A 62841-nucleotide genomic window follows, 5' to 3' on the forward strand; every position below is an offset into this window, starting at 1 on the left:
CATCGCGAACAAAATAATATGATCCTGAAAAAAACCAAAACCAAAAAACTAGAGCGGAAAGTACAACAAAATAAATGAAAAAAACCATCAAAAAATTAAATAAAATTCAATAAAAGAACAGAGATTAAAAGAACTAAAACAAATACCGAACAAACGTTAAAGTGACTTATTCACCAATATCTGCGATTTGCACAAAATTCAAGCAAATTTGAACTGCAAACGACGGATACTAATATAGCTGTTCGTTAGTATCCGTCGTTGGCAGTTAAAATTTGTTTGGATTTTGTGCAAAACGCGAATATTGGCGAACACCTCACTTTATTGTTTGTTAGGTATTTGATCTTATTCTTTTACTTTTTGGTTTTTTATTGAATTACTTAATTTTTTGGTGGTTTTTTTCATTGGTTTTGTTGTATTTTCCGCGCTTGTTTTTTGGTTTTTGCTAAGTTCCGCCTAACAAAACATGGTGAAATGCCAAATGACAGCCAAAAAATGCACATTGGGTGCCATTTCTGAAGCGGAAATGCTGGTAAAAATGGAAAGGGTACAACCTTAATCTGCATAGTTAAAAATCCTAAAGCTGAGGTTTACACACACACGTACACACACACCCCCCATGTATATTCCACTTCCCAGCCCCATTAATATTTTTGATCAATCGTCTACTTACCAACAGAACTAAGAGGCTACTGCAACATCATAATGCACAGTTCAAGGTATCATTTATAAGACAGTTTTTATCTTTACGCGTTTTTTTTATAAATATATCTTGATATTGCCATCAAAAGCGCCGTATGGCACAGAAAATGATGCTTTTTGGTACCTTATCTGGAATAGAAGGGCTGATGGCATGGAAAGGGTACCGTCATAATCTTACTTTTAATTATTTATTTTTTTGGATTTGTTTGGTTATCCCTCCTGCATATCATGCTGTGGCATTTGGAGGAAATGTTTTTATTTCAAGTTTTTTGTCAATAATTGATATTAAATAAATAAAAGAAATCTCCACGGTCGAAAACCTTTAACCTGAGTTTTAAAGTCCTGCCTCTTGTATACTCACCTTTCCACCCCCAAGTAACTTTCATAAATCGTGGATTGACTAGTAGAAGTAGCAGGCAATAGCAAAATCGTAAAGAGACATTTACAGGCTTGTTTTTAAGCTCCAGATTATATCTGTATTCTCTTTATTGATCCGACTTGATAATACCATCATAAAGTGCCAACGGTACTAGAAATGGCACTTTTTTGGTGCAATTTCTGGAGTAGAAATGCTGGGAAGCATGAAAAGTGCACTATTAAGTTAATGCACTATAAACCTGAGATTTACAATTCCTCCGTTTTAGTGCAGTCCATAGTAATCGAAAGTTTAAAAATGCCTTTTGAAAAGAAAAACTGTTTAGTGAGAAAAATTGCCACCTGAAGCTGATTCAGAAATGACATTATTTCAATTATTCTTCATAGTAACAGTTTACTACGAAAAAAATGGAGTTTCAAAAAAGAGTCTGAAGCCCCTCGAACAGCTTTTACCTTGGGGCTCACAATCTTCCCTTTCTTTTTATCTCTGGTTGAACGAAACCACAGACTCGTTTAGGGTAAAAATTTGCATAGAATTGATAGCGCAAAAGATTAGAAAGCTTTATATATTCTTTGGACTTCACTTTCCAGTTCTTAAATAAAGGCCTTAAATTGTAGCTCGTAATTTCTAAATCTTGACTTTTTTGCTCATTTCTGTTTTTCTTTCTTTTCACTTTTGTTGTTAAATTTTGCTAAGTTCCAGAAAAAAAAAATAACGAAAGTATACTTTCTTGTGAGAAGCTCCAATTTTTTTTGCAACAATTGCAGCAGAACAAACATCAATTGCAGCAGAACAATTGTTGCAGCAATGCAGCAGAACAACAACACAAATTTTTTAAATTATATTAACTAAACATCTAAAAAAAATTTAATGTCCTTCAGTTTTCTAAAATCTTTATGCATTTTATATAGGAGAGCGCTTCATAAACAAGGGAATTTTTATCTTTAAAACTTTTAACTTAAAACGAACAGAAATTACTTCGTATATGAAAGGGGCTGCTTCCTCATCAACGCCCCGCTCTTTACGCTAAAGTTTTTTACTGTTAAAGTAGAGTTGAGAGAAAGAGTCAAACTTTAGCGTAAAGAGCGGGGCCTTGATGAGGAAGCAGTCCCTTTCATATACGAAGCAATTTCTGTTCGTTTTAAGTTTTAATATCGCTCCTTACTTTCAGTTAAAAAAATTTTTTTATTTAATCAACAAACTTGAATCTATACCTATAGAAAAGTTGGCAGTGTGGTATTGCTAGGAGTTGGTCTTGTAATCATACAGATTTACAAAACTTGCGTGCAGACATGTACCCAGGAATTTTTTATCGGGAGGGGAGCAATAATGACATAAAATTCGATGGGGGGGCCAATAACATTTTTTTTTATAATTTGCAATAAGAATTATCCAGAAATTTGACAAAATTTAGGATTCGGGAAGGCGGGCTTAAGAACTGAGCCCTACGTACGTCCCTGGTTGCATGACTCCGTTTCAAAACAAGTGCAACATGCCCGTCTTTGTGCTATAATTTGGCTGTGGGAGAGACTTGGGGCTGTTGGAGGGCTATGTGCTCACATTATTTCTCAAATAATATAGATTAAAAATTCCCACGTGAAAGTGGTTCGAATGACGTGCAACATACCTATCGTTCTACTAAAAATTTGCCAAGAGGAGTTAAAGGGGCCACATTTTCACTTTGACCTTTCAATAATACACAATCAAAATACTTGCATGATCTTCAAGCGAGGTGTAACATAACTAGATCACCTTTGCACCAGGAAGCTGGGATTGGGAGGGACAGGGCTCTGTTTTGGAGTCTACAATCATATAGAATCGTAATTGAAAATCAAATGCAAAAAATCTACATGATGCTACATTCGTGTTATAAGTTTATGGTTTTGCAAGTGAAAACAAAGGTGAAACAAAGGTTCAAAGTTCAAAATGAAAACAAAGGTAAAAAATAAAAATTAAAGAAAAAGAATAACTTAAAAACTGAGTCTTTGCTCCTAGAATGTGTCTCAACTAACCTGTGTAGAGTAGAAATCTAGAAAGCTTCAGACACAAAAATATAAAAATTATATTTATTTTTGAAAATGGCAGCATAAAGGCACTGGGATAATAAAAGTATATAAAGTTTAGGAAGCACGAACCATAAAAAGATTACATTACCACTTTCTAGCATAAAAAAAAAAACAACAAAAAACAAACATCAATACAAACTTATCTGGGAATACTTTCATATGTAATCTTCCGTGCAGAAAGATCATGTCATATAAACCCAAGGAGAGTTACAGGGCTATGTCACAGCCTGGATCATTCAATTTCTAGTTATAAAGTCTTTTTTCCAGTGATCCAGCCCCTTTTCAAGCGAAAAGAGGGGCCCTGTTCACTTTATCCATCCTCAAATGACATTCCAGTCGCCCAGTTGATTCTCACTGATTTCAGAAATTAAAAAGCCCATTTAAAATAAATAGAAAAAAAGCCTTGGAAAATCGCTTTTTGTGAAAATATGTTGTATTTTTCTCGTGGGAAAATGTGATTTTTTTTTCTTTTTGCCGATTTAGTTTTTGAATAAACGAACAAATGCTTGAATTATTTATCGTAATTCTATTAATCCTCAGGGAAAACTCATTTCGAATACAACAGATTAGGCTATCTTCAGACAGGCAGATTTTAGCTCATTAACTTCAGAGATTGCGTATCTCCATTTAGTATAAAAAGGTACAATATCACAGTTCCAATTGTTCTTCAATTTTGGTTAAACCAGCCACAAACTTTCTCACCTTGTCTCCGTACGGACAATAAAAAATTGCTTTAATGGAAACACTCAGTACAAACTACATAAGTGGCATACACAATTGTATATGACATCCAAATAAACGAGTTCTTTCCAAGGTTGTCAAAACTTTTGGGTACTGGATTATCAAAATGAATATGCGCATACTAATCCCTTACTATTAACAAATTTTATTGTGGTTGCAGTGGCATCTGCCAAGAAGGGACTGGGCTAAAAATTAAATTACAGAGAAATAAAGAGTCTACTTGTAAAAAGTCTTGTAGCTTTTCGCTCTTTTCACTATAACTTCATCAAAATAACAAATCAGGTTTTTTTCTGTCTATTGGCTAAAAATAAAGTCAGTCATAGCCATCAAGATATTTGGTTCTCTATATAAAAAAAAAATGTACATATTTGTATCTTCAAGCTTATTTGCCAGGCTATATAATTACTCTGGCCAAAAATATTAGCATTCCACAAGAGGATCAAGTGATCCTGTTTGCCACTACGTAAATGGCAAAAAAAATTGCATCTGACATCTAAAGAAATGAGTTCTTTCCAAGGTTGTCAAAACTTTTGGGTACTGGATTATCAAAATGAACACAAAAATATTTTTTAGTGTCCCCCCCCCCAGATAACTAGCGGGTTGAAGCTGCTTTCAAACAATCTGCATTCATTTTTGTTATCTTATTATTATTATTATTAAGCGGTTCCATTCATTGTGTATCTTCAAGTTTAAGTCTTTGGATGGGGCGAAGCCGAACTGAACTAATTTGAACTAATTTCAATTAAGTAAGATTAAGAGGGATATTTTTTACCATAACTCTGGAACTTTTTTCTTTATGTTGAACCTTTTCTCTTTTCTTCACAGAACTCAAAAACGAATGTTCCAGAACGTTTCCGGAACGTTCCGGAAAGTAGAAAAGGAGTAAATCAGCAAGGCGTACTAACCAGAAAAGCGTAAGCACGTTTTTTGCAAAATAAAAAAAAAAACATATGATTTGAATGAAAAAGCAAAAAATGTACCCTTTTTTTCAAAAAAAATGCCTTTTCAGACAATAAAGTTTCTTGGCGTCACCCAAAGTAAGAGCGTGTTAAAAAGATGCTAAGAATCCCCCGTTTTTGTCGACTGCAAAATTCTCCAGAAAATATACTATATCTATTTTTTTTACACCCGACTGAGAGTGAGAATTTAGTGGGTCAAATTGCAGAAGCTGCATAAGTCAACGTTGATCTGTTTGTTGTTTAGGAAAGAATTGTAAAAAATAAGATATTTTGCGTATTTTGGATGAAAAATGGTAGTAAAAACGGTAAAAAACGGTAACGGAAAAATGGTAAAAAAACGGTAGTAAAACTATGAGTTAACGGTAATCTCAAGCTAGAAATTCTATTTGTATGAAAAGGAGTCAAATATAATTAGCACTTATCATACAACATAGTTAAAAATGGTAGGCCTTTAGAAATAAAAATGACAAAAATCACTTATATCCAAGATGTGTAAAATTTAAAATGAGAGACTACTGAAAGAGAAATACTTATAGAAACAAAAAAAAAATGTAATTTTTTTATATGTAGAAACCACTGATTATACCCAAGTCATTTAGATTACTAGTATCTTATAATCTAAATTCTAAAAGAAGAACTTCATCTAAGTAAGCTTTTAGTCGATTCCCAAGTTGCTGATTCCCAAAAGACGAAACTCCGAAATTCTGAAGACTTTTTCATTTTCATTTCATTTTTCATTTTTTCACTTTTCCTTTTCCTTTCTTCACATTTTCTTTTTCTTTCTTTTTCACATTTCACTTTTTCCTTTTTCATTTTCACAGAAGTCTTGACGTTTTTTTTATGCAGTGATTCATTTACGAGTTATTTATATTGACGCCATCAGGAAATTGCCAAGGGCAATATTCTCAATCCTAAAAAAGGAAGACAAAAAAAAATTCCATCGAGACCTACCCCCTGTGCATTTGCCCAATTTGTCCACACATCTATTTAATAATAGGTCCAATTCAATGAAGATGTTACTTCTTAACAACGTATTTAAATACTTTGATTTGTTATCGTCAGACCTCTTCATTAAAATACCCCTCCCCCCAAAACAAAATCCTGGTGGCTTCCTTAGCTACTTCAGTATTATTTAGGAGAAACCTGAAGGGAATAAAGGAAGTCCAATCATTTGATCTTATTCCTCAACAAACCACAATACGTTTCTTTTAAAGAATTCATACCTAATATTTTTATTGCTAACTAAAGGGGGCTAAAACCGACCTTAGAGGCTAGTAATACCCAGTTCCGAGGCCTAATATTTAAATAAGCAAACTAGTCTAAATGCACTCTGAGTTTCAATAACTATTTTAGTAAAAAGTTACAAGTTTCCGTTGAATTTAGAAAAAGAAACTAAGTTGAAAATTTTTTAAGTCTCCGTCATCTTGTTCACGGGCACTGGAGGTTTGACAGGTTCTAGAAAATATTTCACTTGCAATGGAGTTTTGATAATTTTTATAGGCTTGGGTTTATCATAGCAATGCTCAGTTTCAAAGCCTAATATTTAAATAAGCAAACTAGTCTTCATGCACTCTGAGTTTCAACAGCTATTTTACTAAAAAGTTGAATTTAAAAAGAAACTAAGTTGACAATTTTCTATGTCTTCGTCATCTTGTTCACGTGCACTGGAGGTTTGACAGGTCTTAGAAAATCTTTCACTTGCAATGGAGTTTTGATAATTTTTCTAGGCTTGGGTTTATCATAGCAATACTCAGTTTCAAAGCCTAATATTTAAATAAGCAAATTAGTCTTCATGCACTCTGAGTTTCAACAGCTATTTTACTATAAAGTTGAATTTAAAAAGAAACTAAGTTGACAATTTTCTATGTCTTCGTCATCTTGTTCACGTGCACTAAAGGTTTGACAGGTCTTAGAAAATCTTTCACTTGCACTGGAGTTTTGACAATTTTTCTAGGCTTGGGTTTATCACAATCCTCAAGACCATCAGAAACTCTCTTCCAGAGATCATACATTTCATAAGTCTTCACCATATGAATACTAATTGCTTTTTTCACTTTACACGTTTCTAACGCAACTCTACGATTGATAAACTGATCAAAATGCATGTGATCAATTCTTAATTTTTTAGCTATTATTCCTGTTATATACACATCTTCTAATTTATAAAAAGTATTATTGAGTGATTCTCTATACAATTCCTTGACAATATCACCGGTTAAAACGTAAGCCGGACCTGTATTAAAATCAGGGTAGTAGGCGTCAGGGTATAGTCTCGGTGGTATATAGTATTTCGACGACATATTCCGTATGGGTTTCCATTTTTGTGCCAATTTCCCAAAAATTAACCGCGGTCTTTTAACAGCAGACACTAGTTTCAACAGTGGTGGAAAATTGATGTACATATCATCATCAGTCTTAAGCAAAAATTTTGTACGAGAGCAATGTTCTGAAGCCCATTCTAGCATAGACATTGTTTTCAGTGTCAAATTATTATAAGTATCCATGAAGTTTCCTTGTATTATATCATCGTAGATTCTGGATTCTTCTTTAAGTAATACATTTTCTGTGTAATTTCTTGACTGACCGACAAAAAAGGCTAATGCCACATCCTTGCGGAGGGCAATATGGCCCCAGGTGCCTCTCACAGCAGAGCGTTCTAAGCGATGGCCTGGCGCTGATGTTACCAGTACTAAGAGTCTTAAGTCACTGCCTTTGTTTTCGCTACATATTTCAGAACTTATGGTATGACCTTTTACGTAGAGAGTTGAAGTAAGAACCGGAGGGTTTTCGAATTCACTTGATACAACAGGCGTCACACTTTTCTTATCAACAGATTTTGTCACAATTACTTTACTCACAGCAGCCGCTCCGTACGTCACTTTGATCTTTTCCGTTGCGATTTTCTTTGTTGGGTCAACACTCATCTTTTTAGCTTCTTCTTTTAAATCTGGAATTTTAGCGAGTATTTCATCCGTGCCTCCTTGAGCAATTGGGGGCACTTCAACAACTTTCACTGATTCATCACCTTTGGAATTCAAATCAAGGTCAGAGGGAGGGATTCCTGGGTCGATAGAAGCGGCTTCTTGGAGTGCTCTAGATGCAACGTGATCCACATTTTGTGAAGCTGAAAAGGAGAAAATCAAGATTTTTTAACATACACAAAAAAGCGAAAAACAAGTCGGCACCAGCCAAAACAGACCTGTGTACTTACCTTGAGATACATCCTCATTTGGGGTCTAAACAACCTACATAATGCTTCTAATACTACTACTAACAACTCAATTAGGCACCTAGCCGCTTGGACCAACACAGCTACGCGCGCTCCTCCTCCATCCCAATCTATTCAAAGCCTACCACTTTACACCCTATCAAGTCCCTATTTTCCCTTAAATCTTTCCTCATGACATCCTCCCACCCCCAGATGTTTGGCAAAAGGAATGATATTTGACAATCTGTCACCCTTCAACCCCAGGACGTTTCCTAGCCATTTCAACCTTTTTCTCAATATAGCCCTAGAAAGCGGGATCGAATCATATTTTCCAAACATCTTATTGTTTGAGATATGGTCAGTCAGACCTCTTAATAACTCCGCCTTTTCGCACCCGCGCAATGACAGCTTCTATTTGCTTTAGGACAGTGTTTCCACTTCTACCGATTTATCGGTAGATCTACCGATTTTCGGACCTTTCTACCGAATAAATTTCAAGCCTACCGAAATACCGATTTTCTACCGACTTTTGGTGATTTTTTGCAGATTTTTTTTCTTTTTAATTGAAAATAATAGGTGCGACTGCAAACAGCGCCATTTAGCGAAATCCTCGCCAAACCATTCACAGCCACTTCAGTCATAGTGCAAAACGAGTGAATTCATTGAAAGCTTACCAAGACTTCTTAGAAATTGACAATCCCAAGATATTGTCCCCTAGACAAACTAGATGGTTATCTGTACATAGCTGCGTCCAAAGGATTCTTGAGCAATGGGATGCTCTCACAGTATATTTTACTGAGGCTCTGTTTGATGATCCTACCCATGAAAATGATTTAGCTCTTTGTTGCTTGAAAAACCCCTTTATGAGAATAATGAGGATGCCCATGGACTATATTTTGGGCATGTTGGCTGACTTCAATGCTCTTTTCCAATCACAGTCCCACCTTTTCAATACATTTAAATTAAAAAATAAAGACTTGTTGCAACTCTCTCCAAGAACTTTCTTGAGGTAGAATATGTAAATGGTTTGAAGAATCCACCAGGTGTTGATGTAAATGATGACAATTATTATGTAGATATCCAAAATATTTATCTTGGACTGAATACCCAGCTCGCTATTTCAGAGCTTGTAGAGCGCGACCCTAAGCTGGGCCATAATAAAGAGATGAAGGTTTACCTCACAGCAAGAGAATTTTACAACGAAGCAGTTGCACAGATCAAAACCGGGTTCGTATTTGATGATGATTTGTATGAGACGTCCTGTCTTGTAGAGCCTTCGAACGCTGCTAAGCTCAATCTTTCTAGTCTTGCACCACTTCCAGTTAAGTATTTCCCTCCTACATGTATTAGAGCTGCCATTGACTCGGAATGGCGTGAACAAAGCTCTGTTGATGTTCCGAAGGTAGAATATTCTAGAATATTACAGATTCGTTTTTTTCCATTGTTACCCCCAGTGGTCGACCAAGGTTTGTAAATCTAAGGCAGGTTATTTACTTTTTCTTTTTACTGCCTTTCTCGAATGTTGTTGCAGAACGTCTTTTCAGCACTTTAAAAGAGGTGAAGACTGATAAACAAAATAAATTGTCGACACTGACCTTATCTGCCATCACCCGTACTAAATGCGGGACGAAGAGGATGAATATGCATTCTTCATCGCTGATAGTTGATCATGAACTAGAGAAATGGCTAAAGGAAGTAAGAGCATCTCCGACAGTTGAAGAGTGTATATGAGTGATCAAAGTTAGTCTATAGTAGCAAAAGCTTTCTGTTTTGTGTTGCATTAGATATTTGAAACAACCACTGTTCCAAAGTGTGCTTTATTGATTTATTATGATGAAAAGTACCTAATTGAGTAGATTAGAATTCAATCAACGTATGTATTGATACGATTCTAGGCTAAGGCCTCAGAATGTTAGTGATGTACGTCTAAGGTGGAAGAGCAAAAGTTTCTGTTTTGAGTTGCATTAGATGTTTGAAACTGCCGCTCTTCCTGAATTGTTGTTTGTAGACCAAAGTGTGCTTTATTGATTTATTGTGATGAGAAGTACCTAATTGAGTAGATTAGAATTCAATCAACGTATGTATTGATACGATTCTAGGCTAAGGCCTCAGAATGTTAGTGATGTACGTCTAAGGTGGAAGAGCAAAAGTTTCTGTTTTGAGTTGCATTAGATGTTTGAAACTTCCGCTCTTCCTGAATTGTTGTTTGTAGACCAAAGTGTGCTTTATTGATTTATTGTGATCAGAAGTACCTAATTAAGTAGATTAAAATTCAATCAACGTATGTATTGATACGATTCTAGGCTAAGGCCTCAGAATGTTAGTGATGTACGTCTAAGGTGGAAGAGCAAAAGTTTCTGTTTTGAGTTGCATTAGATGTTTGAAACTGCCGCTCTTCCTGAATTGTTGTTTGTAGACCAAAGTGTGCTTTATTGATTTATTGTGATGAGAAGTACCTAATTAAGTAGATTAAAATTCAATCAACGTATTCTACCGATACCATCGTAGGCTTGATTCCTTCGTTTGCAGTTGCTTTAATCATTTGAATCCAGTATCTCATTTGTTGTTTGAAGTCCAATTTTAAATGCTGTACTATGATGAACAGTACCTGATTCAGTAGAACAGGATTCCATTAATAATAACTAAGGATATGGAAAGTGCATTTTTTAAGCCTTGTTCTCATGCGTGTCTAGCTAGCATCTGTGTTTACACGCGTGCCAGGCAATATATTCGTGTCTAAACATATCTTGTTCCCATGTAGACATAAACACCAAATGCCAATTTAATTAACACATGAAAATCGTTCTTTCCTAATGTGAGAATTCGGATTCACAGGCGCTGCAGATTTGCAGCGTCTACTGCAAATGCCACGTTTGCAACATTTTAGAATCGCCGCTAGCTCAAGAGTATACCATATTAATATACTAGCGATTTACAAGAACCACTGCAAACGCTGCATTTGCAACGACTGCAACATTTCGTAACCGTCGTTATTACAACGAGATCAAACAACGCCCCATTACTCTTTTGCAGATTTAAAGAAAACATTGCTTTAAATCGTATGATCAATCGTAAGTCGATAGACCGTTGTAGAGTGGTCTAATTCTAAATTGATCTAAGACTTCAGCAGAAAATTGAGCATTTTTACGAACTTAACATGCACTTAGAGGGTTTGGGCATGTCTAGAGATTCCCTACCGATAGCGTGACGCCATCTACCGATTTTCTACCGAATTTTAGGCAAGCCATACCGATTTTCGAAGCATGCGAAGTGGAAACATTGCTTTAGGAGTTATTTATTCATTCACAGTATTTGTTACTTCCGAGTTGGGCTTGTTTCATAATTTTATTATGTTGGTTTTAAGTTTAAATGTTGCTCTTTGCTTTTCTCTGAAAAAGATTTTTCTAAATCGTTTACTTAAATTAAGTTCTTTAAAACTGAGAGAGGGCTATTTAGGGAACTTGAATTGGGGAGGGTAGATATGTATCTCTAGAATGAATTTTCACGAATTGCTGGTCCTTTACCAAAAAAATACATTAGAGAAGCTCCTTTGACCAAGTCTCGGGACCCCTCTCCCATTTCGTTTCTGTGAACAGACATAAAAAAAAATGCCAGTAAGGGTGGATTAAAATTAATTAGACAGTTTCAATCAATTGTCGGACATCAAGCTAACTCAACATAAATCTGATAAGAAAATAGACAGAAATTGATCCGCAAAATTGTTACACTTTACCCCTATATCTCTACAGTGCGGTACCTCAGGAGGGACATTTAAATAGGGATACAAATGATAAACAAAACAATGGGTCAATTTCAGGTCAAAATACCCAAGGACTAGCCCCTGCGTATGTTCCTACGTTAGATGGAACTATACTTTCATGAGTAAACAAATCGAAATGAGAAAGAAAAAGGCCTAAAATCCCTCAGAGTCTATTTTGGCGTTTTCATTGTATTAACATAGAACAGATCAAATTTCAACAGGTGCGTTCACTCACTTTTCATATAAAATACGCCTCTTAAATAGAACTTTACGCAGATCAGATAAGAGACTTAAAGTATTTAGGTGGATTTGCCCCAAAATTTCCTTGAAATCCTTATGTAAACACCGAATGATAAATGATATCATAGATGTGTGCCTTCACCCAAATGTGCCTATTTAAAAACTGCATAGATTCTTTCCAAGTTGGTTCTATTATGTTGACACACATACAGCAATCAGATTGAATTTTAGCTTAGGGACAAGGGACAAATTAAATAATAAATAATGAAGTAAAACTAAGGAGTTACTATAAATAATGAACTAGAACACAAGATTTGTCGGAAAATAATAGGATTTAGAATCCTCCTTAAGGCTGACGAACCAATAATGATAAAAGGCTGTTTGTAATCTCACTTTCTAGGAAAATTATGAGAAAAAGAATGAGATGGATAGTACATGTTCGCTGGATGAAGGAGGAAAGATTGCCAAAGATTGTTCTTTTTGGCCAACAATATAGGGCCAAAGAAAAAACAGGTCATCTCCGAATGGTTTGAGAAGAGGTCGCAAGAAAAAATTCAAAGAAAAATTGGACTTCTCAAGAGGGTGTAAAGAGGAAGGCTTTGAATAGATTAAAATGAAGGAGGAGCATGAGCAGCTGTGTTGGCCTCGGGTGCTTCGTGCTGCAGAAGTAGTTAGCAGTAGTGGTAGTAATAGCTGTTGCAATCGAAGCGGTAGTTTCCGAATATTGCAGAATATTTAAAACTAGCTGCGGAGCCTTTCGATCGGCATGCATAGAAAGAAGAAAATTGTAGCGGGTATTACTTTTCGGGGATCGGGGAATAACTGCTTTACTCTCCTCGACGTCACTATGCTCCCACACCCACCCGACAAAGTGCCACTGAAAGCTGAACCCTTAGGATAAAATAGGGCAGATGTTACTTTTTATCTACGAAACAAAGCTTAAAGTCGGGCTTGGGCCCATGACCCCAATATTTGGAGTTTGTTCTGGAATTTCATTTTATACTTATCACCTCATCATTTAGGGTTGAAAGAACTTCGACCTCAAATTCAAGCGGCCAGAACTTCTTAAGAGGCCCAAAATTCAGCAAGATGCCAGGACAGAGGGGACTCGAGGCCAATCTATCAAGACTGATTTCTAAGGGTTTGCGATGTTTCCAGTTTCAATCAGATATAGCAAGAAGGAATCGAGAAAAACTGTTTGATCATTGATTGAATTTTTTTGAGCTTTAAATACTTCTTATCCCAATTAAGTGGCCCTTGCGTTTCAGCAGTGGCAACTTTCGCAAACCCTGAACAGGTCTTTATTGACTCCATCAAAGACGAAAGGATATACAATTACAGCCCCGAAGTGTGGTAAAGTATTAACTGCATGTCAATCCTATAAAGTACTTCCCGCCGTGTATCAGGATAAAAACAAAGAAAAAAAGGGATGGTTGTCAATGGAGTGATAGTAACGGTAGTCGCAATAGTCAGGGCAGAAGCAGTAGCTGTGGCTAAAGTACATCCATGACTAGGACTAGTCATGGTAGGAGTAATTGTCGTCAAGCCAATAGTGTAGTACCAGTAGCAGTAGTATGAAGCTTAACGCTTTCTACTAAAGATTTATTCCTGTTCTTTGAATGCTTGATGCAAAGCTACTATATTATTACTATGCTATACTATACTGTATTATATTATTATATATTATATTAATTATTATATAATACATACATATCATATAATAATTATTATATAATAATATATTATATTATTATATTATTTATACTATAGGCCCTACTATATTATTAGTGCCATTTACTTACTTATGCAATTGATTCTGTATTGATTAAGACTCGGTCATTTAGAACTATTCGCGAATTGACTCATGAATGAAGACGACCCAAAAGGGGTTTAACATATCTATATGTTCGATTTTGAAGAGAGTCCCAGACCCCGAGACCGTGCTTTAAGCTCATACATTCATCATATGAAAGTCCCTAGCATGATTCCAAGTCCAAAAAATCTTTTTTTAAAACATTAAAACTTGAATCGAACAAAAATTATTACGCATATGAGGGGTTTACCTCCACGTAATACCTCACTCTTTACGCTAAAGAAATTTTAGTAATTTCAACTATTTATTCTAAGGCCTTTGTGATTCGAGGGTCGTTCTTAAAGAATTGGGACAAAATTAAAGCTTTAATGTAAAAAGCGAGTTACTAACGAGGGGAAAACCCCCCTCATAAACATAATAAAAACATACGAATATAGAAGTTTCTTATGTAAGTTAATTCGTAAGTTACGTATATTTTTTTACAAATGAAAACGTTCGTAAAAAATTTGAAGTTCTAGCTGCCTTTTCAAGGAATCGAAAAATTGTAGGACAACTAGGCCTCCTCCCTCGCTCCTTTTTTCTCAAAATCTTCCGATTAAAACTATGAGAAAGCCATTTAGCAAAAAAAAAAAAATATGCAAATTTGTTTTAATTATTTATGTGCGGAGGAGAGCCAAGATCAGAACATGCATTAATTCTAAAATGTCCAAAAATTCAATAAAAAAAACAAGTTTTTTTTAAATGAAAGTAAGGAGAACGTTAAAACTAAAAAAGAACAGAAATTACTCCTTAAATGAAAGTGGCTTTTCCTCCTCAACGCCCCGCTCTTTACGCTAAAGTTTTTTACTGTTACGTTCTCTGATACGCTGAATCTGGTGGTGTGATTTTCGTTAAGACTCCGTGACTTTTAGGGGGTGTTTCCCCCTATTTTCTAAAATATGGCAAATTTTCTCAAGCTCGTAATTTTTACGAAATACTACTTAGATACTACTTCTTATTTTAAACTGGAAAAACTTTTTCATGTTTATTTTTTCATTTTTTTATAGTGATGCTAGAAAACTCTGCGCCCTTTTCGTTAAATTTCTCTTCCCCCATGACATATTCCTCAAAGGAAAGATCCTCCCACATAGCCCCCTCCCCTCAACCCCACCCCCCAAACCAAAAAAATCACCCTGAAAACATATGTACACTTCCCAATAACCATTACTGTATGTAAACACTGGTCAAAGTTTGTAACTTGCAGCCCCTCCCCCAGGGAGTGTGGGGGAATAAGTCATCCCTAAAGACATAGTTATTATATTTTTCGACTATGCGGAACAAAATGGCTATCTCAAAATTTTTATCCGTTGACTTTGGGAAAAAATGAGCGTGGGAGGGGGCCTAGGTGCCCTTAAATTTTTTGGTCACTCATTCATTTCCGTTAAAATGAGGGCTCTTGCGACACTCTAGGACCACTTGGTCGATACGATGACCCCTGGGGAAAAGAAGAAAAAAAAAATAAATAAACACGCACCCGTGATCTGTCTTCTGGCAAAAAAAATACGATATTCCACATTTTTGTAGATAGGAGCTTGAAATTTTTGCTACAAGGTTCTCTGATACGCTGAATGCGATGGTATGATTTGGTATGATGCTATGACTTTTAGGGGGTGTTTCCCCCTATTTTCCAAAATAAGGTAAATTTTCTCAGGCTCGTAACTTTTGATGACAAAGACTAAATTTGATGAAACTTATATATTTAAAATCAGCATGAAAACCCAATTCTTTTGATGTATCTTTTAGCATCAAAATTCCGATTTTTAGAGTTTCGTTTACTATTAAGCCGGGTCGCTCCTTACTACAGTTCGTTACCACGAACTGTTTGATACGAACTTTCTTGTGTACTAATAACTGTACTAATTACCAATAAACAAATACATATTTAGGATCACCATAAAAAGCTAATTCTTTGATTGAATGTTTTCAATAGCTAGGCTCTTATACTTTTGTTATTGACAAGGATCGTTATATACTTACCATTCATTACTATGAAGAATTTGTATTTTGTGGTTGTTCCAACCAAATCACATAGAAAAATGTTTGTGGAAAAATGTTTGTGGACTTTTAGGGGGTGTTTCCCCCTATTTTCCAAGATAAGGCAAATTTTCTCAGGCTCGTAACTTTTTATAAGTAAGACTAAATTTTATGAAACTTATATATTTAAAATCAGCATAAAAATTCAATTCTTTTGATGTATCTATTAGCATCAAAATTACATTTTTAGAGTTTCGTTTTTGAAAGAATTAACAAACTGAATGAGAAGAAACTGGCCCACATTCCTTCAGCTTATATTTTGGCATATTTAACATATTGATAGATAACCGATCGAATTCCTACAGGTGCGTTGGCTCACATTGTACATAAAATACACCTCGGACAAACAGCTTCACGCAGATTAGATAAGTCGCTCGCACTGGCTGATGGACTTAGCAAGAAACTTTCCCTGAAATCATTAAGTAAAGACATAACGAAAAAAAGATCGCGTAGCCTACAAATGTGTGCAAAAAAGGATATGTGCTTATTTAAAAACAGGTGCAAATTATTTTACAGCATCTTTTAATATGCTTGATATATTAATAGTAAACATGTTCAATGTCAACATTTGCTCCTTTGAATAAAGAATAAGGAAGCATACTTATGAATAAGAAAATATTGAATATTGAAAAATGAATAACTGAAAACGAACAGGATATTTTTAACACTGATTTGACTTGGGCTACTATCCCTCCAAAACCCCCTGAAGGCTTGCGTAACAATAAAAGTTATACAAGCGTGTTTGATGTTGGATGTTTTATTTCTTATTTATCGTTTGTTTTATTTTTTTTAGTTGAATTAAATAAAATCTTAACTGTTTGTTTGTACTCGTATTCAAAGTAGTATCATCCAAACCAGGTCCATATTCCGGATTTTTGTTGGGGGGGGGGGCGGAGGTTACAAAAAAACAAAAAAAGCATCATAAGCTTGTTTATATGATTTTTTGTTACGTTTTCATGAGTCGTAAACATTTAGGGGTTCAGCCCCTGACCCCCTGGATACGGCCTTATTCCAAACATTACTGAATTCGGCAGTACCGAATGTTCTAAACATGTAAAAACACTATCCCCGCTTAACCGGTTTATTGCGGAGCTAGCACAAGCTCCATGTTCAATATCATATCTGTGAGTTTTATCGACCACGTCAAAGTCATTCCCACTTTTCCATTCACTAATTTCATCTCGATATATCTTCACGATCACCTTTCAAGTGACTTTCAAATTCTGTATAAACTCCTTTCAAAATGCGACCGCGCTTTATCATCACAGGCACACCACCATTTCTATGCTTCTCTTGGGTCTCAAATTCATACCATTCAGTGTAAGTAATATTTGATAAATTTCTAATGTTTGATGAGGGGAATCTCTGATCTTACGTTCGATTTCTACACCGGACAAAAATCTTTGATGACGGATTATAAAAATCTCTTGAATCAAAATACATCTTTCGTAGTGTTTGGGAATGCCTTGATAAAACAACTCGAGGGAAAAATACCTTAAAGAAAGAAATATCTCGAAGCAAAAAAAATTGAAGAAAAAGAAATCTCGAAGAAAATAAAACGCCTTGAAAAAAAAAAACAATCTTGAAGAAAAAGAAATCCCAAAGAAAAAAACGCGTTGAAGAAAAAAGCATCTTCTAAAGTATTACGTAACATCCCACGTGAACACATTACGTCATCCTCAGTTATAGCCGGGGGTTCCCCACTTAAGTGGACCGTAAGATCAATCTCTGGGTTATTTGCGCAATCTAGTAATCCGCCCCTAGGAATTTCACCACAAAAGGATTTTATTTTGGACCATTTTGATTAAAATAGCTGTCATTAAATCTGATCTGATATCGCTTGGAGTCAAGAGAGTTGCCGAAGGCATTAAGGGCAAAATTCGACAGTTCTTTTTGCAACTCGAAAAGAGTACCAAACCTCAAAATATGTAAGTAGATGAGCACTCTCCCCAATTTTAATTATTATTATCAATTCCACATAATGAGGCCGAGGGAAAAAACATGGGAGTCGCCAGTCTTTAGATGATAACGCTTCTGAATAGAGTTGCATCAGGATTAAGTTATTTACAGAGATAAACGAATTTGAAAGGAAAATGAAACCGTCTTTCAGTGCGAAACTTTCTTGAGATTGTAGGTTTTGGATTAAAATTGATAAGTTACACAACTTGAATAAATTTCTAGTAAAATTTTACTGAAATTCCCAAGTAAATGAAGATGCACGAAGAAGGAGATGGGTGATACGATTTTTAGGCATGAATGAAACATTCTTAACGAACAGTTCGTGGTAACAAACTGTAATTAAGGAGCAACGTGGCTCAATAGTAACCGAAATTCTCAAAAACTGAATATCAACAGATATATCAAAATAATCGCCTTATTATGCAGATTCCAAATGTATAATATTCATTAAGTTTAATGTTGCCCATAACAGGCTATGAGCTTGAGAAAAGTTGCCAGATTTTCAAAAAAGGGGGATAACATTCCCTAAAAACAATGACCCTTGAATAAAATCACACCATCAGGTTCAGCGCATAATCGATCCCAATTATAGAGGTTCGAAGCTCCTAAATACAAAAATCTGGAATTTTGTATTTTTCGCCAGAAGAAAGACCACTGATGCGTATTTATTTGTTGTTGTTTTTGTGTTTGTTTTTTTTTCCAGGGCGATCGTATCAAATAAATGGACCTAAAAATCACAAGAGGGCTCATTCAAACAGAAATTAGAAGTTCTAGTGCCCTTTTTAAGTACTCAAAAATATTAACCTCAAATAGCCCCCCCCCTCCCCCCTGTAACGCCCCTTTTTTCAAAACAGTCCGATCAAAATGTTGAGAAATGCATTTGTTCAGCATAGTTGAAAAGTCCAATAGTTACGTCTTTGGAGATAATATGATCCCCCCTCACAGCCCCTGGGGAAAGGTCGTTAATATATAAGATTCGCCCATTGTCTACGTATAGTATTTGTTATTGAGAAGTATGCATACATTTTGGGGTGGAAGGGGGGTAATTTCCTGCTGGGAGTATTTTCCGCGAGGTTATTTTCCATGAGAAAGGAAGTTTCCGGGGGGAGAGCTGAGCTTTTTAGGGAAAGTTTTACCCTGGGGGAGTTTGCCAGAATTAGTTAACAAAATTGTTTTTACTTGTCTTACTTTCTATTTGTCGACTCAATTTTACGTGTGGAGATGTTAAGGGTAATTGTCCGGGGTAAATTTTCACCAGATTGGATTGACTAAAAGATCTTTTCATGGGGGGGGGGGATTTTTCCGTGGATGTGGAGCCAGATTTCCTGTAATTCATATGAAAAACCGTCAGAAATTAAATTTAGAAACAAGTTTTTTTTTACTGAACATAAGAAGCAACATTATAAATCAAAACGAAAAGAAATTATTACATATATGAGAGGGGTCACCCCACCTCAATACCTCGCCTATTTACGCTAAAGTTTGAATTTTGTTCCAATTCTTTAAGAACGATTCTTGAAACACAAGGCTCGTTTAATTAGAACAAGCAGCTTTTTTTGAAAAGTGCAAAAAACTTTAGCGTGAAAAGCAAGATATAGAGGAGGGGGCAACCCACCCATTATATGTAATAATTTCTGTTCGTTTGAAGTTTAAATTTTGCTCCTTACTTTCAGTTGAACAAAACTTGTTTTTTCTTATTTAATAGCAAAAGAACAGATAAGTTCTTTCAAAGAAAGTTTTACATGTTTCGTATCAAACAGTTCGTGGTAATTAACTGCAAGTAAGGAGCGACCCGTGTCAATAGTAACCGAAACTCTAAAAAAAAACAATAGGTATATCAAAAGAATCGAATTTCTATGCTGATTTCAAATATAAATATTTCATAAACTTTAGTCTTACCCATGGAAGGTTACGAACCTGGGAAAATTTGCCTGGTTTTAGAAAAAAGGGGGAAACACTCCCTAAAACTCAAGGGATTTCAATGAAAACCACAGTATCAGATTCAGGGAGAAAACCCCCCACAAAACTCATCAGACATTAATGAAAATTACATCATCAGATTCACCGTATCAGAAAACCATAGGCCTACTATATAGGTTTCAAGCTTCTATCAGCAAAAATGAGGAATTTTGTATTTTTTGCCAGAAAAAAAGATCAAGGATGCGTGTTTATTTGTTTGTTTTTTCCCAGGGATGATCGTATCAACCAATTGGTCGTAGAATATCGTGAGAGAACTCATTCGAACGAAATTTAATGTTCTAGTGCCCTTTTTAAGTGACCCAAAATTGCAGGGCAACTAGGCCACTTCCCTAGTCACCTTTTTCCCAAAATCGTCCGATCGAAATTTTAAGATAGCCATTTTGTTCGTCAAAGTTGAAAGGCCTAATTACTGTGCCCTTGGGTATAACATGATCCCCCAACCGCCCCAGGGGAAAGGTCTTCAAGTTATAAAGTTTGCCCATTCTTTACGCATAGTATTTGTTATTGCAATATATGCATACATTTTCGGGTGGGAAGGAGGGACAAATTTTCTGCTGGGGGTTTTTCCCTGGGGGAATTTTCCGGGGGTAGTTTCAAGGGGGGTGAACTTGTCAGGGGAAATTATACACTGCGGGAATTTGCCTGAATTCTTATAATTTTTTTGTACTTCTTGCTTTCTCTTGTCAGTCTCAATTTTACACGCGGAGTTGTTAAGAGTAATTGTCCGGGGTAAATTTTCATCAGGATTGAATTTTCTAGAGGATGATCCGATGGGGAGGGCATTTCTCTGTGAAGGTCGATCATTTAAAAAATGATCGGAAAATAATTTTGAAAAAGCAAGTTTTTTCAATTGAAAGTAAGAAGCAACATTAAAACTTAAAACGAAAAAAAATTATTACGTATGTGAAAGGTGTTGCCCCCTCTTATTTTACTTAGTTTAGGGGGACCCAGACGACCCATTCAGTCTTTAGATAGTCCTTATCCCAACGACGGTTGTGTCGTCGAAAGCCATCCCAAGGATCCAGGTCATTCTTGAATGTCTGCCAGAGATTTTTCCTTTGCCCAACTGGTCTCCTTTTCCAAGTTGGAAGGGGATCGCAGGTGAGAACATCGCGGGATATCCCAGCTGGCCGTGGTAGTGTGTGTCCCAGGAATTTCAGTCCTCGTTTTTTATGATTACATATGAGGCCATCGGCTGACCCGTAGGATGTGCCTCACGCAGCGATGGTCAAATAATTCTAGTGAACGTGTTTTTTCGGCTATTGAAAGGCCAAGTTTCACAGGTGTACAACAGGATCGATCGAAAAGTTGCCTTGTAGACGTTTATCTTCGTTTTGATTTTAATCTCATGTCTATTCCAAAGCGACTTCTTCAAGCTTGTGAAGACACCCCATCCCTTTCGAGCTCTAACGTCAGCTTCTGCACCTCCGTTCGGTGTTAGGATAGAACCAAGGTAGTGAAACTCTTCAACAGTCTCAATGGTTCCGCCCTCTAGTTGGATATCTAGGAGGTTCGGGGCGTTTGCTTTCATGACTTGTTACTCATGAGACCCACATCGTCTGTGAAGTCAAGGTCCGTCAGGGCGATCGGGTTGTCTTTTCTCTGATCAACGAAAAATCGTTCGTGGGTGCGAAGCGAATTCGCCATTATCCAGTTTAATATGTAATTAAGCAGAGCTTGCGAAAGGGGGCACCCCTGTTTGACCCCTGACTCAACGTCAAATTCCGTTGTTTCGCTGTCGGCAGTTCGGACTCTCGTATTTGTATCTGTAAAATCTTTTAAAAGAGGGGCAACCTCCGTATGTGGCTTCCCTTGGCCATAATCTTCACAGAAAAAGAACTGGGATTAGCCCCCTCTCTATCATGACATGTACTTTTCAGAGCGTCACTTGTTCCACCAAGCGTAGCACACTTACGCACCAAGCCTGGCACGGACCACCTGTCTATTCGAATTTTGAAAGTGGGTGATCCCGAGCCAGAATAGCCATTTGTAAGTATGTATCTCTTGAGCATTTATATCAAGATCCATTCTTTAGCTTGGCTCAGTCATATACACGCAAACTTATAGACAAAGATCCATTCTTTAGCTAGGCTCCGTCATATACACGCAAACTTATTCGGGGGAGGGGGTTGCAAATATTCAAAAAAGATTGAAAATTACACAAACTGTATATAAAAATAGTATAAGTCTCGAAATTACAAGGGAATAGGGAAACAAACCGAAGATGCCCCCCCCCCCTATATGTGAGTCTTGCTGGATCTTTCCACAACCGAACTAAAATCCTCGCTATACTTCTGCACGCAAGGAGAGTAGCCGCCATCTATGAGTAACAAAAAAGCTAAAAAAAAAAAACAATATAATGTATGATTACCTATTTACTCCTAATTCAAAAAAAACAATTTCCATGGAGAGAATAACGAATCATGCCGGGTTGATAGATCAACCCAAACTTTGTTTTCTTGAACTCCCTAAACATTAATCTGGCTTCAAGTGGAACTTAGGAGGAGCTCCTTGGTAACGGATAGCTCTAAAGTTGGAGCTTTTTCGACGCAAAATTGAGTAAAGCTTAGAATCGATGAATATTTTCGAGTCTAATTTCAAGCTGGACCGAAGAACTAAGCCTTCGATTCGAGGTTGCAGTAAGAGCCTCAAATCTGTCTAATATCAAATTGGTGACACACCTACTGAGAAATGATTTAGCTTAGAAAACTATTCATTTAAATTAGCCCCATAATAACAGAGGAATTTAAGATTTGCGGCTTTAAAAGGTCTAACTAGTAACTAGTTAGTAACTAGTAACTAGTTGCTCTACAACTGGAAGTTAAATAGCCTTAAACAACTGTTTTGCTTGTCAATGGTAAAAGTTTAAGTGACGCCCCTACTTGTACCAAGCAAATAGTTACATTTGTTGCTAATAATCAGTTTTAGCAGAGTCACGGCTAAAATTAATCATTAAAGTATTTGCAAATATATTCTGAAAAACTGACGTTGAAATACCCTACGAATATTTTACGAGAAAACTAAAAAAAAAAATGGGTTACATAGAATATGAAAATATTAATTCTTAATTGAATAAAGTGTTTCAATAACTGAGGCACGTTTTGGGATATCTAGTTGTGACAATTTTGGCCAAAGACAAAGGTAGAGACAACAGGACCTTTACTAATTTGTGTTGGAGATTTCTCATATACAAAATCTACTTGGCTGTAAATACTTTTATAATAATTATTGTACTTGCCTATTACACCGACCCCGGTCATGTTCTTGATCTGAGTAAAGCCGGTTTCTCTCTCTGAATTCAGAGATAATTAGCTTAGTCTAAATATATTTAGATTAGGTATTTAGTATAATGCGTTCTGGGCGGCCTGCTTTCCATAATTCTCTATTGTGGTTTCCATAATTTTGTTAATATGATATTAAATTTTCATCATGTTTAGGTATATTTCATTAAGATTAACCTAACTTAACTTCTTCAGTGTGGTCGGTATAACAGACAAGTACCTTAATTATTAACTCTGCAAACAATCATATAACGTTATACAACAGGTACCTGAAGCCTGGAGCCAATCGTGTATTTCTCAACTGTCATTATGTTTTATTAAATTGGTGACGAATTTTATACGTAGTTTTGATAAGTTTACACTATTTTGTCTAACGGCTGAGAGATCGAACTGGGACTTTCAGGAACCATTTTTCTAAGGGGAGGGGTAAAGATCCTTCGATATAAGGCTAGAATAGGGGGCTGTGGAGAAGGAAACATGTTGAAATAGCAATTCTTACTTCATTATATGTTTCCTTCCAAACAACCCCATTCTAGGACCTTCAAGCTTTGTTTCGAGAGAAGGGGGGACAAATTGTTCTCTAGTCCTCTCAGAAGAATATACGCTATTTTTTGTTTGATTTATAATTCATTTATTTATAATATGACCTCATAATACATATTAAATTTAATTACATTTTACTTGGTTGGCCTATATTATATAAACATAATAATTGTATTTTATATATAATCTGTAATTAAATTTTATATCGTTTATTTTTTTTTTGTATGCCTTTCGTCTAAATGGCTCTGCTGTTATTTTCATATTTTTTTCTACTTTATAATAAAAATTACTAAATTCTTTTAGCGTTGGCTTTTAAAATCATTTTATTGATTTGCTCTATTACTGTTAGCCGTATCCTGTTTTATAGCTACAGATAAGCATTTATTTGTTTTTACACCACACTCTGACGTTTATAAGCTGGAATTTAATTCAATATTTTATATCGTTTATTTTTTTGTTTTTGCCTGTCGTCTAAATGGCTGTGCTGTTATTTTCATTTTTTTCTACTTTTTATTTCTTGTACATTTTATTTATTTTTTATTTTTTTATTTTATTTTTTTTATACTTTCCAATTTATCAAAAATTACCAAATTATTATAGCGTTGGCTTTTCAAATCATTTTATTTATTTGCTCTATTACTGTTAGCCGTATCCTGTTTTATAACTACAGATAAGCATTTATTTGTTTTTACACCACACGCTGACGTTTATAAGCTGGAATTAATTCAATATTTTATATTGTTTATTTTGTTTTTGTTTTTGCCGATAGTCTAAATGGCTCTGCTGTTATTTTCATTTTTCTTTCTACTTTTTATTTCTTGTTTCTTTCATTTATGTTATTTTTTTTATACTTTCCAATTTATCAAAAATTACCAAATTATTATAGCGTTGGCTTTACAAATCATTTTATTGATTTGCTCTATTACTGTTAGCCGTATCCTGTTTTATAACTACAGATAAGCATTTATTTGTTTTTAAACCACACGCTGACGTTTATAAGCTGGAATTAATTCAATATTTTATATTGTTTATTTTGTTTTTGTTTTTGCCGATCGTCTAAATGGCTCTGCTGTTATTTTCATTTTTCTTTCTACTTTTTATTTCTTGTTTCTTTCATTTATGTTATTTTTTTTATACTTTCCAATTTATCAAAAATTACCAAATTATTATAGCGTTGGCTTTACAAATCATTTTATTGATTTGCTCTATTACTGTTAGCCGTATCCTGTTTTATAACTACAGATAAGCATTTATTTGTTTTTACACCACACGCTGACGTTTATAAGCTGGAATTTAATTCAATATTTTATATTGTCTATTTTTTGTTTTGTTTTTGCCTGTCGTCTAAATGCCTCTGCTGTTATTTTCATTTTTTTCTACTTTTTATTTCTTGTTTATTTAATATTTTTATTTTTTATTATTATTTTTTTTATTATTATTTTTTTTTTCTTTTTTTTTTTTCTTCTTTTTTTCTATTTTCCAATTTATCAAAAATTACCAAATTATTATAGCGTTGGCTTTTAAAATCATTTTATTGATTTGCTCTATTACTGTTAGCCGTATCCTGTTTTATAGCTACAGATAAGCATCTATTTGTTTTTACACCACACTCTGACGCTTATAAGCTGGAATTTAATTCAATATTTTATATCGTTTATTTTTTCTGTTTTTGCCTGTCGTCTAAATTGCTCTGCTGATATTTTCATTTTTTTTTCTACTTTTTATTTCTTGTACATTTTATTTTTTTTATCTTTTTTTTATACTTTCCAATTTATCAAAAATTACCGAATTATTATAGCGTTGGCTTTTCAAATCAATTTATTTATTTGCTCTATTACTGTTAGCCGTATCCGTTTTATAGCTACAGATAAGCCTTTATTTGTTTCTACACCACACGATGACGTTTAAAAGCTGGAACTTAATTCAACAAAGATGCGAACAACCTTGCTACACTACTTTCACAATGAATTTAAATTTTCTATAGCGCGAAAAAAAGAACGAAAATTAGGGTTCAAGAACTTTCTTTACACTTACAGACTCCAGGGCTTCCAGCTGGCTAAACAAATATAAAGTAGTTAAGAAAATAATAAAAAAACGCAAAAAACGCGAGTTGTTGACAAGATAAGAAAAAAACATTACAAATGAAAGTTAACTTATTAAGTTCGGTTGAACTATTTTAAGCTAACAAAAATTCTTTTGTGGAAAACCTCGCTAAGCAGCTTTCAAAATGCCGAAAAAAAAAAAAAAAGCTGGGGTTCATCCATCTTCTTTGAAACAGCTTTACTGACTCCGGGGCTTTCTGCTAACTAGACAAAAACTTAAAACAGTTAGCTGAAGGATAAAACATCAATAAATAACAAGTTATTTTTAAGCTAAGAAAAAAACTTGGGTTAAATACTTAAGTTAACTAATAAAGCTAAGTTAAATTAATTTGAGTTTCAAAAAGGCTGTTTTTATCATAGCAGCCAAACTTTAGAACATAATACCATAGCCGACATGTCCACAGTTTCATTCCTTAAAGCAGTTGTTCTTAGTCTTTTTTGTACTCTACCCCAGCCCCTAGGGTGAAATTTTGCCCGCGAGTATCCCACGCGCATCAGTTCCAGCATGAAAATACTTAATGTACCGTCCCCCCCATTTTTCCAGGTTTCGTAGAATTCGGAGGACAGTCAAGGTCAGGGCATGCATGCGCATCCCTAGCTGTCATAAATCGTGTTTACTTCTGTAACAGCGTATGACCCAAAAATTTATTATTTGAACCTTAATTATTAACGATGGTCATAAGCAAAGATAGGAAGATTTGGGGAAAAGCTTGTGCTAAACTATATCTCATGTCATAATTCTTCAAAGGCAGGGTCGGAGCCCATCCTCAAATGGTATTGCTGTAAATTATATCTCTTAATTGCGTCTCCAACACCCGAAATCAAAAAGGGGTATATACTTATACATACTTATAGTGTACCTACATACCTACATACTTATATAGTGTACCTACATACCTACACACTTAGTGTACTTACATACCTACATACTCATAGAGTACACGTAAACCTTTACAGATGAAGCCGTGGTGTAGCAAATGAAAGATATGTCTGTGGCTAAATCCCCTCCCCAAGGGCGTATATTTTTAAATTACGTTTTATTAATATTAATTTATTAAAGCATATTTTACTTCTCCTAAAATAAATTTTATTTCCTACGAAAACGAAATCCTGCCAGCAGTCTTTAGTTAATGTAAAGCTAACTTTTGTAGTTCAGGCTCTTTGAAGACAAAGATAAGGCTAATTTAATTGGTAATAAGTAGAAGGACTTACCTCTAGGAGTAATACTGGGTGTTTTAATATTTATGGTCACGACAAGAAGAAGTAGAGTAAAAGCAACTCCAGCAGCAAGACCTGTCTGTAGTACCTTACCAACTCCTGTCTTCCATCTGACCGCCATCTACAAAAGAAAAAAACAAGTTTAATGACCTTCTTGAAGTTATGGCTAGCCTCTGCGCAGGACTAAGAAGCGGACAACAGCAATTAGATTTACAGTTACCATCACAGTAGAGGAAATATACAGTAGCGAAATGTTTCTCCAAAAATAACACACATTTCATAGCACGTCATTCGGAAAGTTTCCGGAGTCACAACAATAGATTTAGTCACTAAGTGCTAGAATTAGTCAGTAAATATAATATAAATTAGCAATCAACAAAGCACCGAGACACAAATGACGACCGGGACACAGGGAGTATAAATGACGACCAGGACATAAGTAAAAAAAAAAAACTAAAAAAACTAAAAAAATGGTAAAAACTACAAAAAAACTAAAAACTAATAAAAAAACTAAAAAATCTAAAAATCTAAATAAACTAAAAAAGAAAAAAAGGAAAAAAATAAAGGAGAAAAACAAAACTAAAAAACGAATGTATATACAGACCGGGACACCGGGATACAAATGACGACCGGGACACAGGGAATATAAATGACGACCGGGACACAGGGACATAACTACAAAGGGGACGCCGGGGTGCACAGGGGGATATATAAATGACGATGGCGACTCAGGGAATGGTCGATTAGCAATCACCATCAACAAAGCTCAAGGGCAATCATTAGAATCATGAGGTATAGATCTGAATACGGATTGTTTTCCCATGGACCATTATATGTTGCATGTTCAAGAGTCGGTAAACCTGAAAATCTATTTATATGCACAGACAATGGGACAGCAAAGAATGTTGCATATTCGCAAGTTTTACGTAGTTAAAAACATATATATATATATATATATATATATATATATATATATATATATATATATATATATATATATATATATATATATATATATATATATATATATATATATATATATATATTATATATATATATATATATATATATATATATATATATATATATATATCTATCTATCTATATTCACAGGTGGGACATAGGGACACAACTACAATGGCGCGTAACTAATATGGCGCGTAACTAATATGGCGCGTAACGACTTACGCGCGCGGGGGGGCTTGGGGGGGGGGGCGCGAAGCGCCCCCACCAACTAGGTGTTGGGGTGGCGCGAAGCGCCACCCCAACAGCTAGTATATATATATATATATATATATATATATTCTTATTTCCTTTAACAGAGTTCAAAAGCCCTAAAAAATCATTCGCTAGGTCATAAGAAATAGGTTCTAAGACATAATACAAATACATTCTAAGACCACAATGGCTATACATGACATATGAAAGCAAGAAAGGAAAGGATATAATAAATGAAAAATAAAATCAAATAGGTGAAAAAACGAAGATTTTGCCAGCCACTAGCAAAATACGAAGACAAAGATCAAGCAAATATTTCTACAAGGACATCCGCCAAGTCGTCCTCAGTGCTCAAAAAAAAGAAAAAGAAAAAAGAAAGCAAACAAAAACAAAACATAACCTTTCGAAGTGAATTGGACAAGAGGAGAAAAGATACTAAAGAATAAAAGAATGTCCAATTCACTTCGAAAGGTTAGATTTTGTTGTTGTTTTTGCTTTCTTTTTTCTTTTTTTTTGAGCACCGAGGACGACTTGGCGGAGGTCTTTGTCGAAATATTTGCTTGATTTTCGTCTTTATATTTTTCTACTGGCTGATAAAATCCTCGTTTCCTTAACTAGTTGATTTTACTTTTCATTTATTATATTCTTTCCTTTCTTGGTTTCATACGACAAAAATATAAAAATAATTAAGATGGGTGGTTTTCAACCAGTTAAAAATACGAAGAGAGTAGATAAAACAACTATTTTGACAAGGACTGCCTTGGAACTCAAACATATAAAGAAAAACAAGTAACCTTTTGAAGTGAAATCTAACAAAACAGAAGACAAACTGAAACAGACAAAAAAAAGTTAGAACAAATGAAAGACAATCAGAACAACTGTCTTTCAACTTCTTACGACGAATCGAAGGGATCAAGTAGTACTACTTCGTCTCAAACAGCCGACTGCTGACACTAACGGATCAGACCCCTAGCTGTCGCCAGTTCAAGGTAAGAGCCTTACGGAGGTTCGGCCGCTAAATTCGCATGCCAGCTGAAGCACCCGCAAGCACACTTTTCGATTTTGATCCCCCTGAACGTGGCTGGAAAAGCTCCCGTGGAAGACCCCGGTTAAGATGGAGGGACAGTCTTATCCAATACCTCTCCATGATCGGTACTATCTCTGAGAGGCAGTCACGCTTGCGCAGGACCGTTCGGAATGGAGGCGAAGAGTCCCATCTCTCTTTACAATGGACCACCAGCATGAGCTTTAAGTCAAGTAAGTCAGGTAAATCTTTCAATTCCTCTAGCTAAGTTTTTGTTGTTGTTTTGTTTTAAATTTTTGAGCGTTGAAGACGGCTTGGCGGAGGTCCTTGTCAAAATATTAGTTTTGTTTTTTCGCTTCGTTTCGGCTTTTTTCAACTGGTTGAAAATCACACCGGTTCTCCTGGTTTTCTCAATTGTTATTATATTTTTCCAGGTACTTACGTGTTAACCCGACCACACTCAAGAAGCCTATTTGAAACCGGTTTTTCTGAGTGCACTCTCGGTAACCAGCTTCGCCTGAGTAAGATAAATTACTATGCAGGTATATTTTAATGAAATACTTAATATATAAGGTTTGTTAGGCTAGTTTAGGTGTTTAATATAATGCGTTCTGGGCGGCCTGCCTTTTACAATTCTCTGTTGTAGTTTCCATAATTTTGTTTCTAAAGTATCGTATTTTTACCATGTTTTGGCATATATCATTGTGGTAAACCTAACTTCATTTCTTGAGTGTGGTCGGGATAACACGTAAGGACCTTTTTTCGTTTTTCATCAAACGTCTATATCATAATGACATCAATTGAATGTCTTGTACTGAGCTGTCAGAATATGCTTAAAATATCCTTCTCATAAACCAAAAAATTCCAACATCTACTTCATCTTTCTCAAGGTTGACCAAAAGAGTCAAACTTTAGCGTAAAGAGCGGGGCGTTGAGGAGGAAAAGCCCCTTTCATATACGGAGTAATTTTTGTTCGTTCTAAGTTTTAATGTCGTTCCTTACTTTCATTTAAAAAAAACTTGTTTTTTTGTTTAATCTTTCTCAAGGTTGACCAAAAACCAATTCATATAGCCTACTCAGGTTTTGTTCGAAATTAAAAAGTATAGCCTTCTTGCATGCCTTATACGCAGTACCTCAGTTACAATATTATTTTACGTCATACACAGGTAAAGTGTCTGAAATCGGATATTTAAATAATGCTGAAAATATCTTTGTTTCTAAGGATAAATTAAAGTTGTTGGGAAAAAAAAAATCAAAGTGAATTGAAAGTAAATAATTTTTTAATAAATAACATGACATGTTTGATAAGCAAAATCACAAGATCAGATTCTGAGAAACACAAATTTCTCTGGGTGCGAAATTTATTATTTTTCGTAGCGAAGTTATCCCATGCTTATAATGGCAGCACAAGCGAAGGAACGAAGGCAATCCTCCATAGATAGGTCTGAATGCAACATGCCGGATACACTGAAAGAAGTGGAAAAAAAGAATAATTTTGTTTTTACGCCCCCCGAATGATCCCTTGTTGCAAAGATTCCGCCGGCGCGAACAGTGTGTATTCATATATGTTTCCTTGTAACAAACCTCTTTGCATGTGTTTCTTGGGGTTTATATGAGTGATGAATTTAACCTTCATTTTTTCTATTGTGATATGTATTTTTAGTTATTTCTCTCTGACTCTCATGACTTTGAAGATGCAATGGAACCAAATTATTCATCCCACAGTATACCCTTTGCTAACAGCAAAGTTGCGTGTAGTTACACTCAGTTTAACTGAATTTATGTATTCTAGAAAATACTGAAAATTTCTAAAATATTTATAATTTGGTTGACAATCATGTGACTAACTATTTCTAATAGATAGGGAGTATTGCTGGAGAAAATCTAGATTTTAAAGCAACAAACACTCCCAAAGACGGTTGCAACATTAAGCTATAAAATTCAGCAGAAATGAGACGTCCAAAGGTATAGAATCAGCCTCCTGCCAACGAAAAAAGAAATGTAACCCCGTGATGCATCAAGAAGGACATTTTTCCATGAGATAGGGTCGTCTGAAACCCAAAAAGGGCATTTATGGCGCTGAATCTTCGGAATTTCTTCGCGTCCGTTGCATCAGAACTAAAGGGAGGAGCTCCATTTAATATATATTTTCTTTTCATTCGAAAAAATATATTTAGATTTTGCATTACATATGGATACGGCAACACTTTCTCCCATTAACAAAATTTCTTTACCCCGCAAAGAGGGGGCACTTGCTTTGGATGCAGACAATTTAGCGTTGCAAAATTTCAAATAAATAATCTTATGGCTATTATCATTTTCCATTTTTTACAATTTTATCTTTCTTAAAATAAAGTTGGGGGGCAGTTAACAAAATAAAGTAATTAAACGGTTATTAATTAATCAATAAAATAAAAATAAAGCATCAAAGTAAAGAATAATTAAATAGTAGTAATCGCGAAGAAAAAGTTTTTCACTGGCTGTTATTGTCCTCGTTTCTATCTTCTTTGTAATTTTTCGTTTTGTCATGATAAGCCAGTGATAATTTATAATAATAATTAAATTCAATTAACAGTAATAAAAAATATATTACCAATTAATTAAAGAGATAAGAATAAATTGAAAAAAAAAACAAATTAAATAATATTAATAATTAAAATAACATAATAATAACTAAAAAATAAGTTAAAAATTAATTAATAATTTGAATTTTTTAAATTAATACAAAATATATTTGGATTGTGCTTTACATATGGATGCAGAAGCGGCTACACTTTCTTCCATTAACAAAATATTTCGACGATTCCTTGCGTCCTATGGCAAAGCTTGAAAACTACGACTTCGAAAATTCATCTTTGGTATTTCGGGATCTTTTCCATAATTCTCTGTTGTAGTTTCCATAATTTTGTTACTAAAGTATTTTTTATCGTGTTTAGGCACATATCATTGTGATTAACCTAACCACGATGCATAACACCCCCCCCCCTTTCCCGAGAAACAGGAAGATAAAAAGATTGATTTGGGAACTAGAGCGCTGTATAGTTGCCTCCCTTTTTCCCATATTTAAAGTAGTTCAATTTCCAATTATTTCACTTATTCAGTGCAAAAGAAATTGTATTAATAGAAGTCATAATCCGTAAATAATGACCAATACTAATCGCATAATGATCTATCATTCGTGGCTGGTTTGTTCGTCAATCGTTATGTTCTTTCTGTTTGAGTAACTTCAAAAGTTTTTCTTTCCTCCTCCACTGCAGATGGCTTGGTGGTTGGCTTTTACCAAAATATCTGCCCAAAATTTTTGTTTTATTCACCGGCTGAAATTCATTCTTGTTTGTTTTTTATTCCTTCATTAGTTTTCTTTGGTATTTTATTCGAAGTCATAATAACAATTCCAGTGTCTTTCTGATTGTCAGTCAAAATAAGATAGCATTTTAAGATTCCTTGTCCACAGGGAGAATTTTCCGTTGGAAAGGATATTTCTGAGGGTGAACTTTCTAGGAAAAACTTAAACACGAGGGGGGGGATTTGCCAGTATTCATGTAAGAAATTATTTTTACTGGTCTTACTTCCTCTTTGGTGACTCAACATTAAATGAGGAGATATCCCGGGGGAAATTTCCAGCGAGTTTGGAGTTATCTGGGGATTTTTCCGTGGGGGTATTTTCTGCGCGAGAAATTCTCCAAACATTTTCCGAGACCACACTGGCTGAGCAATATAAAACATAAAAATGCTAAGAAAGGAAGAAAATGAGGACATTAAAACGCCAGTGAAAATTGTGCAGATATTTCGGCCAAAACCTACGCTTGACAGTCCTCAGTGCAGAATAAAACTGGTAACAATATAAAAAACCAAATCTTAAAACAAAACATACAACTAAAATAGGATGAGCCTTTTTTAATAACGGTGATAGGGTAACACCCTTTCACCGTTACTCGTTTTCTTCCTTTCTTCACGTTTTTAAGTTTTATCAGAAATTCTCTATGGGGGAATTTTCCACCGGAGAAATTTTCTATGGGGAGGAGACTTCCAATGGAGGAATTTTTATGGGGAGAATTTTTCATGGAGGTTGGGAGAAATTTCTGGTATTTTTTGAAAAACAATCATAATTTCTCTTATATATATATATATATATATATATATATATATATATATATATATATATATATATATATATATATATATATATATATATATATATATATATATATATATATATATATATATATATATATTTCTATTCAACTGAAAGTTAGGAGCAACATTAAAAATTGAAACGAGCAAAATTGTTCTGTATATGAAGGCGGATGATCTTTCCTCACTATCTCACTCTTTACGGTAAAGTTTGACTTTTGTCCCAATTCAATTAAACTGGTTTAATTAGAAACAAAAGCTTTCTAAAAACAACTAAACAACTTTATCGTAAAGAGGGGTGTATTTAGCAGGGGACATCCCTCTTCGTATACGGAATAGTTTCTGTTCGTTTTAAGTTTTAATGTTGCTCCTTACGTTCAATCGAAATAACATGTTTTTTGTTCAAATCTGATCAAGAATCAAGTAGAAACCAAATTGACGAGAATGAAAGACTAATTTCTGATGAATAGTTTATTTTCCACAAGTTGAACAACATTCAAGTTAAGTACTATGTTGCGATTATTAATGGTATTCACTGGCGACAATTCAAAAAAATTCAGGGGGGGAGTAAATTTGTTTTTCATACTCTAGCTTGTCTTGTCTACGGAGCAAGCTTGTCTTTTTTTCTTTTTAGTTTCGACGAAAGTATCCCCCGAAAACGTATTTTTTTAAATGTAAGGGAGAGCACTTGTCCTCTTCCCAATTGACCATAATAGGTCAAATTTCCACAAATTTTCCTAGAGCGAACATTCGGGTATTGGATACATTAGATATAGGATAGGTTGGATACAAGATCGGTGGGACACGCCTTCCCCCAACTATTGTACAAAATTTCAACTTGATCCCCTCAGATGTTCCCTGGATATTGTAGACAAGCAGTATCGATCACAAGACAGCAAATGGCGTCTTTAGATTTACCTTGCTACTTAACCGTAAGTAACAATAGGTCCAAAAGGGGTTTATCCCAAGTTAAAATTTGATGTCCACTAGCCCCCCCCCCAACACTCTCTGAAAAGTTCAACTTAAGACCCCCAAGTCATTCCTAAGAGTACTGACCACCCTCTGCTTCGGACCACAGCCCTATCCCTTCAAATCCAGGTCCCGACACTTTTTTAAACTTTTTCAAGACACAAGTGTATGTTACGTTATAGGTAATGTTTTCTAAAAGATACATGTGTCTATTACATAATTGGAGTTGAGAATGACGCAATTTTACGTGACTTCTTGGATAATGTGATTTCCTTCAGTATTATTTCACCATCGGAAGGATAAACATCTGCAGCTTATTTTTTTAAAAGTGAAGATGAAATAATCCAAGAAGATGTGTGCTCATGACAAAGTTATCGTAGCAATGAATGCTGACAAAACGATATATTTGAATTATGTAACAAGCGCTTAAGGCGATCTTATTGGAAATGTATGAGTGCGTCGTCATGATAGTAAGGCGTTAAAAATCTTTGGAGTGCCGAGAAAATTCAAGTGTTCTAGAAGTGGATATGCGACTGTAACATCTCCAGAGAAGTTAGTAAAAAGAGAACGCAAACATAAAACTTTTAATTGATGACGAATACCAACTTTTTGGTGCTGGTAACATATTACCACTGGATAAATCTTATCACCACCCTCCTAAAATTACAATTCAACGAAAGGTAAAAAGAAGACAGGTGTAATCCCACAATGTCATGCAACACATCTTGTCTAGGTGTCGAAGCTGTTACCAATGTAAAAATAATGTGGTAATAGACAGAGAAATCGCAGGTAAAATAAAAAAGGACTAGCGGAGATTATCCGAAAGGGAATTAAAAAACAATGTTACTAGCACCAATCGAAAAGGGTTGAAGAAAAACAATGTTACTAGCACCAATGATCGTTTACCCACGGATACACTCATTGAATTATGAATCACTATGTAGGAAAAAATATTTCGAAAAATGTTTTTCTCATTATAGATTATAGTTGGTTACCGCTCCTATCTCTAAGGTGCTTATAGTGACCAGCTGGATCAGGTACCCGGACTATAGGATGGTGAAGAGAAGATAGAAAGAGTCCTTATTCATTCTTAGTTTATGATCGGCAGTGATACCGTCAAAATTAAAATGAATATAAGTGGACAAACAAAAAACCATGGGAAATCTTGTTACTTTGGAAAAATGGTTAATTCGATATGATAATTTTCAAAGATTGTCAACGCAGAAGAGAATCTTCATTAAGGGAGTGATTGACATTACAATGAAAAATGCGTCTCCGTCTTTGGATTAATGTCTGAAACTTATGTATTGTGATCCCAAGGCATTTAGTCAATTTATTGACAATTTTTATCGAAACGAAAAAAATGATAGAGGGCATTTGTTTAAAGATTACCCAGAGTCCCAGTTACTCCTCGCATTTCTATACTGATCCAATAAGCGATCAGCAACAGCGACTATTGACAGAAAAGACTATTTATTTTATTTTTCGCGAGTCAGTTTCCTTTTGGAAGTGAGGCAGTCAACATTGAAAAAATGTTTTACGTATGTCCATATGTTTGTGTACACTGAGCAGCTTGTCATTCTGTGAGAATTGTACTATTATGATGACTATAATGAAAAGTGTAGATTATGCAATCCATTTAAATTGCAGAAGATATGCAGTGCAAATTAAAGACTGTAATTCCTCTCTTGAAGATATTTGTGATTCTAACACTATAGGTTTCCTATGCTCCAATTGTCACTATGGTAAATGTGAACAATTGGAAAATACATACCCTGGTATGATTGCAAAAACCCTAAACGTGATTTCAGTTTATATTCAAGAGATTGGTATCGTCGTGGTTTAAATTATATGGGAAGAAGAACTTGATCTTCGCTTCAATTGCTCGAATAATAAGAGTTTGGTTTCTACATCGCTGTGAAGATCCCTGCTACAATAATTACAAACCTACTGATTTTTATTTGGCTGTTACAGAAAGTTATTCTTCACATTAGAATTGTTGATGTGACATTGCTTCAAAAGGGCAAATTGAAAAACGTCAATTTTATAATATGAATCAAAATAGTACTATTGACTTACTAAGAGATATAATAAAAATAAATTTCACTATAATAAAGAAAATATGACCCTCACTTTGCATGCCAAGATGAATACAAGTTTAATACTGACGAGCTGCCACCACTTGTCATTAAGGATGGTTAACTATACGTGGAAAAAGAAATGTAAAGAACACAAAGTTTTTTACACACAAGCTTTATTAGTAAACATTTTAACGAACATTTTTAAAGCATTTCACACTTAAAGGACTAAAATTAATATTGTACAGATAGGAACGAGCATAAATGTTCGCGGATAGCAAAGTCGTTCAATCTAGGATTGTCACCATAAATGTTGAGAAAATCACTGTAAGTATATCTATGACATCAAAAAACAAAATATAATAGTGCATGAAAACCACAGCTTTTTATTAAGAAACTTGTACTCACTTACGATTTTGAATAATAGATTTTCCACTTTGCTCAAGAAAGTTTTTAATGTGAGGTGCGTAGAAAATATACGGTAGACCAAGAGGATCAAAAAATTCAATATTTTTCGCTGTTTGAAAGATGCACAGTCGATGCTCCGTCTTTACAATTGAGGGGCTACTATTAACGATGATAAGGGTAATGCTAACACTTTGAATATGCTCGAAGAAGCCCGAGGATATGCAGTGGGATATAAATTCGGACATGTAGGAATCCCAATTGAATACATTGACCTTTTTCTGTGATCATGGTGCCAAGTCCGAGAGAACAAATACCATCCGGGATGATTTTCCAATACGTTTCAAATTGATTTAGAAAGATTAATACTATAAGTTCCTCCAATGGTTCGGCAAAGGTGCACTCTAAACGTAGTGCGCCCGTTAGGACCATATTCATATCTTGATTACCGGACAAATCCAATACAATGATACCATGAGTTTTTACAAACACTTCTTTGGTTATACCATTTTAAAATAGTTGTGAATCTTGATCTATGGATTGCATTGACAATTCATTTGGGGTCCACTGGGATTTATCAAGGGATTAATTACAGAGTAAATTCCATTTAATTTACATACAAGAGATGAAAGTCCGGACATTTCAAATTTATGTTGAGAATTTGTCCATGATCCAACACCACAGGCACTTTTTACTTTATCCAAGCCAGGTTTTGAAGGAATTTTACCACTGATAAATGATGAATCGGAGTAGGTACGTATATCCGAAGAATTATGCCGTTGATTCGTGATTGTATTAGGAACGAGCAAAAAGATATTATTTAAACTAGCTCTTAATTTCTCAATTGCCAAAGCAACAAAATTCATAACCTGTTGTTTGCGTACATGAAGTATTGCCGAGGTGAGAGAGGCTGCTGCATCAAGTGCAGAGTCAAGTACTTTTCGCAAAATAAAATTGGACGGAGCAAGTTGTAGCTTTATACTAATCTTAGCATTGGGAAAAAATCATTGAGGAATACTAAATATCTCATGATTTATTTTCCCAACCAAGTGTAAACCTTGAATAGTGGCATCGCCAAGTATATTGATAGTGACATTGTCCATTTTATGTTTATATCCAGTAGCCAAACCTTTCATTAGCTTATATGACTGAAGTCATCAACATAAGTTTAATATAACTTGTATAATTTGAAATACTGTTGCTTGTGCTCACAAATATTCCATTTATGTAGACACTTATTTGTCTAAACAAATTGTGTACGACACAATTTCCATAAGATATTATCTCGGCTGCACTTCGTTTTTCATTGTTATATTTTTTACCATTACATACAAATTTATAAATGTAGTAGTCAAAACCTATGAAATAGTCCTCACTATAAATTAATGTGTGAGTGTAGGTTTTCAGAAAGCAGATGTTGTGGATAGATTGATCGTAGTGACCATGTTTTAAACTCATTTCGGCATTGAAATGATTTAGAGATGAGGTGATTGAAGGATGCGATCCTTTATATGGTAGACAAAACATTTCTAGGAAAAGAAAGACTTTTTCAATCGAGCATTTTATATTTTTTGTTTCTTTTTCTTCTTTGACAAGAGCGATATTTTACGCTTGCGGGCTGAGTTATGGTTGATGAGTGATCAAGGGTTTCTCGCCCTTTTTAAGTCTTTCCCTCTTTATCGTGATATCAATCGCTCTCCGAGGGATCGTGCACTGTACCTGAGAATTTGTGAAACACTTTCTTTAAAATAGTTCCCAGAGCTCTAATCGTGTGGTGTAGAGGATGGAAAATCAGCGGAAACCGGTGCGATTTATTTTTCAGCAAGGGTGGTGCAGAGCAAAACAAACTTAGCAAACCAATTGCCGAAACCGTAACCAGACGTTGACGAACGGCCCCTATAATAGTCTATTCCATGACCCTATTGTCGTGATCTAAGTGTAACAACACATCAATGAATATCAGGACAAACAAAAGTTTTTTTTCTATTAGGTATCTCGCTGAATGGGTCGAAAATGACATGTAATCACAGCCAAACTTTTTGTTATTGCTAGCGGGTTGCCCAATTCACTTCTTAATGTTAACTGAAAGAGTTCCGAGTACGAAGTGTTGACTGGAATATATTGAAGGTGCTTTATATTGCAGTGGTGAATGGGTTCGAGAGTGGTTTTTCACTCAAGAATACGTAGAAGGAGGACATTGGTATTACCGATTCTCAAGGTTTTACAAAGAATGTATAAAGAAATATACAATTGTTAGATAAGAAGCCGGGTCAATAGTCTGCATAGATAATATGATCCTTGCCACTGAAATTGTTTGCTTTAATAATTCGATTTTTAAAACCGAGAACCTTAGGTAAATCCTCATTGAGGATAGTTCTTTCATTCTTAAATGGATTGGTAATATAATTCTCCTCTGTTCTATTGAATAGTTGAACGTAAAGCCACCTTTTTTTCAACTCGCAATTTTTTGCTGATTGTTCGACACAGCTCATGCATATTGTTATACTTTTTGTAGGGTATTCTGGCAAAGGAGCGACCATCAGAGTCAAATTTTGTCACCAAACCATCGTCAGGGAAGTCAAAGGGTACAATTTTTTATATAAAATGTAAAATCCTATCTCAGGATATGACATGTATTGTCAAGAATACAATAATTAAGACCAACTTCAAACCTTCCCTCGAATTCCCTGATTGCAGGGCAGAGTTTCGTCCAAAAAAAGCTTGTTTTATTCAAATCAATATAGACTGGATCTGAGACATTGCACATGAATGTCAGATAGAAATCATTAGGCATTTTGAAAATCTTCAGCGGCAATCCAAGAATCAAAATCAGAGTTCTGTCCAAGCCAGCGACGAAGCAACTGTCTCTTGCCCCTGTGAGTAAGTCTTTAATATCTTTTCAATTTGGAATATTCTATTTTTTAACTTTTCGTAATTCATACTTGTAGAAGCCACCAATAATCTTTCATATCACATAGACGATAAATACAGGTTTAGTGTCTCAAATTTTTGACGCTTTAAAAAGGTCAGTGGATCACCAGTAATTCCCCCTTTCAAAAATATTACTTGTTCGATTGATTCGAACTATGTCACCAACATTAAATTTCCTCTTCTTCAAAACCTTTTCAATGGAATATTGTTTAAGAAAAATGTCAAGTTTGGACAGGGATCGATGAGGATGTTGATTATAAATCAGCATATTTCATCTAAAACTTTAATAAAAGCAGCAGCATTTTTCAATGTACAATATTTCGACATTAAAAGTCGAATCGTCCTTATCAAAGCTTCAGCTATTGCCGCCGACCCGTTCAACCATTTCAGGTATTGCATTATACTTCAGTAAAACCTTTTTACATGTGGATTAACAAATTCACTCCACCGATTGGTTTGAATTTTCTCTAAGAAGCTTGTTCAAAGATATATTCAAGGGCTTTATCAACTTCATCGCCTCTGTTTGAATACAATGGAACGGCATATGCAAAACGACTAAAAACACTGATTACAAGTAAAATATGGTTGTACGGACTATTGTGACGTCTTTGAATCTGATCTAGAGTTAAAAAGATCTTCTAGTAATCCACGCAATGGGAAAAATACTTTAGTTTTCTCAATAATGTTACCACGAGGTCTATGATTTCGATGAAAAGTGTAACTGGGTTAATTCTGCAAATTCTCTGTCACCAACTACTTGCAATTCCGGAGACTCGGGTAAGTGTAGTTGGGGAACTTAAACTTCCCGCTTGACCAATATTTTCAGACACATGTTTCAAAACTTGAGATATTTTGAACGTAAATGTGGTGTGAAGCGTCCGGAAACCTTTGACATACTAATAGGATATTGTACTGATATTGTATCAAATGATTGAAGTCTTTTACGATTTGAAATTAAATCTGATACTAAATCAATTAAATTCTAACTCTTGCCTTGGATTAGAACTTCATTCTTTTTGTCATCAATTTGTACATGTTCATTTTCAGCGAGATAGGTTAAGAGTATTTTACTTTGCTCACGATACGATTGAGACATTAGGTCTAAAACGCTTAATGAAACCTTAGATTAATCTTCTTCTTCCTTTTTAGCGGTTTCATAATCTCGGAACTTGGAGGTTTATCAATAACATTTACTTTGAGCGGTCTTTCACGGTAGGGTTCATGCTTGTCGACACGTCGCAACACGTCGCAACACGTCGCAACACGTTTTGAAGCAACATTGATTTTTCATCAATGGTCTCATTGTCAATAAATTTCTCAAGATTATCTTCAAAATGATCTTTTGGTGAAAGAGCGAGTTCTATTGGCGTCAATTTGTAAGATTTAGCCATCTAGTGAATAGTGTTTAGAAGTCCCGGAATTATCGGCAGTAACAATGAAAAGAAACGACCATCTGCTTGAACAAGCCGTGATCTTTTAAAACATTTTCTTTCTTTTTTGCAAGCTAGGGCATGTACAAGTGAATTGCTTTGTCTGTTGCTTAACTACTTCTGGCATTTGAACTTTGCCTTCAGTTGAATTTAAACAAAGCTCAGATAGGGGATTCATGAATTCACTGTCAATGCCATATGTGAGCATAGCCTTCTTAAGCCGAGGTTTTGAATTACCTAGGACGGAAAATAAATGTCTGTTTTCATGTAGTTTCTTCATTGTAAAGATGGCAACTAATGACCTTTTTTACCATTCACAGGAGGATATACGGTAGTTTCACTGTAAAAAAAAAATCCGTGACCAACCGTAAATCTTCGGCTGTGTTTTGCTTGAAATCCAATGGAATGTATCCATAGGGTTTATTTGTAGCTTGACTGTATGTCGAGAGTACAAATTTCGGTCGAAAGGGATATATTTGCTTGTTTCAAGAGAACTTGAATCGCAAACAACGCTATAGATAGACAAAGTAAGTGCAATTCAATGCAAGTGTTCTCATACATTTACTTTGATGAAAGAGATTGCGGAAACAACGGTTACGGAAATATTTTCATGGTGAGACCGGACTGTAGAAATTGTAACATCACCAGGGACCATTCTTAAATGGATTCAGCTAGATCATCAATATTCAACCTCGAGTTCGGTTCACTAATATTAAACATGTCAAAAACTCGTATGCAAAAGTCTTTATTCTATCATATGACTTGCCATACGCTAAAGAATTAATGGATGTTTTTGGGTTTTCCAAGAACATTTTATCACGATTTTCAATTATATTTATTAAGAAGGTTGCTTTACCAGACAATGAAGTTCCACAAAGAAATGATCCACAAATAAAGCTTGAAACTGATACAGATTACTCCTCTCGCTGTCAAAATACAACCAATCAAACCTAACCTCAGTCTATCAAATAAATACTAAAAGACAAAAGAACAAAATAGGTGGTTTCTTTATAATAAATAAGTTCACTACATATTTACATAAAATAATCAGTTGAATATATTTACATGGACATTAAAATATTAGGATATTAAAGAGCACTAGAGCTTGCCGACACTCGGAGGGCCGAGGCTACCGCTCCAGCAACCGAGGGCTGGGCCTAAACCGGGTCAGCGACAGGAAAAGAGCATTGAAAATAAAAGTATAATATCAAACACTTGTTAAAAACATTTATTTCACTTTGTGCAATAACATAAATATATATAAACAAATGAAAGACTGGAAAAATACATCGTTGAGCTGGAGATAGGAAAGAGATTGAGAAAAAATGGACCCTCCTCCCACCAGCTATTGAGCTTTCTCCAGACCAAGAGGCCGCCTGTACTCTAAACATACGTCTTCATCGGAAGCAAGGTAACGGTCGTGTGATAGAACTCTCAAACCGTCCGAACGCACATAGACTTCACCCGATATGGCCGAGATAGTATTTTTCTCAACGCGAACTATATAGTTTTTGAATTTAAAAGAGCAAATAGTGAAGAGCGAATAGCCGTGACACTCGCTGTTGGAGCTAAACTGTTCTTCACACACTTCCTATTAACGCTCATGTCAAAATTTTCCTTTACATAGTGTGAAGGCACCCCTTTGCAGACTTTTTTGATATCCTCATTGTGCGTTTGCACAAACTACACCTTCAGACCTGCAAGGACACTATAGGATATCAAGTCGCTTCCCCTCTGGAATTTTAAAAGTAACAACTTGTATGGGGCATTTCCAATATAGTAAAAATTAGCTAAACTAGAATTTTGGGGCGGACTTAGTCTATATTTTTTATAAGAAGCATCATTTTATGAGAATTATGTGTAATAAATAAGGCACTCTAGAGGGAAAAAACAGACACTCAGTAAACTTTTAGTCTGATGCCTAGGGTTACATCTTACCTAATGAAGGGCGAGGCCACCCGTGTAATAATTAATTTTTATAGTCAAATGGTCCTTGTTAACCTATTTTCTTATAATAAGGAAAGAATATTACTCTTTTTCCATTGAAATGCCATTTCCTTTTCATAATTGAAGATTAGCAGACAATGCAGGTGTTGTCAGCGCCCCGTTTTTACGATTAACAAACGACTAATAATTTGTTTGCTTTCCTTAGCGAATAGCAGTTGACCCTTTACAATGGAAATATTTAGAATTTAGGTCACCCCCTCATAAATCATTATGTTTGATCATAACTCGCCAACTTGATCAGAAAAATGTTTCTAATTTGTGATCCAATTGTATTGTCAGAGTTTTCGAAGGTAACAGACAAAGGGATGCTCCCCCTATGTAATTAACATAGGCTGTTTGCTGGAAGCTAAGCCTTCATGTGATGGAAGGTATCATTAAGGTTTTAACCCGTGCAAATGCTTATGGAATTTTAACTCTTCTAATAGGATACGCTTCAATTACCAGGAAAGCACATTGAAATTGCAGTAATGGCGCATAATTTGTGAGAAAATAAGATTCATTTATCACAGACAGAACCATGCAATAACAGAAGGGAAGAGGGTTTTAGTTGCTATTATACAGAGTTATAGTAAGTTAAATTTGGGTATAATGTCCCCCGTTTTCGGTGGGAGAGAGGGCATATTGAAAGAGAGTCGCCAGCATATGGCAGCGATCCCCTCCTTTTTCAAATTTCTGGTAGCACTCATTTTTTTAAATCGACTTGCACCGGCAAAATCTTACTTAAGGCTGATGAGAATTGCACCTGCAAAATCTTACTTAAGACTGATGAGAATTCCATTCTAGTACCCGTTTTTGGTATCCTCAGAAGACAAAGAAAATTACCCGGTCCCACTAGAAGAATAGGAATCAATAGCAGATCACGTGACGCTTCTGTTTCCAGGAAATAGCGGGATACCTTTTGTTTGCTAACAAACCTTTGTTCCTAGGAAAATCAATAGACGTCTAAACTCTATAACAGTTCTGCTCATAGAAAATGGCGGAAAATTCTTCGTTTGCAGATGCGAAATGGCTAAGTGTAGGTGCAGCATCAAAAAACTGCGTGATGAACAATTGGGATCATGTCCCTACTTGAGGGGCCCTGAAGGTTTCTTCCTGGCTCTACTGGGTTTTTAAGCAATTAAAGAAAGAAAAACTCTATTATACAACATTTGCATAACTAAACTAACCCTATTATGTAACTTGCACCTGCGTCTTGAAGAAGTTAAAAAAAGTGTCGGGATTGGGATTCGAAGAGACAGGGCTGCGGTCGGAAGCAGAGGGTGGCCACTACTCCTGAGGTGTTGCAGATTCACTGTTTTAATAACCAGGTACCACATGGTTCCTTACGATTTATCACCACTTATACGAGAATTTGGGTACTTGTCTATTATAGCGACCACACTTATGTTCTTGATCTGAGTAAAACCGGTTACTCTGTAGGTTAATCATAATGAAATATACCGAAATTTGATGAGAATATAATGCTTTAGTACCAAAATTATGGAAAAACAGAAAATTATGAAAAGGAGGCCCTCAGAACGCATTAGATTAAATACCTAACCTAACCTAGCCAACTCCATATATTAAATATTTAATTAAAATGTACCTACATAGTAATTTATCTCACTGAGACTAAGCTAGGCCTAATTATCTCCAAATGCAGACAGACAAATCGGTTTTACTCAGATTAAGAACTTGAGTGTTGTTGCTATAATAGACAAGTACTTGAACTTATTTAGCCCTTGTCTTCCTCCACTTCCAAGTTAAAATTCGAGATCCGCAAGTTAGTAAATCTACTTAATATTTGTTTTGAGTAAGGAGAAATTTGATTACAAAAAGGATTTAATTAAAATTATTATATCATCTACTAGAAAAATGCCAGGGTTTGAAATTTCCAGATGACGAAGTCAGTATTATTGTGCAACTGCTGGCAGAGTTGCCGCCTTTGTGCAGCAAAAAGCTGCACTTTGTGCAGCTGGTAGAGTCGCCGCCTTTGACTTGGGGAATAGTAAAAACACAAAAAAAAACAGCCAAACTAAATGTACGCGGCAAACCTTTGAGTCTTACACTTACCCTAATGATTTCATCGTAATGTGAAAGGAAGAGGGTAGAAATTAATTTAGGGAAAGGGTAGTTATGTACAAATAGTAACATTCCACCTTCGTCTTTTACCTAAGAGGTGGTCGAGAGGACAGTTCTATGGACTGGGAGCGGTAATTAATTTTCAGTTAGATAAAGATTCCGTAATTGGACCTCTTGTCACGGTAATTATATCAGTTTTGTGTACTTAAGATTGGGCCTCTTGTTCAGTCAATTTTTTAAATTCAGGTTTTCGGCGTTCGTAACAGGGAGCTTGGGAAAATAAAGCGATTACTACAATGAGCTTTCTTTTAACTAATTTTGGGAGCCAGAAGCGAGTGAAGGGAACACAAAACTACTGGAATCGTCTTTTTAGGATTAAAAACTGAGGCCCGGCGTGGCGTACACCAGAAATTCCCCATCCCGTGGGCAATTTTTCCAAAGAAGATTCCCCATGGAAAATCCAACTGGAAAATTCTTTCTACGTGTAAAATTGAGCAGCAAAGGGAAATTAAGATAAATAAAAAGAATGAAGAAAAAAGGATGAGGAAAATTCAACTTATATTCCGAAATACACATAGAATATAGGTTAGATTGTAGAGTCAAACGGTTCGCCGAAACGAACTGTAAGTAGGGAGTAACTAAGCCAATAGTAACCAAACTCTGAAAGAAAAGGAAATTTGATAACAATAGATAGACTACATCCAAAGCATTGTTTTTAATGCTGATCTCAAATATACAAAGTTCATTGATTTTAATGTTACGTATCAAAAACCACAGGCCTGAGAAAATTGCAAGATTTTTGAAAATGGGGAAAACACCCCCAAAAAGGCAAGGGATCATTGCCTCCAAAATGACGTCACAACCAAGGTGACATCACCTTCAAGGGGTTTCAGGCTCTTTAAAATTTCCTGCAAATTTATTTTCAAAATAACATACTAGCCTATTATTAAAACCAATTAAAATAATAATTATCACTCCTGAATGAGCTACAAAGCAAATTTTTTTTCACTATGAAGTTTTATTTAAAAAGACATGTTTAAGCTTTTGGTTACTGTGGGGTGTTTTGAGCCCTTTTAGCCCCTTCAGGAGCTTAATATGGAATTTACCCCAGAAGCAATTACTGAATTTGGAAAGAGCATAAAAAAGCCATCGAACGATGTATTCATTCCCTTGGTAAATGTTTACTTTCGTTCCAAGTGCTCTAAAGTGCGTATTACAGCATATAGCAAGATTCTAATGATCGTGTATTGTTTCTTTGTCATTACTAGAGAAGCGCATTCATTTTTTTGGTCTCTAAGTCCCCCTCCAACGAGTCTAAAAATGCAAAAATGGGCTTGCTTACAGATAACATTACTTATAGAGCAAAGCTTCTTCGTCCATGAGCTCAGCGGGCAGCGGGGCGAGGTCTGTGTTCTATATTTTGGTAAAATTCTAGTTAATTGACTTCTTGCTATCTCAGAAAGGGTTTAGGTTAGGAAAATGAAACTTTCAGGGATGAATCTACAGATTAAAATATGTCCCGGAAAGGTATTTTGAAGCAACTACCTCCACTCCTTCTCCCTCTAGAGGGCCCTGAAATTTGATGACCTTTAAAAATATGCGTGTTATAAAATTGAAACCTTGCAAACTAGATCTTCTGCTTAATTGAAGTACAACAAAATTGTTTTCAGCTTCATAACTTTGCTGAATTCCATCTTATAAGATTTTAAAGATATGCAAATACATTTCCTAAATTTTGAAAAAAAAAACATTGATATGGCTCAAAATTCTACTCAAATAACAGGAATTGCATTTTCAGAACTAAAGGCAGAGAAAAAGCAACTAGTATCTGAAAATTAAGGCAAAATGTTGTTTTGTCAAAATTTCAATAGGTATGGACCTGTCATGCAGGCAAATTTCAGGGCCCTCTAGAGGGAGAAGGAGTGGAGTCGGGTAATTTAAAATACCTTCCCGGGACATACTTTAGCCTGTATACCCATCCCTGAGAGTTTCATTTTCCTAACCTAAACCCTTTCCAAGACAGCAAGAAGTCAACTAACTAGAATTTTACCGAAGTTTGAACTATTTTTAACTAAATGGCTATCATAAAAAGTTTATCAGATGGGTTTGGGGAGAAAGGCGTATGGGGGAATACGCCTATGGGGTATGGGGGATACCTTCCGATCTTTTTATCATAAAAATGTCACTATAATTTTTAATTTCCCATCAAATTAGCCATGTCTGAAGTTTATACGACCACTCCTGGCGTTAAAACCTTATAAGCCCTCGGGGCATAACTTAAACACTTGTCCCCGGATTCTGGGGCTTGTGTTGATCCCGGAGATTGATTGTTTGATGTTTGAACTATTTTTAACAAAATGGTTATCATAAAAAGTTTATCAGATGGGTTTGGGGGGGGGAGGGAAAGGCGGGTATGGGGGAATAAATATAGAATACAGACCCCGCCCGCTGCCCGCGGGGTTCATTGCCTAATAGGCTTCGCTCTATAGGTAATGTTACCTGTAAGCAAGCCCACTTAAAGCCTTTTATAATTTGCCCCATGGAGGAGGAGGGTCAACCATAGATGCGCTTCTCTAATAATGACAAAGGAACGACAGAGAAATGACAAGAAACAATATACAATCATCAGAATATTGCTATATGCAGTAATACGCACTTTAGAGCACTTGGAACGAAAGTAAACATTTACCATTTCCTTCCTAGCTAAATTAAAACCCATGAATATGTATAAATCTACCCAATTCAGGGTAGGTCTATGTAGCCTATTTCAGTATTATATACGAAATTTGTGAACGAACGAACTTTATATTTCGATTCAGGGTGAAATGGTGGCACTAATGTAGCCTGTGCCTATTTCTATCTATCACAAAAATCAGTGAATCAAAAAATTTAGCCTACCGCCAAAAACACTTCTCTATGGCTTAATAGGCCTATGGGCTCAAGATCCGTTATCGAAAAAACATTCACCTAACATTAGTATTTTCCAAGGTAGCACAAAACCTATACTCTAAATTTTTACCAAAATTATAAGTGAACAGACATACCTGAATTTTTAGATAATTTTTCTCCTCTTCATTTCACAAGTTAACAAGGTTAATCAAAATAGTAACAAATCCTTGTCCAGTCAGCACGAACAAGAAGACAGTAAATAGATTCGCTCCGGGCTTACGCCTAGCTATTAAACCACTTTTACATCATCAACCAAAGCGCGGCGGAGGCAATCCAGAAAGAAAACGCAAATCCTTATAAAATGTAAACTAAAATATTTTGTAAATAAAGCATAACAATGATAAGATATAAACTGGCTGATAGTCAATGATAATGCTTTAGTGACGGAAAACTAGGCACTGGAAATTACGGTTGCTAGGAGGGAGCGACTGCAAATCAAACAGTTTGTGGTAACGAAGTGTAAGTAAGGAGCAGACTGGCTCAATAGTGACCGAAACTGTAAGAAACAGTCTTAATGATAATAACTACAGGATTTTGGTGCTTATTCAAAATATATAAAATTCATCAAGTTTAATGTTACCGCATCAAAATTTACGAGCTTAAGAAAATTTCCGTAATTTTTGAAAAAGGGGAAACAACCTTAAGAAATCAATCGATCTTAATGAAAATCACGTCATGAGATACAGAATATCAAAGAACCCCACTGTAAATGTTTCAAGCTCCTATATACAAAAATGTAGAATTTTGAATCAAGCAGTTGTGTTTCGTGGTAACGAACTGTAGTAAGGAGCGTCCCGGCTCAATAGTAAACGAAATTCTAAATAACGGAATTTTGATGCTAAAATATACATCAAAAGAATCGGATTTTCATGCTGATTTTAAATATATAAGTTTCATCAAATTTGGTCTTTGTCATCAAAAGTTATGAGCCTGAGAAAATTTGTCTTATTTTAGAAAAATAGGGGAAAACACCCCCTAAAAGTCACAGAATCTTAACGAATCTTAAATCACACCATCACATTCAGCGTATCAGAGAACCCTATAGCAAAATTTTCAAGCTCCTATCTACAAAAATGTGGAATTTCGTATTTTTTGCCAGAAGACAAATCACGGGTGCGTGTTTATTTGTCTGTTTTTTTGTTGTTTTTTTCCCCAGGGTCATCGTATCGACCAAGTGGTCCTAGAATGTTGCAAGAGGGCTCATTCTAACGGAAATGAAAAGTTCTAGTGTCCTTTTTAAGGGACCAAAAATATTGGAGGGCACCTAGGCCCCCTCCCACGCTCATTTTTTTCCAAAGTCAACAGATCAAAATTTTGAGATAGCCATTTTGTTCCGCATAGTCAAAAACCATAAAAACTATGTCTTTGAGAATGACTTACTCCCCCACAGTCCCTGGGGGAGGGGCTGCAAGTTACAAACTTCGACCAGTGTTTTACATATAATAATGGTTATTGGGAAGTGTACAGTCGTTTTCAAGGGATTTTTTTTTTGGTTTTTGGGGTGGGGTTTAGGGGAAAGGGCTATGTGGGAGGATCTTTCCCTGGAGAAATATGTCATGGGGGAACAGAAATTCAATGAAAAGGGCGCAGGATTTTCTAAAATTACTATAAAAAAAAAACAATGAAAAAATAAACATGGAAAAGTTCTTTCAATTGAAAGTAAGGAGCACCATTGAAACTTAAAACGAACAGAGATTATTACACATATGAGGGGTTCTAAAAATACTTTAGCATAAAGAGTGAGGTATTTAGGAGGAGATAAATACCTTGCTCTTTATGCTATAGTATTTTTAGTAATTTCAACTATTTATTCTACGGCCTTTCTGATTCAGGGGTCATTCTTAAAGAATCGGCACAAAACTTACGATTTAGGGTAAAGAGCGAGGTATTAATGAGGGTACAGACCCCCTCATATACATAATAAAAATTTAAGAATATAAAAGTTTGTTACGTAAGTTAATTCTTAAGTTACGTATATTTTTTACTAATAAAAAAATTCGTTAAAAATTAAAATTTATAGTTGCCTTTTTGTGTAACCGAAAAATTGCACGGCAACTAGGCCTCCTTCCCCATTCCATATTTCACAAAATCGTCTGATCAGAACTACAAGAAACCCATTTAGCCAAAAAAGGAATTAAAATTTAAATTTCATTTTAATAATTTATGTGTGGAGAGCCAAAATCAAACATGCATTATTTCAAAAACGTTCAGAAATTACATAAAAAAAACTAGTTTTTCTAAATGAAAGTAAGGAGCGACATTAAAACTTAAAACGAACAGAAATTACTCCGTATATGAAATGGGTATGTCCCCTCCGCAATCCTTCGCTCTTTACGCTAAAGTTTGACTCTTTACCACAATTCTGCTTTTTAAAACAATTAAAAGCTTTAGCGTAAAGAGCGAGGGATTGCGGAGGGGACAACCCATTTCATATACAGAGTAATTTCTGTTCGTTTTAAGTTTTAATGTGGCTCCTTACTTTCAGTTAGAAAAACTAGTTTTTTTTTTATGTAATCGTTTGCCAAAAGCAAGATCACGGATGTGTGTTTATTTGGGTTTTTTTTCACAAGGGTGATCGTATCAGACCAGTGATCCTAGAAGATTGGGAGAGGGCTCATTTGATCAGAAATCAAAAGTTCTAATGCCCCTTTTTGGTACAATAAGTATTGGAGGGCAGCTACCCCACTCCCATTCACTTTTTACCCAAAATTGTCCAATCAAATTTTGAGATAGCCATTTTCTTCAGCATGGTCAAAAGATCTAATAAGTATGTCTTTGAGGATGACTTAACCCCCCGAAGTCTCCAGGAGAAGGGCTGCAAGCTATGAACTTTGCCCATTGCTTACATATAGTATTGGTTATTGGGAAGCATAAAGATAATTTCGGAAGAGATTTTCTGGTGGATTTGCTTACGTGGGAGGATCTTTCTATGGAGGAGTTTTCGTGGGTGTAGGGAATTGTCCATGGGAGGGGGAGCTGGATGTTGCAGCATTAGTTAAAAAATTATCAGAAACTAAATATTAAAAAGCTGGTTTTTTCAACTGGAATTACACTAAAATTTGAGTTTTGGTTCCAATTATTTAAGAGTGACTCCTCATACACAAGGACCGTTTAGATAGAATTATGATCTTTATACTTTAGCGTAAAGAGCAAGAGAAGGGGGCAAACCCATCGTATACGTAATAATCTCTTTTCGTTTTAAGTTTTAATTTTGCTCCTTACTTTTAGTTGGAAAACTTTTTTTCCATTTAATACTCTTCCAGAAGGACGCGGTGTTGTGGTGCTATAAATAGAGCACGTTTAAATAATTGAACATCCAGGAAGTTTCATACCCCCCCCTCAAGTCTGACTTATGCCTACACATGCGTTTAGTGAAGTTGATATTGAACTCAAGCCATGTGTCCGGGAAAAAAATGCCCTTCCTCTCATGACTCCACTTGAGAAGAAAGAAGATATTAAAAGAACGGACAAAGAATGAGAAATATTTTCATTTAAAAATAAAGCTCCTAGTTGCACTTACTCTCCTAGGAAAATCTCCTTGTGGTTTTGTTACAACTTTTTAATATTCCCCCATAAATAAATGTCTTCTTACGCTTTTTATACGAAGAATAGAAGATCTGGCGGAAATATGCTCCTCGTAAGGTTTAGGGGAGAATTTCTTTCATCTAAATAAAATTGGCATACATCGGATTCCAGTATGAAGTTTTTCTTCAGGCCAATTGCTATGGAAAGAAACTTTGAAAGTGGCTCATTGGAGTGGCTCATTAATGCCCTTTTTAAGAATCAAAAGATATCCAAGGGGAACCAGTTCCCTTCCATGTCCCTTTAGCTTCTTGGCTCCTCTCAATCCTCAAAGACATGTGATCATAATCCTGAGGTTGGTCTTTGGTCGAAATAGTCAAAAGGTCCGATAACTATGCCTCTGGGGATGACAAGACCCCCACAGCCTCAAGGGCTATAAATTTTGCAAATTTCAAATTGTTCATTTATAGACTTGATATTCGGAAAGGGGTATTTATTTTGGGTGCCCAAAAAGGCTAAGGCTACTTATGTGAAGTTTTTAGGAAATTTTAAGAGGTGTGTTGAACTGAATCAAAAAACACCATGTTCATGTTGTCAAAAGGGAGTATCTACAATTTGCCAGCAAGGGGAATAGATGGAAAGGATCTGTTGAGGGATTGTTGAACTAACCAAAAGACACTATCTGTATTCAGGTTATCAAAAGGGCGTATCTACAATGACCCAGGATTAGTTAAGGGTATTATGTTGAAACTTCCAAATATTGAGGGTGGTGTTGAACTAAATCCAAAGACACTACTTTGAGAAAGATAAAAATTTAATATAACAAACGAACAACAACTATAGTTTAATGGCAACCCCCATTCAGGTTTTGGAAAAGGTGTGACTGCTATATCAAATAGTTTGTGGTAACGTGGTAAACCTGTAATCAATAAATAAATGAGCCCCTAAATGAACAAAAATTAAAATAACCAGGAGTAGAACTAACGCACTTTTAAATATTCTAAATACCAGTCACTTTCACTTGACTTAGAAAGTAAAATACTTTAATGTTTTCTCTTTAATAACATTAATGAATCGAAAGTTGCTCATAGTTTTCGGAATGAATATTATTATATCCTTACTTTTCTTTGAAAAATTAATTTTGTGGAATTTTTTTTAAAATTAATTTCTTATAATAGCGACAAAGCTTATTCCACGCTTTATATAGTAAGAACAATAGCAATATAATTATTAACAATGCTGAACCCGCACTTGCAATATTTATCATTTTAGTCCCTCCACTTCCCAAAACAACCTCTAAATTTGCTCTTTCAGAGGACTTATTTTTAATTAGTACGCCCTTTGTTCCGCCAAGCATATTTTAATATGTAGAATTAATTAAAAATCCCGATATAATTTGCATCACAGTCCCAAGACTCCAAGTGATTGTTACCCCCTAGTCAAAACGTGTCTTCTGTGTTAGCAGAAATAAAAGAATTTAAAATTACAACAATAAGTTCTGTGGTCTTTGAATTGTGAGCCCAGGCAGTATTGTTTAGCGTCTTTCTGATGTGTTCTACTATGCTTGTAACTGTAGGTCTAAGTGAAAATCTGGGAGTAATCTTTAGTTCCCATATTCTGCGAATTGTGAAATAAGGAATTCTAAGTATGCATGTAATTTGCGGAAAGAGTCACAAGCATACGTTGAAAATCGCACCATAATTGGAAAAAATTGCAACTACCCTTCCTCTATCTTACAAAAGACGATTTTCAGCCAATTTGCTACTCTTGAATTTATGCAATTGCTATGGAATGATCAGCAATAGTCAGCTTTCCAGAGCAGTCTATTTTTTATAATGACCTACTCACACAGTTTCTGTGTTACACTTTCTCGCATGCGTTAGAAAATTTCAATGCACACGAAATCGTGTATTTTCGCAAAGACTCTGGTAAGAAAAGTCATCCACAATTTGCAAAATCGCTGCTGTTTTCTGCAAGCAAAACGCAGTATTTGAGAACTATGTTTATGTCAGTTCCTTCAGTCTCATTTTTCAGTTACTCAAATTACTGCTCTTGATTGTCTTACAAGAATGACTACGTTTAAAATAAAAATTGTATTTATACCATGGAAATCACAGTTCCATGTCTTTCGTACGATTTAAAGAGCCAAGCAAATTTCCTCATCGTATGTGCATCTTGTTGATAATAATGATGCAAAATAAGAAAGCATTAAGTGTCGGCTTTTGTTAACGAATTCTGTGTTAACCGTTCTACCATGTAAAAATCCCAAAAAATAACGATTTCTTTGATGAAGCTAAAAACTTAAAGAACCTTGATGACTTATTCACTACAAAAGATAATTTAATTCGAGAACTGTGAACTGATTTGATCAATAACAGAGCAGTAAGGCTTTCTTTTTTTTAAATATGTTGTTCCAGTTTTTATCTAAAATCTGGAATTCTTTTTCGGACATTGCACTTTCTAACTCTAGTTGCAACCCTTCATGAGGGTAAAATAATTTTGTCCATTTGTTTTGCCGAAAAACTGGTTCTTATTTGTTGTAAATCTTAAATCAAAGGTATTCCGTTAAAAACTTTGTTGTCAGATAACTGATCCCCATTAGCACCGGCACTTAACCTAAAAGATGTTTTTACAAAAACGGCTTTTAACAACTTTTCATATTAAATACCTGTCTCTCCCCATTATTTGTTTTTCACCCATGGATCAAGATGATCCAGCTTATCTGTTAAAATCTAAATGAGTTAGGACTCTCTGCCCTTCTTTTGCCTTGACATCTGATTCAATTTTAAGAATCAAACAGTTCGTGGTAACGAACTGTAGTAAGGAGCGACCCGGCTCAATAGTATCCAAAACTCTAAAAAATTGAATTTTGATATCAATAGCTACATCAAAAGAATCGCATTTTAATGCTGATTTTAAATATATAAGTTTCATCAAGTTTAGTCTTACCCATCAAAAGGTACGAGCCTGAGAAAATTTGCCTTATTTAGGAAAATAGGAGGAAACACCCCCTAAAAGTCGTAGGATCTTAGTGAAAATGACACAATCAGATTCAGCGTATCAGAGAACCCTACTGTAGAAGTTTCAAGCTCCTATCTACAAAAATGTGGAATTTTGTATTTTTTGCCAGAAGACAAATAAATCACGGGTGCGTGTTTATTTGTTTGTTTTTTTGTTGTTTTTTTTTGTTTTGTTTTTTCCCAGGGGTCATCGTATCGACCAAGTGGTCCTAGAATGTCGCAAGAGGGCTCATTCTAACGGAAATGAAAAGTTCTAGTGCCCTTTTTAAGTGACCAAAAAAATTGGAGGGCATCTAGGCCCCCTCCCACGCTCATTTTTTTCCCAAAGTCAACGGATCAAAATTTTGAGATAGCCATTTTGTTCAGCATAGTCGAAAACCATAATAACTATGTCTTTGAGGATGACTTACTCCCCCAGAATCCCTGGGGGGGGGGCTGCAAGTTACAAACTTTGACCAGTGTTTACATATAGTAATGGTTATTGGGAAGTGTACAGACGTTTTCAGGGGGATTTTATTTTGTTTGGGGGTGGGGCTGAGGAGAGGGGGCTATGTTGGAGGATATTTCCTTGGAGGAATCTGTCATGGGGGAAGAAAAATTCAATGAAAAGGTCGCAGGATTCTCTAGCATTACTATAAGAAAACAATGAAAAATAAACATGAAAACGTTTTTTCAAATGAAAGGAAGAAGTAGCATTGAAACTTAAAACGAACAGAGATTATTACGCATATGAGGGGTTCTAAAAATACTTTAGCATAAAGAGCGAGGTATTTAGGAGGAGATAAATACCTCGCTCTTTATGCTAAAGTATTTTTAGTAATTTCAACTATTTATTCTACGGCCTTTCTGATTCAGGGGTCATTCTTAAAGAATTGGGACAAAACTTACGATTTAGTGTAAAGAACGAGGTATTAACGAGGGTACAAACCCCCTCATATACATAATAATAATTAAAGAATATAAAAGTTTGTTACGTAAGTTAATTCTAAAGTTACGTATATTTTTTGCTAATAAAAAAATTCGTTAAAATTAAAACTAATAGTTGCCTTTTTATGTAACCGAAAAATTGCATGGCAACTAGGCCTCCTTCCCCATCCCATATTTCTCAAAATCGTATGATCAAAACTAAGAGAAAGCCATTTAGCCAAAAAAGGAATTAATATGCAAATTTCGTTTGAATAGTTTACGTGTGGAGAGTCAAAATCAAACATGCATTAATTCAAAAACGTTCAGAAATTACATAAAAAAAACTAGGTTTTTTTAACTGAAAGTAAGGAGCGACATTAAAACTTAAAACGAACAGAAATTACTCCGTATATGAAATGGATTGTTCCCTCCGCAATCCCTCGCTCTTTACGCTAAAGTTTGACTCTTTGCCACAATTCTGCTTTTTAAAACAATTAAAAGCTTTAGCTTAAAGAGCGAGGGATTGCGGAGGGAACAATCCATTTCATATACGGAGCAATTTCTGTTCGTTTTAAGTTTTAATGTCGCTCCTTACTTTCAGTTAAAAAAACCTAGTTTTTTTTATGTAATTTGCTTAGAGACGATGCTGCTTCGAAACTCATCCACTGACATCACGAGCAAAAGATTTCAAAATGTGAGTGACAAAATTTCAAAGTAAATTTCATCAAAATTGATTTTTTACGATAGTTTGGTTCTCAATACAATAGTTTGTAAAAATAATTTGCAATTCCTAAATGGAAACCAAACATTTATCTTAAAAAAAAAGTTAAAGGATACGGCATTAGACTTAACAGTCCCTACCGGTGCTGATGATCTCCGTTTCTTGGCCCTTCAGCCAGGAAGTGCAATGGGGGGTTGGGGGCCAGCCATCCTGTGCTTTCGCACACCCTTCCTGTTTACCTTCCCCAGATTTCTCCAGGTACCCATTTAGAGCTGGGTCGACTCTGGCTAAACTTACTGAGTCACACCACTGACCCCCGTCCCAAACTGAAGAATTGGGTACACTGGGATTCAAACCCGCGTCCTCTCAGACAAGGGATCCCGAATCCGGCGCACCAACCCACTCGGCCAGGACGACTAACATTTATCTTTTTTTTAATGACTTAGTGTGATAACAAATGACCATAAAGTTTTGTTTTAACATGACCTTTTAATTGTAGTTTTAGGTTCAACTCGCCCGATTGTCTATGAATAAAAATTGGTACACTTTTTTTAAATTTACTAATTTTAATCATATGCAAATTTATAACAAAGATTACTTCCAAACAAAAAAGGTAAAGAATTTTCTAAGTTTTGTGTTTATTAGGGCCTTTTGTGGCGAATCCGCCTGAGTGAAAAACAGTTTTTCATTCACGGGATTTTACTTTCCTGAAAAATGCACTTAAAATGCTTTTTATTTACCTCGGAGCCTTCAAAAGCAGCAATGGGGGTATGATCAACCAGAAAAAGTAAAAAGTACGGGTGATTTTACCTTAAAAACCATAACGAAGGCAGGTTTTACAAATTGAAACTGCAACCCTGTAAAAGTATCTGCCATTGCTCAATGTGTTAGTGGAGCTGCGTATTTTTGTTTCAGCAAAGTGCAGTCCACAAAAAGTGACACCGTCGGTCAAAATAAAATCAAAATTTGAATGATCCTCCACGCCTTAGTTTTTTTTATAATTGAGCTGTGTGTGTAAAAGTTAGAATATCAAGGATTTTGTTTCTTTGGCACGAAAAAAGCTCGCACAGAGTGAAAATCACAAAACACAAAAATCACAATCACTGTGAGTGAAAATCACAATCACTCTGACGAATTTTACTTCAAGGGATTATACTGATATTGCTGACATCACGAATTATGTAGGTAGGTATAGTGTAACATTCCAAAATAACATAATAATTGTCGGTTATTATTTCAATCTGACAGAGCGAATCGATAACGATAAGTCAATGCAATTCAAACAATAATCTATAGTAGGAATCAGCAGCTTTTGTTTTCAAGAAATTGATACAGTACAGATAGTTTTTCATCACGTAGTTAATTGCAAAATTTAGCTGACCTGTTTTTATTGGGTTTTTTTCATGCCTAGCAATCTGTAGACACATTGGGCCTTTGTGTCGGCTGATCTGATTGACTTGTCGCAACACAAGAAATCCCAACTATTCTTTTTACCTAGGAAACATAATAAAAGACGTACTGAAGGCATTTCGAACCTAAAAATAGTTGAAACTCTTAAGTAGTGAAAGTTGCTTTCTAAAATATAATTGAAGCTTATGCATAATGATTCTTTAAAAATACCGCTGGAAGATTTGCTGCTAATTAATGTATGATTCGGTTTTGTGTCTAATATATGCTATGTGTATGCATTTATAGGGACTTATAAACATACTCCGAAGTGCGTAAAGTGATACCATAGACTACGTGTGGTTGGTAGCCACAAAACTTATAAGTTTTTGGTGGAATTTGGAGTGAAGCAGGTATTTCCCCTATCTCTAATGTTGTTCAAATGCGCTGTAGACCTGATTATGAATAAAGCAATGAGAACCCGTAGCAGACGCAACTTCAGACGAAATCTGGCTTCCTGCAGTCTCTTACAGATCTGAATTTTATTGATGATGCTGCTCTTGTAGAATCAGCTGTCCACAGTCTATAAAACATAATGGATGATATCAATGAGGTCATTTAGCTAATTCAACTTCCCATCAATGGCTTTAAACTAATGACTAAATTAATGGCTCTAGACCAGTCTGTTCTTAATCAGGTTTACCTTGACTTAGCCAATTGGAAACATTAAAAAGGTAAAGAATACGGCATTAGACTTTATAGTCCCTACTGGCGGTGCTGATCTTCGTTTCTTGGTCCTTCAGCCGAGTATCCATTCAGAGCTGGGTTGACTTTGGCTAAGCTTAGAGATTCACGCCACTGACCCACGTCCCAAACTGAAGAATTGGGTACACTGGGATTCAAACCCGCGTCCTCTCAGACAAGGGATCCCGAATCCGGCGCACCAACCCACTCGGCCAGGACGACTAACATTTATCTTTTTTTTAATGACTTAGTGTGATAACAAATGACCATAAAGTTTTGTTTTAACATGACCTTTTAATTGTAGTTTTAGGTTCAACTCGCCCGATTGTCTATGAATAAAAATTGGTACACTTTTTTTAAATTTACTAATTTTAATCATATGCGAATTTATAATGAAGATTACTTCCAAACAAAAAAGGCACAGGTTTTTGTAAGTCTTGTCTTTATTATGGCTTTTTGTGGCGAATCCGCCTGAGTGAAAAACAGTTTTCATTCACAAGATTTTATTTTTCTGAAAAATGCACTTAAAATGCTTTTTATTTACCTTTGAGCCTTCAAAAGCAGCAATGGGGGTATGATCAACCAGAAAAAGTAAAAAGTACGGGTGATTTTACCTTAAAAACCATAACGAAGGCAGGCTTTACGAATTGAAACTGCAACCCTGTAAAAGTATCTGCCATTGCTCAATGTGTTAGTGAAGCCGCCTATTTTTGTTTCAGCAAAGTGCAGTCCACAAAAAGTGACACCGTCGGTCAAAATAAAATCAAAATTTGAATGATCCTCCACGCCTTAGTTTTTTTTATAATTGAGCTGTGTGTGTAAAAGTTAGAATATCAAGGATTTTGTTTCTTTGGCACGAAAAAAGCTCGCACAGAGTGAAAATCACAAAACACAAAAATCACAATCACTGTGAGTGAAAATCACAATCACTCTGACGAATTTTACTTCAAGGGATTATACTGATATTGCTGACATCACGAATTATGTAGGTAGGTATAGTGTAACATTCCAAAATAACATAATTATTGTCGGTTATTATTTCAATCTGACAGAGCGAATCGATAACGATAAGTCAATGCAATTCAAACAATAATCTATAGTAGGAATCAGCAGCTTTTGTTTTCAAGAAATTGATACAGTACAGATAGTTTTTCATCACGTAGTTAATTGCAAAATTTAGCTGACCTGTTTTTATTGGGTTTTTTTCATGCCTAGCAATCTGTAGAAACATTGGGCCTTTGTGTCGGCTGATTTGATTAACTTATCGCAACACAAGAAATCCCAACTATTCTTTTTACCAAGAAAACATAATAAAAGGCGTATTGAAGGCATTTCGAACCTAAAAATAGTGGAAACTCTTAAGTAGTGAAAGTTGCTTTCTAAAATATAATTGAAGCTTATGCATAATGATTCTTTAAAAATACCACTGGAAGATTTGCTGCTAATTAATGTATGATTCGGTTTTGTGTCTAATATATGCTATGTGTATGCATTTATAGGGACTTATAAACATACTCCGAAGTGCGTAAAGTGATACCATAGACTACGTGTGGTTGGTAGCCACAAAACTTATAAGTTTTTGGTGGAATTTGGAGTGAAGCAGGTATTTCCCCTATCTCTAATGTTGTTCAAATGCGCTGTAGACCTGATTATGAATAAAGCAATGAGAAACCGTAGCAGACGCAACTTCAGACGAAAGCTGGCTTCCTGCAATCTCTTACAGATCTGAATTTTATAGATGATCTATAAAACATAATGGATGATATCAATGAGGTCATTTAGCTAATTCAACTTCCCATCAATGGCTTTAAACTAATGACTAAATTAATGGCTCTGGACCAGTCTGTTCTTAATCAGGTTTACTTTGACTTAGCCAATGGGAAACATTAAAAAGGTAAAGGTAAAGAATACGGCATTAGACTTTATAGTCCCTACTGGCGGTGCTGATCTCCGTTTCTTGGTCCTTCAGCCGAGTATCCATTCAGAGCTGGGTTGACTTTGGCTAAGCTTAGAGATTCACGCCACTGACCCACGTCCCAAACTGAAGAATTGGGTACACTGGGATTCAAACCCGCGTCCTCTCAGACAAGGGATCCCGAATCCGGCGCACCAACCCACTCGGCCAGGACGACTAACATTTATCTTTTTTTTAATGACTTAGTGTGATAACAAATGACCATAAAGTTTTGTTTTAACATGACCTCCTAATTGTAGTTTCAGATTCAACTCGCTCGATTGTCTATGAATAAAAATTGGTACACTTTTTTTAAATTTACTAATTTTAATCATATGCAAATTTATAACAAAGATTACTTCCAAACAAAAAAGGTAAAGAATTTTCTAAGTTTTGTGTTTATTAGGGCCTTTTGTGGCGAATCCGCCTGAGTGAAAAACAGTTTTCATTCACGAGATTTTATTTTTCTGAAAAATGCACTTAAAATGCTTTTTATTTACCTCGGAGCCTTCAAAAGTAGCAATGGGGTATGATCAACCAGAAAAAGTAAAAAGTACGGGTGATTTTACCTTAAAAACCATAACGAAGGCAGGCTTTACGAATTGAAACTGCAACCCTGTAAAAGTATCTGCCATTGCTCAATGTGTTAGTGAAGCTGCCTATTTTTGTTTCAGCAAAGTGCAGTCCACAAAAAGTGACACCGTGGGTCAAAATAAAATCAAAATTTGAATGATCCTCCACGTCTTAGTTTTTTATAATTGAGCTATGTGTGTAGGAGTTAGAATATCAAGGATTTTGTTTCTTTGGCACGAAAAAAGCTCGCACAGAGTGAAAATCACAAAACACAAAAATCACAATCACTGTGAGTGAAAATCACAATCACTCCGACGAATTTTACTTCAAGAGATTATACTGATATTGCTGACATCACGAATTATGTAGGTAGGTATAGTGTAACATTCCAAAATAACATAATAATTGTCGGTTATTATTTCAATCTGACAGAGCGAATCGATAACGATAAGTCAATGCAATTCAAACAATAATCTATAGTAGGAATCAGCAGCTTTTGTTTTCAAGAAATTGATACAGTACAGATAGTTTTTCATCACGTAGTTAATTGCAAAATTTAGCTGACCTGTTTTTATTGGGTTTTTTTCATGCCTAGCAATCTGTAGACACATTGGGCCTTTGTGTCGGCTGATTTGATTAACTTATCGCAACACAAGAAATCCCAACTATTCTTTTTACCAAGAAAACATAATAAAAGGCGTATTGAAGGCATTTCGAACCTAAAAATAGTGGAAACTCTTAAGTAGTGAAAGTTGCTTTCTAAAATATAATTGAAGCTTATGCATAATGATTCTTTAAAAATACCACTGGAAGATTTGCTGCTAATTAATGTATGATTCGGTTTTGTGTCTAATATATGCTATGTGTATGCATTTATAGGGACTTATAAACATACTCCGAAGTGCGTAAAGTGATACCATAGACTACGTGTGGTTGGTAGCCACAAAACTTATAAGTTTTTGGTGGAATTTGGAGTGAAGCAGGTATTTCCCCTATCTCTAATGTTGTTCAAATGCGCTGTAGACCTGACTATGAATAAAGCAATGAGAAACCGTAGCAGACGCAACTTCAGACGAAAGCTGGCTTCCTGCAATCTCTTACAGATCTGAATTTTATAGATGATGCTGCTCTTGTAGAATCAGCTGTCCACAGTCTATAAAACATAGTGGATGATATCAATGAGGTCATTTAGCTAATTCAACTTCCCATCAATGGCTTTAAACTAATGACTAAATTAATGGCTCTAGACCAGTCTGTTCCTAATCAGGTTTACCTTGACTTAGCCAATTGGAAACATTAAAAAGGTAAAGGTAAAGAATACGGCATTAGACTTTATAGTCCCTACTGGCGGTGCTGATCTTCGTTTCTTGGTCCTTCAGCCGAGTATCCATTCAGAGCTGGGTTGACTTTGGCTAAGCTTAGAGATTCACGCCACTGACCCACGTCCCAACCTAAATAATTGGGTAAACTAGGATTCGAACCTTCGCCCTCTCAAGGGAGCGGAAATAGAAATATCCAGCAGTTTAGAAAAGGCTTGGGGTGTCTTTACTTCTCTGAAAATATACTCTGGATCAGGGATCTCAGCTAAAACACAATTTGGAGTCTATGCTGCAACGTTCTGAGTTGTACCATTATGGGTTTGTGAGATATGGCTTATAAAAGGTCAAAGAACTGATAGCCTTGCATGTGTTTGATCACCGCTTCCTTCGTTATATTCTTCGCGTCAACAGACGAAATAGAATTTCAAATGACGAATTAAGAAGTCATTGCTGTCAATAAAAAGTTTCACTT

At 35.4% G+C, this 62841-nt stretch overlaps 1 protein-coding gene across 1 annotated transcript; it reads right to left on the minus strand.

Annotated features, from left to right (window-relative positions):
* Nucleotides 1–3119: 3119 nt before the first annotated feature.
* Nucleotides 3120–48515, minus strand: LOC136037659 (beta-1,3-galactosyltransferase 1-like). Its single transcript, XM_065720388.1, has 3 exons — nucleotides 48320–48515; nucleotides 27013–27139; nucleotides 3120–7965 (listed from the first exon to the last, which is right to left on the minus strand). Exons 2-3 carry the CDS (start codon nucleotides 27137–27139, stop codon nucleotides 6704–6706), a joined length of 1389 nt encoding a protein of 462 aa, XP_065576460.1. The 5' UTR covers nucleotides 48320–48515; the 3' UTR covers nucleotides 3120–6703.
* Nucleotides 48516–62841: the final 14326 nt, after the last annotated feature.

This window comes from Artemia franciscana, chromosome 17 (genome assembly GCF_032884065.1).
Source record: "Artemia franciscana chromosome 17, ASM3288406v1, whole genome shotgun sequence".
Lineage (NCBI taxonomy): Eukaryota > Metazoa > Arthropoda > Branchiopoda > Anostraca > Artemiidae > Artemia > Artemia franciscana.

Bases quoted from the DNA above. Each gene is read 5' to 3' on its own strand.
- LOC136037659 (XM_065720388.1), bottom strand. From the start codon at position 27,139: ATGGCGGTCAGATGGAAGACAGGAGTTGGTAAGGTACTACAGACAGGT. The intron at 7,966-27,012 runs GTAAGTCCTTCT...TCTCCTTTTCAG, and splicing joins ACCCAGTATTACTCCTAGAG to CTTCACAAAATGTGGATCAC.